The sequence below is a fragment of the Eleutherodactylus coqui genome, chromosome 5 (genome assembly GCF_035609145.1).
Source record: "Eleutherodactylus coqui strain aEleCoq1 chromosome 5, aEleCoq1.hap1, whole genome shotgun sequence".
In the NCBI taxonomy this organism is placed as follows: domain Eukaryota; kingdom Metazoa; phylum Chordata; class Amphibia; order Anura; family Eleutherodactylidae; genus Eleutherodactylus; species Eleutherodactylus coqui.
This window is the reverse complement of record NC_089841.1, coordinates 158,894,960-158,967,048: the sequence shown is the minus strand read 5'-3', so window position 1 is coordinate 158,967,048 and position 72,089 is coordinate 158,894,960. Positions and strand designations below refer to the sequence as shown.

The window sequence follows — 72,089 nt, the reverse complement described above, 5'->3', positions numbered from 1 at the left end:
TGGGGGTTGGGAGAGGTCAGTGGTCACAGACTCTGCACTGCCACCATCGGACCGGAGTTGGAGGCTGGATGCGTGTAGGGCGCTGCCCGGCCTGGCGGCCCACATAAAAGGTGGTGGGCAGGATTCAGCCTGCGGGCCTTGTGTTTGACATGTGTGGCTTATACAATATATTGAAATACTTCAGTATTGCAGTATATTGTACTTTTAACAGTAGCCTATTAAATGGGTTGTCCAGGAATTCAATAAAATTGTTACCATTCATGCAGCCTGCGGAAGCCTGTCCAAGGACGGTTGAATGCATCACTAGGCCGAAAGGTACAGGAGCCATAGGCAGGGTGTTAAATCCCTGTCACGCTTACCATTCATACAGAAATATTGCGCATATTGTGCAAGTGATGAAATAATTGTAAGTTCCTGTCCCCCTTTGGGACTAAAAAAAAGTAAGAAAATTATAAATAAACATTTTTGGGAAATAACAGTTAGCTACAGTGTATATCGCTTCAGAAATATCTGTTTTAAAAAATAAAAACCTACCTTCTTTGTCGTGACAAGTATAGTTGGTGAAAAGGAGAAGTGGAACCCAATGGAAACCCCTCCCGATCTGTCCTCAGGCTTACGATTGTGAAACCATTTAGGGAAAAGTTTATTCTTGCATTTGGGATCTTAGAGGTTTTAAAGTGTATTTCCTATATTAAGGCTTCTTTCCACACGAGCATATATCGGCTGCTGTCTTCACGGCCGGCCAACATACGCTACGATCTGATGCATTGGATTCCATTGCATCAGATCACATGGCCATATTCCCGCGGCATAAAAGCTCCCGGCCGGGCCAATATAGCGCCGGGCGCTTTTACATCGGGCCGAAAAGATAGTCCTGGAACTATTTTTCCGGCCGGAATATGCGGGCCACTGCATTGACTCCTATGGGAGCCAATTACAGCGTCCAGAGAAGGGAGGTGGGAGGGAGTTTAGCAGCGTGTCTGCAAAACTCCCTCTTCTCCTCTCTCCCCCCCTCCGGCTGTCTGCAATGGGAGCGGGTGGTACGGGGGCAGAGGAGAGATGCGGGAACTTAGCTCCGCCCCGTCCCCTCAAATTGCAAACAGCCGGAGGGGAGGAGAGAGGAGGTGAGTCGGCGAGGGGGAAGGAAGGGCAACGGCATGATGGCATTGTGGCCTCGACGTATATGCGCCGGACTCATGTTGTTTGAACGGGCGCACAAATGTTAGATTTGTGCGCCATTTCACGCATTTTTACGGCGATGATGGGCACACGTAAAAAATACCTACGGATGTGTGAAAGGCGCCTTAGGCTGTATTTACTCTCTTTTTACTCAGAAATTTAATTATCTAACTATGCTTTTTCAATTTAAGTGCTTCAGCGTTGTAGGAGTAGATATTTACTGTGGTCACAATGTAGTCCTAAAAGGGAATTTTGCTGTGTGGTCAAAATCTCCTATTCTGTTTTTGGGGAAACACAAAAAGGGAGAGGATAAAGAACATTAGACAATGGGAACATGAAACAACCAAATGGGAAGATGAAACAATACCTCTGCAGCACCTCCTATCAGAAGGCAGCTTTGCTGCAAGTTAGTGTTAGACTTTTTAAACAAGTCTTGTAGCAATGACTGGGCATTGTGAGCTAAAGCCAGAATAACCATGCATAGACATCTGTTTCAGGGTTGTAGCCTCTCATCGGTGTGCAGCAGGTTTCTGGCTTGGCTAGTAAGAAGCCTTAAGACGTGGGTCAGGGAGGGTATAGTTTCTCCTTAAGCGTACTGTTCCATCTTCCCATTTGCATATTTCTCAGAGGAACATAGATGGTCCTATAAATCTCCTCACACACCTTCTAGTTGCTATCCTTAAGGAGAAACAATGCCTTCCATGAAACAACCAATATTGGTGAGCTCTAAAGCCCAGTTTCACCCTTTTGCTTTTGGTAGGGTGTATTGCCCAACACCGCTCATTGAGAGCCATAAGTGCCTAGGCACCTAAGTCCCATTCTAAAAACCTAAAAAAGGACCTTAGACATATTAGGGTCAATATATATAAAGAAGACAATATGTAATGTCATTCATTCGGACGGATTCTTACTGTCCTGTTAGCTATGTGGAAATAACAACCTTGTATAGGTCAGATATCCTTGGAGGGATTTTATCTCTTTTCGAAAAAGGAGGGCTGTTTAGGAAGTAGCCAGCTTTCTATTTGTGGTAGAGGAGAAAGAGATGTCAGCTTTGGCCACTCTGGCAGTGTAATCTTTGGAAGTTCGAAAGTTCCTAAAAAGTTAGGTAAATCTCCCAGGAATTTCAAGCTGGCTGTTTTTTGCTTATGATGAGCAATTAGTTGAAATGGGAATCCCCAGCGGTAGGAGAAGCCTTTATCTTTTAGTGCTGTTAAGGGTTTCAGTGCCCTGTGTGTAGCTGGAGAGTTATTTATGACATGTTTGCCATGATAGCGATGGGAGGGGTTTTATATACTATATCTACTTTGACTTTGGCTAACTTGATAATGGCCTCTTTGTCTAGGTAAAAGTGTATTGTGAAGACAGCATTTTGCAGCTGTGCTGGCTCAGGGGATTTTGGTCCCAGTGCTCTGTTGATTCTGTGAAACATGATGTGTTTGCTATATTTTTCTTCACGTACATCCCAAAATATTTTGAAAGCAAATTTTAAAAAATAAATAAATAAAGGTTCAAAAAACTTGTTTCCCAGTTTTCACAAAGAAAAAAACTCCAAAACATAATAGGTATTGTTGCGTCTATAAAAGTCCAAAGTATTAACCCTTTCATTGCGATGCTCCACCTTTATGTGACTGTCCTCAGAGCGAGAAACCACGTAATCTTGTAGATATGATACCTTTTAGTGGCTAACAAAAATGCATGATGTTACAGCAAGCAAGCTTTCGGGGATATCTCACCCCCTTCGTCCAGCTAATGATTCATTCAACAGCCTGACGAAGGGGGCGAGATATCCCCAAAAGCTTGCTTGCTACAACATCATGCATTTTTGTTAGCCATTAAAAGGTATCATATCCACAAGATTACTTGGTTTCTCGCTCTGAGAACAGTCACACATTGCTCTACTGGCTAACACGGTACCAAACCATTTTTTTTCTCTCCACCTTTACAAACAGCATATCCTTCTTAGGGACCATCTTGGCTTCAAGACATCTCAGGTTCTTCTCAGTCTTTACAATCTAAGCCCATAAATCATCTCTGGACGCTGAATTGTCTTCCAGCTCTTTTTGATACTTCATCTGAGCCTGCACTTTGTACCTTTGGTGGATAGCTTCTTCCCTATACTGGACTACAGAGACTATTTTCTACTTTAAGACCTTTTTCTCTACTTCACATTATTCCCACATATCTTGCAGGTTATCTTCCAAGTGCAACTTGGCCTTCTTTGTCACTTGTAAGTCATCTTCCAGTTTTTCTGAGTCTTCATTTCTTCTACTAGCAGTCTGGACATGTTCTTAGACTTTTCTAGTCTCTGGACCTCTGTTTCAGTATCATCTTTGGCACTCAGTAATGGCAGCTTAATTCTCAGGCAGGTACCTTCTTGACTCAGCCTTCTTCTGTCTTGTGGCTTCCTCCTCAGCCATAGACCTTTGTCTCACAGCTTCTTCTGCATTAGTACTCAACCTAAGTCCTCTTACCTTATTTTCTTCATTGAGCACCCTCTGCTTATTCTCTCTGTCAGTAGTGCACCATTGCTCTTCTGCATCATCCTTAACCTTCAGCAGAACTCCTCTCTAAGCCCACACTTTTACCAGCTTTTCTTGAACTCTTGTCTTTGCTATTTTACCTCCTATTGTACCTTTTTTACAGCGTGAACACTCCTCCAGAACTATGTGCTGCCGCTCAACCTCATTCACCTCTGTCTTCAGCCGCATTACCTTTTGTTCAGACAGTCAGTTTGAAGTCAGTAGTTTCTTCAGTTAGTTTTCTCTGTCTCTGCAGCTTTTTCAGGCTGGAACAAACCTGCTGTGAATGGCTCTGTCAGAACCGGCAACTCTCGGGGCCGCCGTGCCCGCACCACCGGTCCGGCCACCCGGGGTGCAGGAGCGCGGCGCAGAGGTACCCCGGTTCTTGTGATCTCCCCGGGCCGCTGTAAGACTGGTCGCCGCCGGGTTGCTAGGGAGGCAGCTGGTGCTTCTAGTGTCCTGACTACCAGGCTGGCTTCCCTAGTAACGGTCTGTGCAGCTAGACTGGGGGCGTGTCCCCAGCACCGCCCTGATTAGCCCTGCTGCTGTCAGGCTCCCCGCCCCAATCAGCTTCTGGGGCGGGAGCGCTGACAGCATTTAAATAGGTGTGTTTTCCTCTCAGGCCTCGCCAGTGTTAGTTTGGTTCTCCAGCTGCACCCGCGTTTATCCTGACTGCTCTTGTGACCTTGGCTTTTCTGACACCTGCTTTTGGACTTGACTACGTTTTTGCCTGACCCCTCCGTACTGCGTACCCTCTTGTTGCCGACCCGGATTGTCTGACCATTCTACCGTTGCTTGTCTCAGTGTCTGTTTGTCTCCCGTGTCCCGCTTCCCTAGTGAGGGTAGGGACCGTCGCCCAGTTGTCGCCCTGGGGGTTAGCCCAGGGGGGCAAGTAGGCAGGGACAGGGGTTGCGGGATATCCCAGGGACCCCCATATCCCGGACACTGTCCTGACAGTAACACTGGCCGAACTAAGGTCAGACCCTTGCATCCGCCCGGCAACTTTGAGCCCCTCGATGGAGGCCGTGGCGGCTGTAGCGAACCAGGTCCAGGTCCTTACGACCCTTGCCCAGGACCTAACAGCCCGCTTGCAGCCACGGGAACAAGTGGCAGCTGCAGGTCCCATGCAGCCCTCGTCCGCTCCAGGAACGATGTCAGAACCTCGAGCCACGCTTCCGGATTGCTTCTCCGGAGAGAGAGATCAGTTTTTTGCATTTAGAGAGAGCTGCAAGCTCTACTTTGATCTCCGCCCCCACTCCTCTGGTACTGAATACCAGAAAGTGGGAATCGTAATTACCCGCCTGAGGGGAGAGCCCCAAAATTGGGCCTTCTCGCTACCAGCTGGCTCTCCAGCCCGACTATCCCTTGACGCCTTTTTTTCCGCCCTGGGTCAAATTTATGACGAACCCGACCGGGCGGGCTACGCAGTCTCCAAACTTCTGGCCCTGCGCCAGGGTTGTAAGATGGCGGAGGACTACTGTTCCCAATTCCGTCAACATTGTACGGAATCCCGGTGGAACGATGCCGCCCTAAAAGACTTATTTTTGACCGGTCTGTCTGAGGGTCTCAAGGACCTACTTGTGGCCCACCCAGAGCCTAAAACCCTGGAGCAAGCCATGTCGCTGGCTATTCGAGCCGACCGACGTTTGAGGGCCAGACACGCCGCTCGGACCACCCCACTCCCCACGTCTACTTCTTCGACTGACCCGACCTGTTACCCTCCCACCACCGAGGCCATGGAGCTGGGAGCCGTGAACCCCGAGCAACGACGGGAACACCGCCTGAAGAAGAACCTCTGCTTCTACTGTGGGGAGCCGGGTCACCGCATTGCTACCTGCGCTAAGAAGCCACGGCAGGAAGAACTCCCGCTCCTAGGCAGTTGTCGGGGGGACTGTCTAGGAGCCAAGGTACTCCCTGTGTTGTCCAAAATGTTAGTGCCTTGCACCCTAGAATTTCATGCTTTCCACCGTACTGGGCAAGCCTTTGTTGATTCGGGGGCTGCGGCTAATTTCGTTAACTTTAATTTCGTTGCTCAACTGTCCGGGGTTTTGTTACGTTTAGAAACTCCGATTCTGGTTTCAGGAGTGGACTCCACTCCTTTGCAAGCAGGGGTGGTTAATCTGGTGACCCCTGAAGTAAGGTTTACTATAGGAGCCTTACACGTGGAAACCTGCACCTTTCTAGTGATGAGAGATTTGTCTGTGGACGTCGTCCTAGGCCTCCCCTGGCTCCGGGAGCACAACCCGGTAGTAAATTGGGACACGTTGGAACTGGTAAAGTGGGGTCCCCGCTGTGCCAACCACCTTCGTGCGGTGAAGGTGGGAATCTCCACCTGCGAGGGGAGCCCCCTACCAGAATACCTCTCCGAGTTTTCTGACGTGTTCTCCAAACAATTATCTGAAGCTCTGCCCCCTCATAGGGAATGGGACTGTAAAATAGACTTGATTCCTGGGGCCAAACTTCCTAAGGGCCGCATTTATAACGTTACGGTTCCAGAGAGAGAATCCATGAGGGACTACATCCAGGACAGCCTGGCCAAGGGGCACATCCGGCCCTCAGAATCCCCGGTGGGTGCCGGGTTTTTCTTCGTTGAGAAGAAGGATGGGGGTCTCCGGCCCTGTATTGACTATAGAGAGCTAAATAAAATCACAGTCCGAAACCAGTATGCTCTTCCACTCATTCCTGACCTCCTCAACCAGGTCGCTGGTGCCCGATGGTTTTCCAAACTTGATCTCAGGGGAGCATACAACCTCATCCGCATTCGGGAGGGGGATGAGTGGAAAACCGCCTTCAATACGCCCCTCGGGCATTTTGAATACCTAGTTATGCCTTTTGGATTGTGTAACGCCCCCGCCATTTTTCAGGGGTACATGAACTCAGTGTTTCAGGATATCATGGGGGTGTTCGTGGTTGTATATCTAGACGACATTTTGATTTTTTCCTCCGACTTGCCGAGTCACCATACTCACGTTCAGACTGTGCTAGCTCGACTCAGACATAACAAGCTGTTTGCTAAACTCGAGAAATGTGTTTTCGGGGTACAAAGGATATCATTTTTGGGGTATATCATCACGCCATGCGACTTCCAGATGGATCCTGAAAAGGTGAAGGCCATCACGGAGTGGGCCCAGCCAGGGTCGTTGAAAGCCCTTCAACGCTTCCTCGGCTTCGCCAACTACTATCGCAAATTCATTAAAGACTTCTCCGTGGTGGCTAAACCTCTAACGGACCTCACCAGAAAGGGGGCAGATGTGAGGACCTGGTCTTCTGAGGCTCTGAGGGCCTTCAATACCCTAAAGGCGGCGTTCTCGTCTGCACCTGTCCTAGTACAACCGGATCTGTCCAGTCCTTTTGTGGTGGAGGTAGATGCCTCTGAGTTTGGTGTGGGAGCGGTACTGTCCCAAGGTCCCTCCACTCTCACCAACCTTAGACCGTGTGCCTATTTTTCTAGGAAGTTTTCGTCCACCGAACGGAACTATGATATAGGCAACCGGGAATTGCTGGCGATTAAGTGGGCTTTTGAAGAGTGGAGGCATTTTTTGGAAGGAGCCCATCACCAGATTACGGTACTCACTGACCATAAAAACCTCACTTATCTAGATTCCGCTAAGAGGTTAAATGCTCGGCAAGCCCGCTGGGCCTTGTTTTTCTCTCGGTTCAATTTTGTTGTTACCTATAGACCCGGTTCTAAGAATGTCAAGGCTGATGCCCTGTCTAGGAGTTTTGGTTCTCCGGAACCTTCCGAGCCCGAGCCTGAGAGCATTCTCTCCCCTGGGGTGGTCCTCGCTGCTGTCTCCTCCGACCTTTCACCTCTCATTCACGCCGCTCAACTATCTGCTCCTGAAGCCCTTCCGGAAGGCAAATTATTTGTCCCGTTGTCACTGAGATTGAAAGTGTTAGAGGAGACACATGCTTCAGTCCTAGCTGGACACCCCGGTATCAGGGGTACTCTGGAGTTAGCGGCCAGACTCTATTGGTGGCCGCACATGGCCAAGGATGTACGGGTATTTGTGTCCGCGTGCCCGGTTTGCGCAAGGGGGAAGAACCTCAGGAGACGTCCTGAGGGGCCTCTTCTGCCCTTGCCCATTCCGTCCAGGCCATGGTCCCACTTGTCCATGGATTTTATTACTGATCTGCCATCCTCGCTGGGGAATACGGTCATTTGGGTAATAGTTGACCGTTTCTCCAAAATGTCTCATTTTGTTCCACTTGGCAAGTTGCCTAACGCCAAACTTTTGTCTGAGATGTTCATCAAGGAGATTGTTCGGTTACATGGGATCCCCGAGGATATTGTGTCTGATAGAGGGGTTCAGTTCGTCGCTCGCTTCTGGCGAGCCTTCTGTAAAAATCTAAACGTTAATTTGTCCTTTTCCTCCGCTTTCCATCCCGAGAGTAACGGACAAACGGAACGGATGAACCAAGAACTTATCCAGTATCTGCGACTGTTTGTCTCGGATAACCAGCATCAGTGGGCCAACTACTTACCTCTCGCCGAATTTGCTATTAACAACCATGGTAACTCGTCGACCCAACTGTCACCTTTTTTTTGTAACTATGGGTTCCATCCCCGGTTCTCGCTTTCTACTCCTTTGGTCTCGAACAATCCGGCCGCCGACATATCCGCCGAAGAACTGTGCACAGTTTGGGCCCAGGTTCGTAAGAACCTTCAGGGTTCCCAAGAGAAACTGCGTAAATACGCAAATAAAAGACGTACTATCTCTGCACCTTTTGTGGTCGGGGAGCAGGTTTTATTATCATCTAAGAATCTGAGACTTAAGGTTCCCTCCCTGAAACTTGCTCCTCGGTTCATTGGCCCATTTACGGTTTCTCAGGTTATCAACCCGGTGTCATATAAGTTGGCACTTCCTGACCCCTGGAAGGTCCACAAGGTTTTTCACAAGAACTTGCTTAAGAAGTATGTGACTCCAGTTCTCCCCACCCAGAACCCGCCTCCTCCCTCTCTGGTACAGGGGGAACTGGAGTATGAAGTAGAAAGGCTTGTGGATGCCCGACGGGTTAGAGGTGGGCTGCAGTACCTGGTCCACTGGAGAGGATTTGGCCCTGAGGATAGGACGTGGGTCCCTGCCAGGGACGTTCATGCGCCACGCCTAGTCCAGGCATTCCACAGGGCTTTCCCGCTTAAGCCCGCACCTGGCCATGGGGGTCCGGTGTACCCCCGTAGAAGGGGGGGTACTGTCAGAACCGGCAACTCTCGGGGCCGCCGTGCCCGCACCACCGGTCCGGCCACCCGGGGTGCAGGAGCGCGGCGCAGAGGTACCCCGGTTCTTGTGATCTCCCCGGGCCGCTGTAAGACTGGTCGCCGCCGGGTTGCTAGGGAGGCAGCTGGTGCTTCTAGTGTCCTGACTACCAGGCTGGCTTCCCTAGTAACGGTCTGTGCAGCTAGACTGGGGGCGTGTCCCCAGCACCGCCCTGATTAGCCCTGCTGCTGTCAGGCTCCCCGCCCCAATCAGCTTCTGGGGCGGGAGCGCTGACAGCATTTAAATAGGTGTGTTTTCCTCTCAGGCCTCGCCAGTGTTAGTTTGGTTCTCCAGCTGCACCCGCGTTTATCCTGACTGCTCTTGTGACCTTGGCTTTTCTGACACCTGCTTTTGGACTTGACTACGTTTTTGCCTGACCCCTCCGTACTGCGTACCCTCTTGTTGCCGACCCGGATTGTCTGACCATTCTACCGTTGCTTGTCTCAGTGTCTGTTTGTCTCCCGTGTCCCGCTTCCCTAGTGAGGGTAGGGACCGTCGCCCAGTTGTCGCCCTGGGGGTTAGCCCAGGGGGGCAAGTAGGCAGGGACAGGGGTTGCGGGATATCCCAGGGACCCCCATATCCCGGACACTGTCCTGACAGGCTCAGCTCCGCTTTTTACTGAACCCTAAACTTTCTCCAACTTGTCATGAACTACTTATTTTCCTGCCTCATGTTGATCTACACCTTCAACTGGACCCAAGGACTCAACACTTTTCTCTATCTGCCCCCTGTAACTATAGAAGTGCTACCATCTCATTGGCCCACTCACTAAATTCGCATTGTGCAGATGGCACTGTACATTGCTGAAGAAGGACATGTTATACATATCGCAAGACTTTACAATATTATCATGGCATATAAGTTGTGCGTCAATTTCAAGATAAACTCTTGAATGTAACACCTTATGCAACATACTAGAAATATTGAGTCCATCACTCTTTTTAAGGCAGCTCTCACACATGAACACGGCAAAGCGATGCAATTTCACTTTCGCTTTCGGACGCAGTTCCATCCGTTGATGAGAGTTCAGACCCGCAGACAGCAGGGATCCATCCACGATCTGCTCTGGGACTTTTGACTGGTCTAGTCCTCTGCACTTCCAGCAAATGTCTCTTTCTTACTGGTGACAGCCACCTCCCAGTAATCTGTCAACCCAATTCACTATGTATCGAACTGCAGCACCAGTAAGACAACACCTTGCTCAATGATCCTATTCTTTGTGACAGATTGCCCTGTCTCTCCCCTTAATAGTTGAGTTCCCCACTACCATGACCTGTCTTACCTGCCCTGCGCTCCTATTCCACTTTTTACTGGAGCAGAAATTCCCTTGACAGTCAGATAATTGTCTTGCTGCCGCAGTGCTAACCCTGAATTGCCATTTCCCTCATCTGCCAACTTTGCAAACTTGTTGGGGTGTGCCAGATCAGGATTAGCCTGCCTGGCACTCTTCCTTCTACCACGCCTTCTGTTGCCCAGCTAGCTGCCTGATCATTCTGCACTTCCATGCTTCCATCTATCCCACATCTACCCCAGTAAGGCCAGGCTCACATTAACGATCCAGATTCCGCATGCGGGTTCCTGCTGCGAAATCTGGCTGTGACCCAACCCAGCGACCTTGCATACCTGCTATTTCTGTACTGCGGATGACCGTGGACGCTCGCAGTCGGTTATGAGCAGTACCGATTTTTTTTCTCTAAATATTAGTATTTCCCATGCCCTCGCTAGGCAATGACGCTGGTACCCACAGCCTATCCGCAATGTCAATTGCGGATGGGCTGCGGGTCACACAGCCTCCATTGACTTCAATGGAGTACGTCCATGTGGAGTCTGCAGCAAAATAGAGCATGCTGCGATTTTTTTCCTCCCCTTGCCTACTTTACAATTTGTTTCCGCGAGCGATTTTTACATACCTTTCAAGGCATGCCCTTTAATTTCAAGTCACACACCTTAGAACACAACACACACACGCAAGCTCGCACACTCGTTTGCTTATATGGCTGTTAGCTGCAGTGACTGCTGCCATGAATCCTGTATGGAAGGACAGTATTAAAGCAAAATTTGAACACGTCTGACTGGATGCAGGATATGATGTGTTTCAGATGTGGATTTTCAACGCTGGACATGTTCTGATAATGCTGTTTGTGGACTCTAGGGATAAATGTGTTCCAAATTGCTAGGAAGCTAAAAGTGAGTCACAGCTTCAAGTCATTTCCTAGAATGCCTTAATTCTTGAGACGTGTGTGGCTGCTGCTGCAGAGTATAGCAGAGGAGTTTTCTGGGACTTAACCTATCCTCAGCATAGGTCATCAGTAGTTGATCAGCGGGGATCGGCTGCTCAGGATCTGTATGCTCGGTCTGCTTCTGGCTCTGTCCGCACCAACAGCGAGGCAGGTGAACAGCTGATCGGCAGGGATCCCAGGTGGCAGACCCCTGCTGATAAATTACTGATGATCTACCCCGAGGATAGGTCATCAGTAGTGAAGTCCCAGAAAAACTCTTTAATACATTTTTTGTTCGTCGTTCTGCTTGTTAACACGTGTCTAGACTGAACGATTATCGTTCACTTTCGCTTGTTTGAACGATTTTTTGAATGATCATTCCGTCTAAAAGCGTCCTAACACACCCTATAAAATATAAAAATATATTAATATCAATCATTAAAATGACAACATGAGAAAATACAGTAAAGATATATCAAAACCCACTAACCTTAAAATCTATATTTAACCCCTTCTAGTAAATTGTTTCTAATGTATACATCCATCCCATTTCTTTCTTGTTTTAATGATTTCTCAACACTGTCCATCTTGTCGTAGACTGGGTACATCAGAGGCGTAGCTAAATTTTCTTTCATCCAGGGCAAAAGTTGAGTTTAGTGTGCTCCTATATGAAACTTGCTATACCTCTATCGTGCGCCAGGCAGGGAGGCTACCGCAACAGCCCATTTCTTAAATGACTGAGAGCTTATAAAGGGGTGATACTGCTCCTTTAAATATCCCAGTGCCCTCATTATTAGAGTCTTACCCCCATGTGGCCAGATTGGGTGTCCTCCGTGGTTCTTTGCGTCTGTCTCACCTCCATGTCATATATAAGAGCACTCATTATGGAGGAGAGAGCCAGATAGAGCAGTACGGTTATTATTGAATACTAGGGAAAAAGTAATATAAGAGGAAAGAACTACAAGTCCCCGCATGTCCAGACTGTTGTTATGAGATATCAGAGGACATTATAGGGATGGTAGTATAAGAGGAGAGAACAACAACTACCAGCATGAGCAGCCTGTTGTCATGGGACACCAGAGAACATTATAGGGAGGCGGTTGTAACAGAGAGGACTATAAGTTCCAGTATCTTTAGGCTGTTGTTATGGGATATTAGACAATATAAATCATATAACAAAAGAAAACTACAACTCTGGGCATGTCCAGGCTCTTATTCTGGGATGTCCGGGACATTGCGAGGGGGTATGAGAAGAGAACTGCAACCTCCAACATGTCCAGGCTGTTGTTTTAGGCTCCTACAAAGGATATTATAAGGGGGTGGTATAAAGGGATAGAATTGCAACTTCCAGCATCAACCTGGCTACCAGCTTTCACTCAACTGCTAACTATCTATCGAAAACACTGAATCCATGACTTCTCCATTTTCTTCTCCTCCATGTAAATAACACAGCACAGGCTCTCCATCCTCTCTTATCAGATGATCATCCTATGCACGGGTTCTCACATGCCGGATTCCTGGTGGAAATCTCGCGGTTTGGCCGCAGCGGAAAAACCGCGAGATTTCCGCTGGGAGAAGCGCTGCTTCAAAACCCGTGGCACTTAGCCGCGGGTTTTGAAGCGGCCTGGCCGCTCGCACTTCTGCTGCGGCAGGAGAGCGCGGCCACAGCGGAAGAAGAAAAAGAATGAACATGCTGCGGCCGGCGAATCCGCGCCGCAGCGCCGGCTTCTGCCGGTTTTGCTGCGGCGGATTCGCTGTCCCATGTGGACAAGCTTTCTGAGAAATCTCGTCCACATGGCTGGCTAATCCCGGAATTGGCGTCCGCAGGCGGATTTGCCGCGGCGAACTTCCGGATGGAATTTTCGCGGCAAATCTGCCCCGTGTGCACCCAGCCTAGATCCTTCAAACCTCACTGATCCGCTTTACTGCGGAGCTGCACCCCCTCACATGACCGATGACATGGCCCATCTCCCTTATTTCTATTTGATGACATGGTGTAACATCAAAGGCCCTCCTTTGAACTCTGACCACACAGAGAAGAGCAGTGGTGGTGGCATGTACCATGTGGAGATGCCCAGAACCCCCTTTTCCCTCAGTCTTAGCTGTGCGTTGAGGACAGTGTTCCAGTTGCCCTCTCAGCCATACCCCTGGAGTACATGGCTAATTACTCTAAATCTGAGTTGATTTACAGAATGACCTGCATCAACAAATTGGTAGGTAAACTAGTTTTTTGAAAAAGAGAAACGCTCATTACCAGCCTCAAGAATCGGACAATTACCCGTTTTTTTTTCCTGCAACCTACATGCTCTCAACAAAAAGAAAATAAGACACAGAGGGTGTCAGAGGGGATGAAACACCTCTACTATGGGACCCCCTCTGCCCAAGAGGAACAGACTCAGACAGTAAAATTATTTAACTTCCCCAATTATATTTTGAATGAACATGAAATGTCTGTGTTATCTAAGGGCCTCTCTTTTTGTCCCACCACCTCGCATAGTAATTTTCAGCTGTTCCTGGACTTAAATACTTTCATACGCAAACTTACCCTTGCACGCCATTTTGCGATTACTTCCATTAATGGCAACTCCGAGTCACTGGTAATGTTTCCTCTGATTTTTCTGATGTGCTAAATGTAGATGTTAAGCTGAAGTCTACATTTAATCCTTTTTACCACCGAGGCTCCGCCATTGATACCTTTTTTAGTCTTGTTAATAAAGACTTTCGGACTATGAGAGTCCCTCGTATTGCTCATAATAATCTCTCTATTGAAGAACGTAAAGCGGTTAGATAATATTAACCCTTTGCAATCCAATTTTGGATTCAGGGTTTCCTATGGGGCTTTCTCTTTCTGCCATTATAAAATGGAGCCATCTGCTGGCTAGAGCCAGTACTGTGGTATGGGACATGCTGGAGTGGCCCCCAACAACAGAGCGGCCAGTAATCTACAGTAAGAATACCCTGCTGGACGTCTTCCGACATCGGAGCTGTGCAGCCTTCAATCAGAATGTCTTTAGACGTCAGACAGTGGATTGGAAAGGGTTAACATACTTTGGACAAGAGTGGCTTTCAATATTTTGTTAGACAAGGATTTTTATTTACCTCTGAGATGTAATCCACTGTCACAACTTAAATCTGAATATCACTCTTTGATAAACTCTGCCTCACAGCTTGGCCTACTGAATAAAAAAAAACGTTCCTCACTGTTGAAGAGTCTACATTGTCTTTGTTTTATCGCCTCCCTAAAAATCCCATTGTACCACCTGGGAGTTTAATTATTTGTAGGTTAAATTCCCTTATTAGTAAACTTATCACATTTTATAGACTAAGGCCGGCTGCACACGGCCGTGACGGGCTCTGCCGTGAAATTCCGCGGCGGAGCCCTTCACGGCGCCCCGCAGGAGACCCCATACTTACCTGCGGATCCGGCGTCCTCGCTCCCGCATGACGCTTCCCCGCCCACCTCCGCCGCGTCATGTGACACGCCCACCGCGTCACATGACGCGCCGGCCACGTCATATGACGCGGCGGCGGTGGACGGGGAAGCGTTTTCATGCTATCTTCCGCTGTGCTACAGCGGAAGATAGCGTGAACGGACGGTTTCCATTGACTGCAATGGAAGCCGTCCGCGCGTACACCCACGGCAAATAGAGCATGCTGCGGGTGAGGACGGGTGAATTCACGGTGCAGAATTCCGCGGTGGAATTCCGCACCGTGAGCACTGAGCTATTAGGTTCAATAGAACCTAATAGCTGCGGGCAACGCAACGGATTTCCGCCGCGAATTACGTGGCAAAAAACCGTTCGTGGGAAGGAGGCCTTACACCTACAGAAATTTGTTATTCAGCTACCTTCTTACTTAATGGATTCTACCCAACTGGTCCAGAAACTGATATCCCTTCAAGTAAAGTAAACTAACAGTATGTTAGGCTGAATGAAGACAATGTCCATATAGTTCAGCCATACTTCTTGGTCCAGAGGAAGGCAAAAAAAAACAACAAGCCAATCTAGCTCATTTGGAGGAAAAAATTCCTTACTGACTCCATAATGGCAGCCAAAGTAATCCCTGGATCAATATTTGAGGTCAACAACCCTGCTGGACCCTAATGTCTATATCCTTTAACATCATAGCACTCTAGGAAGGCATCTAGTCTCCTCTTAACCCTTTCCAATCCACTGTCTGATGTCTGAAGACATTCTAATTGAAAGCTCTACAGCTCTGATGTCGGAAGACGTCCAGCAGGGTATTCTTACTGTACATTACTGGCCGCTCTGTTGTTGGGGGCCTCACCAGCATGTCCCATACTGCAGTACTGGCTCTAGCCAGCAGATGGCGCCATTGTATAATGGCAGAAAGAGAAAGCCCACCCCAGGAAACCCTGAATCCAAAATTGGATTGCAAAGGGTTAAACTTCTCTATGGATTTTCCCATCACCACTTCCTCAGGCAGAGAGTTCCACAGTCTTACTGCTCTTACAGTAAAGAACCCCCTTCTATGTTGGTGATAAAACCTGCTTTCTTATAGATGTAGCGGATGCTCTCTTGTTACCATTGCAGTCCTTGGTATAAACAGATCATGGGAGAGATCCTTGTATTGTCCCCTAATGTATTTATACATAGTTATTTGATTGCCTCTTAGCTGTCTTTCTTCCAGGGTAAATAATCCCAATTTTGATCGCCTCTCTGGGTATTCTAGTCCTACTATTCTGTTTATTAGTGTAGTTGCCCTTCTTTGGCCCCCCTCAAGCACTTCAACATTTTTCCTGAGCACCGATGTCCAGAACTGTACACAGTATTCCATGTGAATACTTCATTTGCTTTTGCTGCAGCTGATTGGCATTGATTGCTCCAGGTAAATCTACAGTCCACTAGTACCCCCAGGTCTTTTTCCATATCACTTTTTTCTAGCAGTACCCCATTTAGTGTATATTGGTGACATCCATTTCTCCTGCCGATGTGCATAACCTTACATTTATCATTATTGGACTTTATTTGCCATTTTTCTGCCCAAGCCCCCAGCTTATCTAGGTCCTTTTGTAGCCGCACATTGTTTTCCATTGTATTAATTGTCTTGAATAATTTTGTATCATCTGCAAATATTGATATTTTACTGTGCAGCCCCTCTATCAGGTCATTGATAAATATATTGAACAGAATGGGGCTTAATACTGAACCCTGTGGCACCCCACTAGCAATGGTGGTCCCTCTACCTGCACCCCCGTGATTCTGTCTGGTTTGTTAGTTAATAATAAGTCCAGAGTGGCTCCCTCATGAGTTGGGTAAGGTAGTTATCTTTAATTGTTCTCAAGAACTTATCACCCTTGGGAGATTTGCAGGTTTCGTCTTCCCATATTATATCTGGATAATTAAAGTACTCTAAAAACATTTTTACAGCAGATATAAGCACTCTTCATTCTTCATAGTAAAGGTCTAATGGCAATAGATCATTTTTTATCTCATTATCCATGTATGTTCTCCACCCAGAAACAGTTTTTATTGGATAGTATTTATTTAATTCTGAACAGTAAAGTTTCATATTTGAGTGAACTGTTTATCATAAGTTAAAGGCTGTGTGATGGGGTCATGTTTTACCCCATTATATGCTAATATATTTATGGGATTTTTTTGAGAGGGAGGTTATGGATTTACATAGGACGATTATCGCTCAAAATTCTTTTGAACTAACTAAATTGAGTGATAACCGTCCCGTGTAAATGCAAAAAATTGTTCACTATTCGTTCACTTCCCATTATCGCTAACTTTGTCAGCATAAAAAACATCATTGGAACGCGGGATTGTCACTAAGTGTAAATGCTCCCCGCTCAGCGCTTCACATAGAATGTGAATCACTGAGCGAGAACCCCACGATTCAACAGTGAATCCTACCTGTCTAAATGCTCTGCACGAGCGCTGACGACCTTACTGGTGACGTCAGCGCTCGTGCAGTTGTTTAGATGACTGTTGTCCCCTCTAAATGGGACATAAGGGAGACCAACTGAGCTGTTCACAGTTGATTAATGCTCACTCAGACTTCTTAGAAGTCACAGTGCAAGGCAGCTGTGCATCTTATATCATCTTCCCCTGCCCCCCACTCTCTGCTTCCTCCTATCTGCAGCACCAGAGTGCTGGAGACAAGGGACAAAGATAGAAGATACACAGCTGTTGTAAATGGCAGTCTGAGTGATCATTAATATGTATGAGCTGGTTTATTACTAGTGGAAAGGCCGTCCCAGGATGGCGACTGCAGTCATATATATATATCCACATTCGTGAAAATTATTCAGTAAATTTAGAAATAATAGTCATAATGCAAAGGTATCAGCTATGTCGAATACGCAAAATCCTCAGGGCAACCCAGCGTGGAGGTCCCTTTAATGTCTCATTCTCTCTGCTTGCGCCGCTCGGCGCTCCTCTTGGCTATTATATATTGGAGGACTACCAGGATTTCACAGGACTTAATTTTGAAATTTGTTAAATCAAGATTTTGCCAGTTTGTGAAACCATTGTCATGGAAGAAGTGTAGGTTTTACAATGCATGCTTGTGTGTGACTGAGAGAGGTAGCTTCATGCCACTTGTGTGGATGCCAGTGGCATGGCGTGTAGTTACATGATGCACACACACGACGTAAGGGATGTTTTGGAGACAAACCGTACCACACCGGGCTAAGATGTGTATGTACCGTACTAGATGCTTCACATGGGGAACATGTTTTTAGATTTAAAACATTTATCTTCGACCACCTCCTTAACATAATCTATAGACCAAGATAAAACCGCGGCCGTGGTCATGGGGTGTGGCTTAATTGCGACCTGACTCGATATCAGCACAAAGGGGAAGATTTATTAATAACAGCTTTTCATACATTGGTCTTAATATTGTCCTTGTCGCCTCTTGATTTCAGGTACATTTCGGCACTATCTGATGAATATTTTCGGTGTAACTTACATCGATTTCTGGCAGGGAGCCCCTTCATAACAGACCACACCCTGAAAAAACATGGAATACAGGGTCTTAAGGCCCATTTAAACACAACGATTAGTGCTCAAAAGCCATTATTTGAGCGATAATCGTTGCCTGTATATGTGTCCATCTTTTCGGCCGAATGATGAATTTCAGTTCAGCATGAAATCCAGGGTTCAGCAGAAGAGCTAATAAGACGGACCGCATGCTGTGTTCTGCTCGGGAGAGCGCTGATTACATTGTCTCAGCTGTCAGCCCCCTGGCAGAACAGAGGGAATGTATTCAGGGAACAGCGGGTGGTCTGTTCTCTGAATACAGCTCCCGGCGGCTCACATGCTACTAATTGGTACTAATAAGCATTAGTATCAAGTAGTAGTTTATGCTAAATGATCACTCAAAAGCCATCTTTTGAGCGATCATCTTTGCAGCTAAATGCACCTTTAGCTATCAAAAAGTTGCAAAACTTTTTGCATAAGCAAGCCTTACACTAAATTTTGCACCTTTCTTATGCTAAAAACATCTGTAATAGGTGTCACTTATATCTCAGCAGATAAGCTGTGCTGTATCTGCCCTATATACTGCAGATTTGAGGGTGCTTTGGCACGGGTGGAATATTCTCTCCTGCAGAATGTTCAGCACCAAATTCTGCACGGCTAATGTACGGATTTTGATGCAGAATTAAAAATGGCAGAATTCCACATCCGCAATTAGACACGTGGATTTTAGTACAGAATTCCAGGAAGGCGTATTCCGCGACAGCGTTTCAGAATATTGCGTCCTGTGTGGAAGCACCCATACTGGCACTGGCCTTCCAGTAGCAATACCAGCCTGGCCCAGTGCCAACACTAACTCCAGCTTCATAGAGGACATTGGTAGTAGCTCTACAAGAGTCTCCATATAGCTAACAGCATGTAATGCAGCCGCTCTGTGCACATCAGGCACTGTACACACAGTAATCACATGCGATGCAGAGAAACACCATTGGGTTTAGTGATGGCGGTGAAGAAAATTGTCCGCACAAAGAAGCTGAATAAAGATTGAAGGAGAAAAAAACAACAAGCCACACCCACTGCAGCAAAGCGTGAGGGAGGTCCCGCCTCTGTGGCCACGCCCATATGCCCCTCCCCACACACACCCAGCGGGCGGGAAGGCGTCAGCCAGGCAGCGCCTCACACAAGCACCGACCGAGCGAGAGAGCGAGTCCCGGCCATCACCGCGCCCTCAGCACCCGAGCAGGATATCAGCCGCGGCGGGAGAACAGCCAGCCCTGCACGGGACAGCGCCGGCGATAGCCTCTCTTGACAGCAAATATGGCGACTGCTGCTGGGGCCTCGTCAAACCCCGGAGGGGGACCAGAGATGGTGCGCGGCCAGGCTTTTGACGTGGGCCCGCGCTACACGAACCTGTCGTACATCGGGGAGGGCGCCTACGGCATGGTGTGGTGAGTAGGGGCTGTCGGGTGTGTCTCCCAGAGAGCCTGCGGGGATGTCCCGGGCCTGCACCCTCCCTGCCGTCACCCCGCCCGCACGGCGGCCGCCCCGGGGAGCAGGGACCTCACTGGTGTGTTCGCGGCCGGCACGTGTGCTGCTCCCCCGGGGTCCGCGGAGATGTCAGCTGTGCGTCCTGGAGGCTCCGCTGTCAGTGCGCCGTCATACTGCATGATGTGTAGTGTGCGCCAATCACTGCAGGCGGCGCCCCGCATCACTGCTGGGGGATATGGCCGGTTTATGGGGGTGGGGGCATCACTGCTGGGGGATAGAGCTGGCCTATGGGATGGGGGGGGGCATCACTGCTGGGGGATAGAGCTGGCCTATGGGATGGGGGGGGGCATCACTGCTGGGGGATAGAGCTGGCCTATGGGATGGGGGGGGACATCACTGCTGGGGGATAGAGCTGGCCTATGGGATGGGGGGGGACATCACTGCTGGGGGATAGAGCTGGCCTATGGGATGGGGGGGGACATCACTGCTGGGGGATAGAGCTGGCCTATGGGATGGGGGGGGACATCACTGCTGGGGGATAGAGCTGGCCTATGGGATGGGGGGGGACATCACTGCTGGGGGATAGAGCTGGCCTATGGGATGGGGGGGGGACATCACTGCTGGGGGATAGAGCTGGCCTATGGGATGGGGGGGGACATCACTGCTGGGGGATAGAGCTGGCCTATGGGATGGGGGGGGCATCACTGCTGGGGGATAGAGCTGGCCTATGGGATGGGGGGGGGCATCACTGCTGGGGGACAGAGCTGGCCTATGGGATGGGGGGGGCATCACTGCTGGGGGATAGAGCTGGCCTATGGGATGGGGGGGGCATCACTGCTGGGGGATAGAGCTGGCCTATGGGATGGGGGGGGCATCACTGCTGGGGGATAGAGCTGGCCTATGGGATGGGGGGGGCATCACTGCTGGGGGATAGAGCTGGCCTATGGGATGGGGGGGGCATCACTGCTGGGGGATAGAGCTGGCCTATGGGATGGGGGGGGCATCACTGCTGGGGGATAGAGCTGGCCTATGGGATGGGGGGGGCATCACTGCTGGGGGATAGAGCTGGCCTATGGGATGGGGGGGGCATCACTGCTGGGGGATAGAGCTGGCCTATGGGATGGGGGGGGCATCACTGCTGGGGGATAGAGCTGGCCTATGGGATGGGGGGGGCATCACTGCTGGGGGATAGAGCTGGCCTATGGGATGGGGGGGGCATCACTGCTGGGGGATAGAGCTGGCCTATGGGATGGGGGGGGCATCACTGCTGGGGGATAGAGCTGGCCTATGGGATGGGGGGGGGCATCACTGCTGGGGGATAGAGCTGGCCTATGGGATGGGGGGGGGCATCACTGCTGGGGGATAGAGCTGGCCTATGGGATGGGGGGGGGCATCACTGCTGGGGGATAGAGCTGGCCTATGGGATGGGGGGGGGCATCACTGCTGGGGGATAGAGCTGGCCTATGGGATGGGGGGGGGCATCACTGCTGGGGGATAGAGCTGGCCTATGGGATGGGGGGGGGGGCATCACTGCTGGGGGATAGAGCTGGCCTATGGGATGGGGGGGGGCATCACTGCTGGGGGATAGAGCTGGCCTATGGGATGGGGGGGGGCATCACTGCTGGGGGATAGAGCTGGCCTATGGGATGGGGGGGGGCATCACTGCTGGGGGATAGAGCTGGCCTATGGGATGGGGGGGGGCATCACTGCTGGGGGATAGAGCTGGCCTATGGGATGGGGGGGGGGCATCACTGCTGGGGGATAGAGCTGGCCTATGGGATGGGGGGGGGGCATCACTGCTGGGGGATAGAGCTGGCCTATGGGATGGGGGGTGCATCACTGCTGGGGGATAGAGCTGGCCTATGGGATGGGGGGGGGCATCACTGCTGGGGGATAGAGCTGGCCTATGGGATGGGGGGGGCATCACTGCTGGGGGATAGAGCTGGCCTATGGGATGGGGGGGGGCATCACTGCTGGGGGATAGAGCTGGCCTATGGGATGGGGGGGGGGCATCACTGCTGGGGGATAGAGCTGGCCTATGGGATGGGGGGGGGCATCACTGCTGGGGGATAGAGCTGGCCTATGGGATGGGGGGGGGGCATCACTGCTGGGGGATAGAGCTGGCCTATGGGATGGGGGGGGGGCATCACTGCTGGGGGATAGAGCTGGCCTATGGGATGGGGGGGGGGCATCACTGCTGGGGGATAGAGCTGGCCTATGGGATGGGGGGGGCATCACTGCTGGGGGATAGAGCTGGCCTATGGGATGGGGGGGGCATCACTGCTGGGGGATAGAGCTGGCCTATGGGATGGGGGGGGCATCACTGCTGAGGGGTTGGGTATGTGGCTGGCCTGTGGGGGGTGCATCGGGTTGGGGAAGTGGCTGGCCTATATGGTCCTATTTATAATGGGGTTCTTCACAGCACTTATAACTCAGAGCGGCATCCAGATGTGATGGAGAGCTGCGAGCTTTGGTCTGCATTTATGAAGGTTTTTGTTCCTTTCCAGGATTTGTGGCGGACAGAATAGGCCAGTCATCATCGATGTTGGAAGCAGGAGGCCTAATGTCTTATTGGTCTTCGTTTTGACTTCTAGAGGCCTATGGTTTTGCCTGTATGTAGTTTCTGGTGATTCAGATGGAACCCCAGGATGAGGGGTGAACACTCGCTACATTGTGCTGTTACCATGTTGGCCAATGCTAGGTTGATACATTTAGTTTGTCGGGTGCACTAAGCTGCGCTGCCGCTCATGTTATTGGGATACTTTCAGAGCTTATTAAGCTGTGGGGGTTACAGGGATATCAGTAAAAATAAAGTATGTTGTTATAGCGAGCCGTTGAGTGCTTAATGAATTGCTGCAGGCTGTTGTGTTATGCGCAGTCCAAGTGGGTACGGGCATATTCACAAGGCGCTCAGGTTGTGGTTTTTACAGTGATTTAATTTTTTTCGTGTAATGCTGCAACCATACCGCACTATGTGAATAAAGCCTAACCTCTGTTTCAGTGCAGATTCCCAGTGTCGCATGCGTTACTATAGTGGAGCTGATGTAGTGCTGTATGGCTGATGGCACTTATTGACAGACTGCAGGAGACCTTAGTCCTCACTACTCGTGTGTGTGTTTTTTTTTTTTTGTGGGTTTTTTTTTTATATTGAGGCTTTGGGCTAGAAGGGAGGCTTGTAGAGTGCGTTCCTGGCTAGAAAGTCTCTGTAAACCACCAGTATGTTCTACAAACTGATTTCATTAGTCTTTGCTCTGATGTCCTCTTGGATAATCTCACAAGAGATGTCTGATTCCTTGCAGTTCCTGGTTGTCGGTCAGCAGGTGATGGTCACCCTGTTGGACAAATAAATGGCCAAACCTGATGCTCAAATCCACCCTCCCCTCCAACCCTCTTACAGTGTTCTGTAGGGACCAATATTGTCACGTAGATCAGCCTCACTGACATTAGGGCTGTGGGTTAGGATCACTCACAAGGAGCAGCGCCTAGAGAAGGTGAGAATTGGAGATTCGGGCAATTCTTTCATACCAGTAGTATACACGAGAATGTCTGTGCAGGTTGGCACGTTTCTCTGCTAAACTACTTAGGAGACCTAAAAAGATGGATGATGGCGCTATTGCTGAAGCAAGTAATGTGAAAGATGATAGTCACAACTTTCAGATTCCAGCCATGAGTGCGCTTCTAGCATGGTTCTATATAGAAGCATGGAGCCCATGCTGGTCAGCGTCCTGGAGCTTTTCTCTAACCTCGTATGGGTACATCCGCACAGGACTGAAAAACTTACCAGCATATTTTGCTACAACGTAAGGGGAGAAATCTGACATGAAAATCCGCAGCAGAAAATGACACGCCGCAGATGAAGAGTCGTTGCCATAGGTCACTTTGTGCATGTGAATTGTCAGCAGCATGTGAAATCTCATCCTGTCACCGCTGTATGTACTGCAGGGTTATATGTGCAGATCCGCACACAATCCACAGCCTTTCTTCTTTGTGTGGGTGTTTCATAAAGGCTCACTCGCACGGGCACATGTTGTCCGTGTATGCAATATGCAGTACACGGTAGCGTAAGGCCGGACTCACACGGGCGTATGATTATTGCGTATTACACCTGCACTGACAATCAATTACATTGCTTTATGCAGTTCCAATCACATTAGCATGTTAGAATTGCTTAATACGCAAGTGCAAAAAAACGCATCATGCTCTATTGTGCCGCACATATACATGACATGGAGCCCATTGTTCTTTAAGGCAGTGTATATAAGGACATGTAGACGTGGTAACGACTTGGGAGATATAAACCACAAAACCCAGGTGTGCTGCGCATGGCTGTGTGACTGAGATGTGCAATACACGCATTGCACGGTCACCAGCGCCACAGCTGTAAAACTGCGTGGCCCACACAGCGCTTTACGCTTATGGCCATGTGAGCCCAGCCTAAGTTAAATTTCCACATGCTACTTTTTTTTTCACCCGTGTGATATGAGTGTTAAAAGCCGCATTAGTGAGCGGTCCAATAGAAATCAATGGGCTTTTAGCACCACATATTATACATGTAAAAAATACACGCATAATACTGTGGCAACATAAGTCTGAGTGAGCCCTAAGGGTGGCCATACATGTCAGATATAGACATGCCGATCATCTTGTGTATGGGGACATGCCTGTTTTCCCTCCATGGCAGATGTTGGGGGACAGAAGGGTCGGACAGTTGGATTTGAGCTGCCAGATCCAATTGTTGGCAGATAAGCTTCGAGCAGAAGTGTCTGGCAGCGGTCTTCTCCTCTTTACATACAACACCCATGTACACCAGGCTGAGCATGTGTGGGGGAGATACCAGTCATCCGTCACACATTGGTTCAGCCATCTAACACATGAGATGTGAAGAGTATCTTGTAAGTTCATCCGATCTCATTGCTGCGTCGTTCATAGTCTCGGCTTTCTGAAGTCCATACTATGGTTGCCATAACTACTACTTTTGGTCTGCATTATCTTGTACTGTCCTACTATTGAGCTTTTTTTTTTTTATAGCTCCAGATAGTATTGTAATATGCATTCTAGTAGAAGACATAATAACAGGTATCCGAAGAGGGAGGAGAAACTGAAGTCTTTCAGTAGTGGTAGCTATGGCAATCCTGCTCTGAACTCCGGAGCGATGCACGCTCTGCTTAATGCGCAGCGCTCTGATTTATTACCCGAGTATCTTCTGTACAGTCAATTAGAATTGACTACTTTTAGAATGTGAGCTGAAAAACAAATCACGTGATCTCTCGTTAAACCTGTTTTGACCATTCTTTCAGGAGAGAGCACGTACCAGCCCAGAAGCTTATCAATCAATTCCTGGCAATGACCAGATGTCTAATTTCCAAAAACTGAAAATGCCCTTATCTGTAGGTCAGGGTGGTTCCAGAAATGAGAGGAAAGAGAATTGGATACACATCTGACAGATTAAATAGGATGGAAGGGTTAATATCAGATGAACTGCTGTACACCGCTTGTTGGGTTACGTTATATTTTTCGCCTTTGTGGGCCGCCCTCTGTTGCTCTGTGTGGCACCATATGTCAGAGGTTCTCCCCTTCTAAGGGAAAAACCACAGTAAAACCACAATTTTTGTCTGAAAACTCTATGGAATCTGCGCAGAAAAACCGTCTGCCTTCGTAAGGGAACGTTCACACGCAGTGGTAAATCTGCACCTCCGCAGTCTGTTTCAAACTTTTAATAAATGGGGTGAAGTCTGTTTTGGATCTACACCAAAATTAGTCAAATCCACAAGAATGGTGCAGGGTTTCAGCTGCAGAAAAGCCTGCACCAATTCCACTAATGTGAACTTGCCCTATAGGTGGCCATACAGGTTAGGTACGATTTACCAGATCGGAGAGGTCAGCGATCCGGTGATGATTTCTATGCAGGTTGAAAGTAAGCGATAATGAAAAGTAAACAAATCACTATTTTTGTGTATGTAGATTCAGCTATTGTGTATTTTCGTTCATTTGAACACATTTATGGGCGATAATCATCTTGTGTAAAGGGCCCTTAAAATGACTGCAGATTGCGTGCTCCTGCGGGGAGCATTATTGTGACTCTCTCCTGAAAAATCTGTAATGAACCCCCCCCCCCCCCCCCCCCCCCATCTCTGAGATGAGCTTCTGCCTTAGGTTTCTCCCTATGAACATTCAGAATATATGCATGCTTGACCCACCAGATGACAGATATGGTAAAGTAAGGCCCCCATAGAAGTCCCTAGATTACCTCCTATGTCCACGGGCGGTTTCTCACTGTATTATGTGTGCGATGCACGGCCATGTGATACACGGTGTATGGAGCCTATGAAAGTACATTAATTCATACACTTGAGCGTGTAGATACGTGTGAGATTGCAGCATGCTTTATTTCTCGGCATAACCGTGTGATGCCTATACTTTTGCACGGGCAGCGTATACAACGCCGTCCATAGGCAATACATTGTGTATGGGCGGTGATTTATACGCATACCTGCTATGAAATAGAGCGGGGAATTTAAAAAGTCTCGCTGCGCATGACCGCGTGCGTGAGATGCCCAGTACTCTTGCTGCCCATACATGGTCTATGCCGGCAGAGCCGGCATCACAAACACTGGTAAAATGCATGAGGTCTTATAGCTCTACCATGTAATACAGCCACACGTGCCTAGGCTGGGCTCACAAAGCCGTACGTGTCGCTGTTGACCATCTAATTATAACTGAATGACTTGTGTACAGCAGGTATATCTGTCCTACAAGAGGACTCGGTGATTGTGGGTGTATTTGGTATGTTCAGATTGCAGTTTTCATAACTGTAAAGCAGTACGTTTGCCAAACGTTAGAGATGTGTGGAATGCACCGTCATGTCTCCACTAGTTTTACTTCAAGATCTCCTTGTCTGCTCCTCTTAGCACGTCTCCAAGCTGCTGCTTGCAGGATTGTTCATGTAAATGCTCAGTGCCGGGTCTGCTGCCGCTCTTTAGAGGTTCAGAACAGATTACAGTTGTCTCTGGGCAGTGTTTTCAGATGCTTCACCACGTCACTGAGAGGTTGTGACGGGCACATAAGAATAAGACCGGCTGCACACGGGCATATTTACATTGCGGTATCTGAAGCGGGTGCCCACCCCTGCTTTCCACAGCAAATACCGTCCATAGCATGCAATGGAAAATTGTGTTTTCCTGCACATGAGTGAAAATCGTGGAGGAAAAATTGCATGCTCTAGTTTTTAGCACATTCCATTCGGGTGGCTTCCATTGACGTCAATTGAAGCCGTCCGACCCACGGCCCTTCCGCAATTAACATTGTGGAAATGTCGCGTAATCGCCTAGCGACTGCGTGGGAAAATCTGTACTAAGTAAGGAGCCTATGATCTTGTACTTTCTATTGCAAAAATGATGACCACCAGTGGACCCCAAACATCGCATAGTGGTTCTCTGGAGTCTATTCTTACACAATACGGTTATTCTGCCACAAAACCCATTGAAAATCTGTGATTAGTCCACGTGTTTTAATGTAGGATTACAAAGCAACGTCTCTCCAGGATGAAAGGAGGTGTTGGGTGTTGGAAATGAATGTACCTGATCCTTCTGTCCTTCAGTATCCTCTCTCAGGGGAGCGCTGGGGCACATACCACAATTGACTGGTCCCACAAACTGGCCTGGACAGGTGGTCAAGTTTATAAGGCTATTAGACAGAATTGGTGAATGTTTGTGTTCTGCTGGGTTTTTTCTTCTGTCTTTGGTTTCAGGTATAGAATGATGAATGTCTCCCAGTTGTTACAAAAAAAGTGTGTGGTTTTTCATAGTGGTTCTGAGTACAGTAAAATCTCTGCAGACGTTGGTAATCCGTGCAAAAGAAATCTGCTTTACCTGGAAGCGTTGCTACTCGAGGTAATTTTCATAGAAATCAATGTAAATCCAATTAATTCGTTCTAGACATTCCAAAAAACACACCAAACTACATTTAACCCTTTCCAATCCAATTTGTATTCTGGTTTTCCTAGGGGGCTTACTCTTTTTCTGCTGTTATACAACGGCTCTATCTGCTGGCTAAAGTCAGTACTGCATCAGGTGACACGTTGGATAGACTGACAGCAGAGAGGCTGGCAATAAACAGTAAGAGAACCCTGACAGATGTCTTCCAACGTCAGAGCTGTACAGCTTTAAATCACAATGTCTTTAGATGTCACAGTGGATTGGAAAGGGTTAATGGAGAATAGATATGGTCTTTAATACCAACAATAATAAGACTACTGTAAGGACCCCTGTCCATGGCGGTGATTTCGCCGGCGAATCATGCCAGCTGAAGCTTTCTATAGCGTTGCTATGGAAAGCGCCCGCCCCGTGTCCACGAGCGGAGAATCATTGCGATTCTCCGCTTGCAGCCGGCAATTTGCAGCATTCGGTTAGCATATCTGTCAGGCTGACCTGCGGAGAAGCGTCTGACGGCTTCTGCTCCCGGGTGGCGTCTCACGCGACGCCTGTGGACAGCTGGCCTAAAGAATAAATGAACATGTAACATTATTGGACACGTTACTGTGTTATCTGTGGTGTTACATTGGAGTGGACTAGTGTATTACTGGTCGCTGATGATGAAGGGTGGGTTGCATTAGCAGCAGCAGGAGGAGGCGCCAAGCAGGAAATCACATAGGTTCAACAGCAAGATCACGTGGGCCGGCACACACTGGTGGTGTTAGGGGCAACCAATGTTGCTAGAGACAAAATTTTGGCTTAGTCTATGTCCGTGCTAGTGGGTTTTACTGTAGTGTTAGAGCAGCCACTAAAGTGAATGACATTAACACAGTGTATGGTAAATAACATATTTTTATAGTTCAGACATTTCCACTTGCATGGCCTCTTCATGTATTTGGTGCATTGTGCCCAGAGGGAAATTATATTGGCACAGACATGGAAATGCTGCTATTAATGCATTTCCCCCATAGTGCCCTTGTTAATAGAACCAAGTGCAGACTTTTAATTGTCTCTCAAACGACCCACTGTAAGGCCGCCTGCACTCGGGTGGATTTTTGCTGCGGATGTCCACTCCGCGAATCCGCAGCCAATACTGTCCATAGCATGCTATGGGAAATCAATTCCTCTTGCACATGAGTGGAATCCAATTAGTTTCCTCTCGCGTAGATAAGATTGCAACATGCTCTATTTTTGTGTTCATAGCTTCCATTGAAGTCAATGGAAGCTGACCGACCCATGGCCCTTCCGCAATTAACATTGTGGCAAGATCGCGGATTCCGCATCATCGCCTAGCGGTGATGCGCAAAATGCAGGAGTTTAAAAGAAAACAAACTGTACTGCGCATGTCCGATCGCGAGCCGTGCAGACCATCCGCAGTACAGATGAAGAGAGAGAGACAGGTACGTGCGGATGCTGCTGCCAGGGTTTGATTCATAAAAGTTTTTAGGGCCCACGTGGCACACAAATCCTGCCTGTGGGTGTGAAAAAATCTCATGCAAATGCTGCGTTTTCTGCATGGGAATTGACAGCCGGCATGGATTTTAAAGGGAAGATATTGTGTCCATCACCAATCAGCCGTGTCATTGGCTGCAGCTGCCTGTACATGTGACGGCTCAGGCAGCCTGTAAACATTACGCCAGCAGGGAGACCCCGAGCTGCCGGTGCAGTATAAGCATGGAGAAGGGAGTATGAGCTGGTTTGTTCTGCACTTGGGGATCGGGTTTCTTAAAGAAGCAGGAACTTTGACTAGCCCTTAAACTGCCTGTATATGCTGGGCAGGGGCTGACTGACTACAGGAGGGTGTTGTAGGCATGCTCTGTGACTTGTGCAGGGAGGGGGAGGAGATTACCTGTGACATCACCTATTGTGAATAGTGAATCCTGATTTCTCTATGTATGTCAGTCACCTTTTATTTTATTCCTTCATGTAATGACTGCTGAAGTTGTCTGAAAGGAAGCGACATGACTACGTGTTGTTTTTTAAAAAAAATAGATTGTGACATTGAAAATGTAGAATGTGTAACATAAAATCTTCAGTTATACTTTTAAAATCTGCAGCAGGTGCATTTCTATTGCAGCCCCTGGCCCCCCCCATACACGTGAATGTTCATGTGTGTTAGGGTTCATTCACACGGGGGTATGTGTACAACGCTTCCGGGTCTCCCGCACCATTGTACACATTATAGCTCTGCCGCAGAGAGTGCGTATAGCACTGCAAGTGCCTGCGAGTTACACGGTCATGGACACGCTGTTTCTCTGTTTAGAGTAGGGATGTGCATGGAAATGCTGCCCATTAGAGATGAGCGAGTATACTCGCTAAAGGCAATTGCTTGAGCGAGCATTGCCTTTAGCGAGTATCTCCCCTGCTCGAGACTGCAGGTTCGGGTGGCGGCGCGTGGGAGCGGTGAGTAGCGGCTGTCAGCAGGAGGGAGCGGGGGGGGGGGGGGGGGGAGGGGGGGAGAGTGAAGAGATCTCCCCTCTGTTCCGCCCCGCTCTCCTCCGCAGCTCCGTGCCCGCTGCCGGCACCCAAACCTGCAGTCTCGAGCAGGGGAGATACTCGCTCATCTTTACTGCCCATACAAGGGCTGCGTATGGTATGCAGAGAAATACAGCATGCTAGTGTGCATGGAGCAATAAAAGTCCATTCACTTTATTCACCGTTGTGGCACCTGCTTATCTCTTAGGGAACAAAAGGATCAGGTGTTGAAATTTAATGTCCCTGCGCAGCCTTTCTCACACCATCTGTTGAGGAAATGTTTTAGCCGACCCCATAAACATCAGAGAGTTTGTGGGTCCTGACTATTAAAGTCTTTTTTTACAGGAGCTCTTAGAGCTTAAAGGGGTTGTCCCGCGCCGAAACAGTGTTTTTTTTTTTTAACCCCCCCCCCCGGTTCGGCGCGAGACAACCCCGATGCAGGGGTTAAAAAAACAAACCGGGTAGTACTTACCCGAATCCCGGCGGTCCGGCGTCTTCATACTCACCTGCTGAAGCTGGCCGCCGGGATCCTCTCTCTCTGTGGACCGCAGGGCTTCTGTGCGGTCCATTGCCGATTCCAGCCTCCTGATTGGCTGGAATCGGCACGTGACGGGGCGGAGCTACACGGAGGCGGCATTCTGCACGAGCGGCCCCATTGAAGACAGCAGAAGACCCGGACTGCGCAAGCGCGGCTAATTTGGCCATTAGAGGCCGAAAATTAGTCGGCACCATGGAGACGAGGACGCCAGCAACGGAGCAGGTAAGTATAAAACTTTTGATAACTTCTGTATGGCTCATAATTAATGCACAATGTACATTACAAAGTGCATTAATATGGCCATACAGAAGTGTATAGACCCACTTGCTGCCGCGGGACAACCCCTTTAAGGTGCATTTAGACACAAAGATGATCGCTCAAAAGATGGCTTTTGAGTGATCATTTTGCTTAAACTGCTACTTGGTACTAATGCCTATTAGTACCAATTGGTAGCCTGTGAGCCACCGGCAGCTGTACTTGGGGAACAGACCAACCGCTGTTCTCTGAATAAATTCCCTTTGTTCTACCATGGGGCTGACAGTTGAGAAAATGCAATCAGTGCACCCCAGGCAGAACACAGAGTGCGGTCCATCTTATCAGCTGTTCTGCTGAACAATGGATTTCATGTCGAACTGAAATCCATCGTTTGTCAGAAAAGTGAAAGATGGGCACATTTACATGCAACAAATATCGCTCCGAAGATGGTTTTTTGAGCTAATTTTGAGCGTAATCGTTGTCTAAATGGGTTTTTATTCACATGGCCTTATTCACATTTTTCATGTCGTGCTGTATGTATTAGCAACTGATCATATAGACAGCAGCACCATGACCCATTAAGCCCCTTTTACATGGGGTGGCTGTTGGGCAAACAATGCCTGTTACTCGTTCCTGCATGTACTAGCTCATGTGCTGCTGCACAGGAGCGACTATCGTTGGCTTGCAGCGGGGCAACTGGAGGAAATTTCTCTCCTCGCACTCCCCCGCCCCTCTCTATTCACTTAACACAGCGGCCGTTCAGTACTGAACAGCGGCTATTTACACTGAGCGATCAGGCTGCATAAAATCCTGAGCACTGATCCTTCAGTGTAAGTAGCGGCCATTCAGTACTGAACGCCTGCTATGTTAAGTGAATGGAGAGGGGCGGGGGGAGAGCGAGGAGAGAAACTACCTGCAGCTGCTCGGCCCACTGGCTGCTCTGTCAGAGCCAGCGATACTCGCTGGATACATAGGGATGAGTGTCGGTCATCGTTTTCCTGACATTAGTCGGTGTTTATTTAAAAAAAAAAAAAAAAAAAAAAAACTTTTCAGATAAGCCATCCATTCAAGCCAATGGGTGCACACAGGACATTTGTGTGTGTTTGGTTTTTCACTGACCATTGTCAGACAATTCTAAAGAGAGAAATTTGGCTACCTCCAGTGTTTTTTTGCAAGTGTGTGTAAAAAAATAAATAAATAAAAAAAATAAAAACAATTCACGCAAGTATGTAAGAAACATGCGCAGTACATGCATATGGGACACGTGCACACACATGCAATAAAATTGGTCTGTTCACGCACTGAATTGGGATTATTAAGGCCTTTTACTGTGTAGGTTTTTCCCCCCTGGTTTTGTCAGAATTCCTGTTCTTAACCACTTTTTTACATCTCGGTCAGCCCCTTCAGCCCCACTCTTGATGCCTTCTTACCATACATTATGATCTTGGTCTTTCCATTTACAAGGCTTGGTGCATTAGTTCTATCTTAATTTGCTGTTATCTAATTGGGGAACCATTTGTATGATTGACACTGAAAATCGTGAACACATTGTAACATAAAATAACTGCTGCTGTTTGCTTTGAGCAAACAACCCCAAGTAAACAGTTGCTTCACAGAAATTATAAAACAATATTATTTTGTCCTATGTGCTTTAACTCCTTAACCACCGCTACGCCTTTTGATGGCCTATATCGGCAGTCAGTTTGAAGAGATTCTGCGGCGACCTCCCTTCATACATTCTGGTGACAGCTGCGATGAGCCGCGCTGCTCATCGGAGCTGTTAACCTTTTAAATGCTGCTGTCATTTCTGACAGCGGCAATTAAATCCCCTAAACATCGATGAGATTGCAGGGAACCGTGCAAAAGGCCCCAGGGCTGTCATTGCAGAATGCCTATCAAGCCATCCCCGTGGGGTTGCTTCATAGACTGCCTGCCTGATAGCAGTATGATGTAATGCTTTGGCATTATATCATACTGCAGGAGCGATCAAAGTATTGCTTTAGTGCTGCCGCACAGGAGCTAGTATCGCTGACTCAGTGATGCGGCTGGAGGAGATTTCTCTCCTGCTCTCCCACCCTTCCCCAATAACTTAATATTGGCAGTTCAGTACTGAACGGCCACTATTTACACTGAATGCTCATCATCGTTTATGCAGCATAAACAATGGACGATAAGCTGATCGTTCACTGTAAGTAGCAGCCGTTCAGTATTGAACGGCTGCTATGTTAAGTCATTGGAGAGGGGCGGGGGAGAAAGGTGTGAAATCTCCTGCAGCCTTCCTGTTGGCCACTCTGTGAGGTGAGCCAGCGATACTAGTTCCCATGCAATAGCATGGGAGTGAGTGTCAGGCATTGTTTGCCTGACGTTCGTCCTGTCTAAATGGTCTTTAACAGACAACAGCCTTAGACGAGGAGCCCGCAGCGGAATCCAACTCTGCCGGCGTCCCTGCTTACCTGTCCTGGTCTTTTTTCTGCAGTTTTTTTTTTTTTTTTTTTTCATTTTTCAAACTCCTGGTTTCCCATGGAATCCACAGCCCATCCGTAGCAAAATGGAGCCTGCTCCATTTTCTTTTTGGTTTCTGCTCATGGACATGAAAGATCGCTTTACCATAACATGCTATGGAGGGTTATTACTGTGGAATCCTGAGTAAAAATCTACCCATGGACATTGGGCCTTAATGGCATTGTGAGATGCACTACAGCAGCCATATTACCATAGGACATGGGTGTATGGAGATGACTGATCCATTGACTTCTGTGGGAGTGTTAGGCATGCTTTGTGACATGTGCACAGAGGTTATTGTGCAGGGAGAGGGTGATGAGGCGTGCTGTGAACACCAATGTTTGCCAGGTGGATCCTGTTTCCTATATAAAGGTATTTACTTGTAATTGTAAACCTGCCTGTGATGAGATCAGTGCTGAAAAGTTTTCTCTACAGAATAGTCTGTGCATTTGGGGCAGCCCTTTCCCTTTGTTAAACTCAGATGCTGCAGTTTAGGGGGTTGACCAGGAATAGAAGAAAGGAACTGCTCGAGGTCTGATCCCAGCTGTTCCAATTAGCATCTACTGGTGATGGTGCAGCAGATCCTGTGTCATCAATGTGACTTAAAGGGGCGTTCCAGGACAATGAAAAACCAAAAAATGGATTTAGTAAAGATTGTCCCCTGCATTCTTGGTGACATTGGCGAAGATTTATCAAGGGGTTTTATAGTAAGAATGTCCTTTCGCTGATGGCATCCAATCAGAGCTCAGCTTTCATATATTGAGCTCTGGTATAATGAAATCTTAACTCTGGTTGCTATGGGCAACAAAGGACACTCTTGTTATAACCTCAAATTAAAATGGATCTTCATTTCTTTGAGAAGACCTTCCAACCTATTATAGCTGGTACAAATAACACTGAAGTCGTCAAGTTCATGAAACAGTGCTATTTACCAGCAAGCAATCTGGACTGTGAACACTGGCATCACCCTCTGCGTTGGATCGCTCGTCCCCAGCGTTTTGATGGATACTCCTGGAAGTGTATAAACAAGAATCGTGTCATTGTGGATATCCATCAGAAAGAGCTCTTTCTTTACAAGTTGCACATCTCTCTGAACAAGCGGCTACACATTGCTGACCGCTGGTGTCCGGAAACCTCCGGAGAACCGGCCGCACAACTGACGGGAATATCCGAACGCACCAAAGTTGGCGTTTATAATTTTTATCGTGCGGTATGAGATGTCTATTTGTAGTAACCCCATTTTGCTCTGCGGCCCGGTAATTATGTTCAAGTTGTCGTGTCCCAGATTGTGAAATGTGGGTCCCTGGGATTGTGGACATGGCAACAATGCCAGCTGTTGGGTGTATGGGAGTTGTTTCCAACAGAAGTGCTGAAACCTACCTTCCGATTATTTGGCGTGTGTTGCGCTCAGGTTTGACGGTTCACAGCAATTCCTGGGCCGCCTTCAACAATATACAACCGGCACTGAATTTCAGTAATGAACATGTCAGTGATCCAACTGATTTGCTTCTCCAACTGGCACCCACACACCACATACAGAGACTTGCTGGAATACATGTGAGGCTCGTATCAAGACCAAAAGGGGGGTTTGACTTGCTTCTAACATATCTTGCAGAATTCAAGTAGAGCGATGGGTTCCGCAAAGACTCTCTGAACACTCTTCTGCGTATTGCAGAGCAGGTTCTGGTTTGTCCATCTTACTGTATAATCCTAAACGAAAGCATAAACCATCACTAAAACTATTAGCAGGGGGACATATACATCTGTGTCAAATGAAATCTGCCCTAGGGGGACATCATCTTTGCTTTTTCCAGAAAAATTTACTAGGTTTAAAACTGTAAAATATAGAAAAAAAGTAGTGTCTCCTACTGCAGCGGCTCCCTGTCCAATGCTGGATCCTCGAGCCCACTGCTTGGAACCCAGCAGGCTAGCGGTCATGTGCTGTACGTTGTACACGTGACGGCTCAGCCAATCACAGGCTTCTTGGCAGTTTTGCACACCATGTATAGCACATGACTGTCATACTGCTCCTGTCATGTTTTGAGCAGCGAGTACTAGGCCTCCTGCGCCGCACGGGGAGCCGCTGGAGTAGGCGACTGCATGTTTTCTTAAACTATTTCAGGCTGCTGTACTGTAACATTAACCTGCGGTTTTGCTGCAGAAATTCCACAACAAATCCAGAGCACTTCTGCAATTTATGAAGTTAAATGGTTTGTACCAACTTGCTGAGATTAATATCTATTTAGGGCCCATTGACACGGCTATATATTCCCACCATGTGCTGTCTGTATTCAGTGGATTGTACATAGTGCCATAATAACCTCCTGAGGCTATTCTCATGTCATCCGTGGAAAAAAGATTGGGGCGTGTAAAGATTTATCATCATGGGGATGGCTGACACTGTTGTACTGAATTTATTGGGTACAACTCGGGTATGGCCTTGTGAATGCGGCCTAATGGTGATCTTCCCATAAATGTTCTCCGAAGTCATGAAGCTTAGATCACTGGGAGCCCTGTAGATCCCAAGAATGCTACAATTTTAATCTGAATAAATGGGATTGAAGGAGAGCTCTGAGTTAAATGAAAATGCAAGACAAAGCAGAATACATTATATCGGGGCACTTTAAGGTCTTTGTTTTATGCAAAATTAAGACAAAACCTTTTAAATTCGCTTCAAACCACCTCTGATTAGAAGAGTAGAGACAATGTCTTGCTGTGAACATGAAATCATTGGAACGAATACTAGAGCGAATTCAAGTGCTTCCTAAGGCCAATACCACACCCTTCTATGTTTGCTAGCAGCTCGTGTAGATACGCTGCTTGTATGGCTTGTAGTTTAGCTTTGACAATGTTAAATATTAACGTTTGGCATTGAAGTTGCTGTGCTTGAAAGAGAATATTGACTTGCACAGACTTTTCTATGGATTACTGGGCTCTTTCTCAAAAGTGGCTTCACCCCCCCCCCCTTTTTGGGGGGGGGGGGGTAAAACCACTTTTGTTTCTAAAGGCCCTTCTACACACAACAATTGTTTAAATAAGCAAAAATGAACAATCGTAAGGTGGCCATTGGCTGATACCTGTTGTATGGATAAACTGCCCATACATCACCAACAACCGTCGGACAAACAATTGTTCGACAGCTGTGTCCTCCAGCTACATCATATGCATGAACATTCAGCTTTCTTGGGAGGTAAGCTGCAGTCAGACGGCGCTGGTATTGGAATTAAACTCCTCCGATCCTGCTTTACACCCCCCCCCGCTGTTGTTGACTGATTCACATAGCTAAAGTCTAATGTTTATGGGGACTGTAATGGCATCTGCCGACAAGGTATGGACCTCTGAAAATAGCAGGATGGGACAATTTGGATTTGAACATGCCAGATCCTTTGTTCTAGGGGAGATAAGATACCGGTGTCAGACAACTACCTTTTTTATACACACTTGTCCTCCTTTCATAAATATGAAATTGCATTCTTTAAAACCAGAACTGGTCTGATCAGTTACATGAGGAATTTAAATTCACATATCAAATTAATCCAACTCGCAGTCCCATAGAGATGAAGGGCAGAGTAGTGCAGATACGGCTACCACTCCATGTGTAGGAGGTTACTAATAGAGCCTCATTCTCCTGATTATTGGGGTGGTCCTAGAAGTGGGATCCCCAGTGATGAAACAAGTTGCTATATTGGACAATCCTGTTAATGCAGTTTTCTTGTTTGGGTCTATTTTATGGTGTTAAGGCCCTTTTACATATGATCAGGCACAAACCTTTGTATTCCTAATCATTGGCCTGTATAAAAAGACCAAATGGCCTTTACACGCACAAGCAAATAAGGATGGGGAATAACTAGCTGATCAGTTGGGATTCAATTGCTGGGTCCCCACTGATCACCAGAATAGGGGACTTGAAGATTCCTGAATGAATGGAGCGGCAGCCTCTAGTACTTCTACCATTGCTTTGTTTAGTTGGATTGCCGAAGAGTACAAGCATTTTGCTACCCATCTCCAGCTGTTCAGTTTTAAATGGACGATCGGTCGGCATTTGACTATTGCTCCATTCATTCTAGAACCCCTGTTCTTGTGATCAGCTGGTTAGCCCCTGGATATAGGATAACTTCTATTGGTGGCCTCATCAATTTGTACTGAAAAACAATATACCTATCAGACTATATGCATCTGGTAAATAAACTGGAACATTGATGGCAATGCAATTAATACAATTCTGCAGAAAAGTTCTGTTTTAGTGAAAGCATCTGTTATCTTTAGTGTAATCTGTTCCATTGTAATTAATACATAGATGCAATAAAATACATTAATACTTTCATGTAACTGTTCCCATGTCATGGTGGAACGTGTTTAGCAGCCTGAAATGCCTGATTAAGTTCCGGTATCTAATAGGATTTTAGTGCTAGGAAAAATTTGCACCAATTTGGCTACATGTGAACAAACACTAAAACAGCCCTCTTCTGCTGCCTGGTTGACGGGGTGGGGGAACCCAGATGAATCTGAAATCTTTTACAGCAGTTTAAAGGGAACATGTCACCTCCCTACAGCACTATAAACTAATTTATGGTGCTGTTAGGCAAGATGCCAAGGCGCTGTGTTTTTTTTTTTTTGTTTTTTTTTTTTAAATACTCGTCTGCTTCCCAGTTCCTGCTGCTGAAGTCTGTGTGCCAAACAAAAATCTGACTCTTCAGAGTCCCATGAGCATGGGACTCTGAAAAGGGATGTATTTTCGGCTGGCACAGAAACCAGGGGAGTATAGAAAATACAGCGCCTGGCTCCCTGTCACCTCCCCTAACAGCACCATAAGTTAGTAGATGGTGTTTTAAAGCAGATGTTAAAGAAAACCTGTCACCTGCCTAAGAGGAGGTGGTGGCCCTTTAGGCAGCTTTTGGCCTGCAGATGTCCCATAAACCTGTTACGTGGCCGCCTGATATAGATGCAACAAGCAGGTGTATGGGATATTGCTGACTATATAAGGTCCTCTATTGGATGCAGCTGGCTTGTGTGTTAACAATCCATGTGATGCTGGGGAATAATCGTGGGAGGGCAGTACTGGGTTCATTTATTTAGATTTTATATATATATATATATATATATATATATATATATAATGCCCCCCCCCCCCCATGCATTTTCCTTATGTAAAGAAATGGGGTACAAATGTGAGAACTACACATTGAGCTCCCCTGGTCAGCACAGCCCACCCTAAGTACATCACAGCTCCTCCAAATCTCCACCCCTCCCTACATACATGAGCAGGGCTTATACTGATTTTCATGATTTTGAGCTTGTTCAAAATCATGCTTCACTTTATAGTGCAGGTTAACTAAATGTATTTGATCAGCCCTAGTTCTTGTTTTAGTGGAGTCATTTTGGTGGTAGTGGGTGTCTCAGATTGTTCTGCAAGTGCCGTAACCAGTTTTTGTTAGGCCAGATTCCCTTCATGTGACTTACCACTTATATTCTTTAACTAAAATGTAAAGTGTCTTATCCGGAAGTGGGTTTTCTTTCTTGCTTATTTCACAGGAAGCACGACTTTACCAACCTGATCTGTTACGTAAAGATATGTTTACCAAGTAATGCTACCCAGAATTTGAGATTTGTAGAGCCAAGGAAGTGCTCCTTGTCTATATCCAGTGGAGGACAAGGCGGGGTAGCTCTGTACTGATGTCTGACCACTAGCTAAAGCCAATCTGGCTCCTGCAATGGTCTGCGTACATTATTATTCTTCCAGCCTGCAGTAACATTACAGCGTTACCACTTTTCCTTCTGCAGTTTAAGGCTGACAAAAAAATCATTGATTTAATTACTTCTATTTCTTGTATGACCAATCTAATCTGGAATCTCCCAGATACAACTACACCTATTGGTAGAGCAGGTCTTTACGTGTTACCACAGGACCTGGATGTCTGACTTCTAGGTATATTGTGGAGCATGTTTTTACAGGTTTCTGTATCAAGCATGTGTATGTCTCTACTGTAACTCTTCACTTGTTTTGGAAAAAACTTCTTGCTAAACATCAGTGGTGATAGAACATTTCTAAGTAAACAATGTAACTATCTTGCGTTCAGCTTCTCTTGTACAGTTGCTATTGCTACACAGACTATTTGTACACACTATCAATACTCTGCACTGAAAACTTACATGGAGGTGCGGCATTAAATCATTGCTACAGTTCCTTCATTTGGCATAGTGGGGAGCTTGGAAACAATATTAAATTGTCTATGTATAGTCCTGCACACAAGGCTGAGAATTAAGGATGCAGGAGGGCGAAAAGACCTTGAGAAGCCTTGTGAAATGGACAAGCTGTAGATAAATCATGTAGGACAGATAGGATTACATTACAGATCCAGATTACTGACCTAGAGACATTGATTGTGTCATGCTGATAATGATACCTGTGTAGACATGCTGCAGCCTTGGTTTTAGCATGAACACTCTGTAGCTTTCATATTTTTTTTGTTTGACTGTAAGGGATTTTAACCCTAATCTTAACCAGAAAAAAGTGTCAGGAAGCTGCTGCCAATGGGTGCATCAAGAGGTCTAGGGGCACGAGAACACTGTTCTTCCTCTTTAGAAGTCACTGGTCAGACCACACATGGAGTATTATGTAGTTTTGGACACTGGTAATCAAGGACGACACAGTTGGGAAGCAATTTTTTTTTCTCCTAAAATAAGCAAACTTTGCTTTTACATCATTGGTGTTCCTTTTTTTTTTTTTTAAACTATTGGTGGGTGTAGGGGGGGGGGGGGTATAATAGGCTGAACTACTTGAAAATGCCTTTTCTGCCTCCTACGCTGTTACTATGTAAAACATGCAGCTGGTGTATTCTGCTCTCATTGAGTTTGTACAGAGCAACTTCCTAGAAACTGATTCACTTTCATGTGTGAGGAGGTACAGTATAGTTCTCTGTACTAGTGATTGGGCTCCCATCGGTGAGGCCCTAAACTAAGGCTTTTTGGTGAATTGTGCGATGAGTCCAACATAACCCATATGAATAAAAAAAAAAATCTGAGTAATCCTTAAAACCTTATTCAAGGTAAAAGTCCAAAAGCACTAATGCTTACATGTTTCAAACACCTGCTGCACTTTATGATGATGTACAGACCATGTTTGGAAAGCTGGAATCAGGTTTTAAGGGTTGCCTTAGAATTTATTTTCGTTCTTATGGTTCAGAGGGTGTCTTACACAAACAGATTCTAATTGTGGAAACCGCAGTCTCTTTCCGTGATAAAACGATGCATTGATTCTTCCATCACACTTGCTGATACAAAATGTGTATTCCACGAACTAAAGTAAAATAACTGCATGCTTTTTTTTGCCACAGGCAGCCTCCATTGAAGTCAGTGGAACTGTATGATCTGTAGCCCACATGCAATTAGCATTAGCCGTGTCATCGCTTATTGACAGCGCTCGAAATGCAAACAAAGGAAAAAAAATGTACTGGGCATGACCGCCTGCGAGCAGCCGCGGTCATCCAAAATAGTTATAGGAGGTACGCAGGGTCGCTAGCTGGGCTCACAGCCGGAATCTGCTACGGGCCTCCCGCATGCAGAATCCAACCCGCTCATGTGATCCTGGGCTAACTAGACTTTCTTTAGTCTCTATGGAGTCTGTAGGATTCCATGTACTATAACAGACCAGTCAAGAACCTTCACAGACAACCCGGCTGTTGGGGTGAACAGAGCTAATGTTTTGTTTTTTTGTTTTTTGTTTTTCCTTTTTAATTTTTTAATTTATTTTCTGCTTAAAGTAAAACAAGGTTCTTGCACAAAAGAACTTTAACTAGATGGCTTGTAAAAACAAGAAAACAGTCTTGTGATTGCAAGAACTTGTAGATTAATGTCAAATTTGGCCTTCAGCATTTCTGTAGGTTCAGACAACTTCAGGTGTTCAGTCATCTCTTCAGTAAAGTACATACTGCATGTTTTAAGTGGTAGATACCAGTGAGAACTTGTACCATCCAGATTGGCACTGTTGGGGAGATGGGGTATGTCTGCAGTATTGGCAGTGAATATAGCACACAAGCATAAAGTATAGGTAAGATGCCCATATTCTCTATGTAACGATCACCATGTGATCAGGACTAATCCAGAGAGAGGGGAGACAAATCTGTTAGGTAAAACAACTTTTGTAATTGACATGTATAATGAACCAGCATGTTGTGGGAAGGAGGGGAGAGTATGTTACAGTAAATCGGCACATGAAAACTACCTTGTGTAGACCTCCTGCTTGTGGCACCTTCTTGCAAGTCTGGCGCACAGCTCGGCATCTCCCTACGCCCACACATAAATGTACGCCAGGTCCTACCTGGTATTGATTTCTGCCACAAATTATACATGTCGGTCTAGGGTGCTGATGCCACCTCCTGACAAGCCCCGCCCACTTTTAGCATAAGTTGCATGGCCAGCACAAAAAAAATCTAAGTTGCAAATATTTTGCACAAATTCCTACTTGTGTAAAACACTTGCAACTTTTTTACACCAGAAGCTGGTGTAAGAGGCTTTATGCGTGTCCCTGATGTGTCTGGGAACGTTGGGTTAAAGCCTTACTCCACTTGAGTCTGGTTATTCGGAAGTCTCGCCCTTCTGTATGAAAACTTGTTGACTTCATAGAATATATGAAACTTATATTAGAAATTGCTAATATCAAATTGCCATGTTAGGGCAGCTTCACACAGGCATAATTCACTGTGCCGCGACACACAGCAAGCTTTCTGTGACATTCTGTACTTGCTGCGTATCGCCAATCGCCATTCACTATCTGGTTGTGTCTCCGTGCATAATACGTGCCAAGATAGAACATGTTGCAATCATTCTTGCACTCATATTTTATGCAATGTGTGAGCAGCAACATGGGAGCCTATGGTAGATTGGTACAGTGTATTTGGGCATAATACGCTGTCGCCACATGCCCGTGTGAAGCAGTCGTTACAGCAGAACAACTCGGCAATGGCATTTTTAGTGTTTAGAAAATGAGGTTTTTAAAGTTGAGCCAGAAAACCTTACCTGAGGTCTGTAATACATAAACTTTTATATGCACATTATTTCTAATTTAAAACCATGTAAAATTTTCACTTTTCCCTTTTTTTTTTTTTCATAGTTCTGCATATGACAATGTGAACAAAGTACGAGTTGCTATCAAGAAAATCAGCCCCTTTGAGCATCAAACGTATTGCCAGAGAACATTGAGGGAGATTAAAATCTTGCTGCGCTTTAAACATGAGAATATTATTGGAATAAACGACATTATTCGAGCTCCAACCATTGAGCAGATGAAAGATGTGTATCCTTGATTTAACTTGCTGACGTATGTCACCTTTCTATACAAATGGTTATGTACAGTGAATAAAGGTCCATTTATAAGGTATTGTTAAAGGGAACCTATCATGTCCGCACAGCACCATAGATTAATGGCCCATTTACACGGGATGAATGTTGCCCAGGAGCGAGTATCGTTGGCTCGCAGTGGATTTCACTCCTCGCGTTCCCCTGCCCCTCTCCATTGACTTAACACAGCGGCTGTTCAGTACTGAACAGCTGCTATTTACACTGAGCGATCATCGTGCAGGATTTTATGGCCCAATGTCCACGTGCAGATTTTATGTAAAAAAAAATTCCATGCATGGCCCTTGCACCGGAGATCCGTGGGACCTTGCTGCCCATAGGGTTGCATTGGCATCCGTAGGGCAGCTAAAAGCATGCAAATGTGGTTTCTTGCCGGCGTGCGGGTCACATGCATAGGAAGAAATCGCAGCATGAATGGCTCCTGCAGCTTCCATTGAAGTCCATGGAAGTCGTCCATATCCGTGGCACAGCCGCAGCTGTTTGTGCTGTGGGAGAGCAGGAGATTAAAAAACAAAATTAAAAAAAATGGTGTGCACGGTGCACGCACGCAACACTCTGCTGGTGTGCCGAGCACATCCGCCGGCCGTAAGAAAGAAGATCCGGCCTGCACAGAGGAGAGCCCTGCAGCGTTTGGAGAGGTAAGTATAATGTATTTTCCCTCTCCATGGCCGCAGGCACGCACAGATTTCACTGCGGGATTCAGCCATGAAATCCGCACGTGCAGGTGGACATGAGGCCTAAACGATGAAAGATTATCATTTGGTGTAAAGAGCAGCCGTTTAGTACTGAACGGCTGCAGCTTTATGTGAATGGAGAGGGATGGAGGAGAGCGAGGACAGAAATATCAAGTGACCCCCTGCTGCGAGCCAACGATACTCGCTCCTGTGCAGCAGCACGGGCGTGAGTATATGGAGTATATGTAGGGACAAGTGTCGGGCATCGTTTGCCTGACATTCGTCCCGTGTAAGTGGAGCTTAAGTTATGGTGCTGTTGGGAGATGTGACAGGGAGCCCGGTGATTGTGTTATTTTTTTTTTGTTTTACTACTTGCCTGCTCCCATGATCCAGCGCTGTTGCCTTCCAAGGAATGTGTGCCGCTGGGAATCTGACTTTTTCAGAGTCCTGTGCGTGCTTTCCCCTTATACTTGTAAAGGCAAGCATGCACATGCAGGAAAAACATTCCGGGTGTATTCACATGGTCGGTTTTTCATGCGTGATGTACAGAACTCGTACGCAAATAAAATCACCCGTGTAAAATTGTTTCTTTTCATTAACTTTTTTTTTTACTCTTGCATGTCCTGCTTTTCCAATTCTGCTTGAGAATTGCCCACTATACCCTATGGGGGCAAAAAAAAAAAATTGTATTACACATGTAAATGTGAGTGCATGTGATTTTTCTATATTTCCTATTGAAACATGCGATTTTTAATTTTTTTTTGATTTGCACATGAAATCGCATGTGCAGCAATGTAATGTGTTTTTCTCACATTGCACTGTTTTGCAAGTGTGATATCGGTCTGAGTTGCTCAGACTGATATTGCCTCCTGTGAATGCACCCTAAAGGGTACTTTGGGCAATTATTGCCTGAATTCTCGCGAGAAACAGCAAAGTTGGGCAATAATCATCCTGTGCGCACACAGCCGCCAACAGCCACTGAGCAAGAAATTGCTCACTTGTTGTGATTAGCCTGGTTTTTAGCAAAACCAAAAAACAAGCGACTATTGGCCCGTGTAAACAGTAGCTGCTCAATGTTTGACTGCTGTTTACTATGAAGGAGGCGGCTGGCACAATCCCGGACCACTCCAACTCCATTCACTTAGACTATCCCTCTTTGGTAAGTACTGGAGTGATAGTCGGGCACTTATGTGCCTGACAGTCTTATGTAAAGGGACAATTAGTCTACTAATAGCCTGACACTTCCTGTTCTGTAGAGAACATTTCTGCAGTGATTTCAGCATGGGTGGATTATAATGAAAGGTGACCTGTTATATAGATAAAACACAGGATCCAGCATTCACTATAGGTGATGGTCGCAGCTTTCCTCCTCCTCCTCCCTGCACAATAAATAGGTCACAGGACATGTCTTGAACACTCCCCCATAGAAGTCAGAGGGTCCCCTCCTGTTTGTTGTGTCTATGGCCCATTAATTCTGCTGTTCACTGCAAGATGGCCGCCCCATATTCACGTACAGACAATAGCTTAAAAACTTAATCAGGAAAAAAACACTAAAAAAAAAGTTTCTGGTTTTAATTGGTTAAAAAATAAACTTTGTGGTACATTCCATTGAAGACCACATTCCAGGATTAGTGGAGATGCCAGACATCAGATCCCACCAAGCATAAAGTGATGGCATACCTTCAGTGTTTGGAGGTACATAAGGCGGCCGTCTCTGTGGCTCTTCAGCTCTTTTTAAAAACTAGAAGTTTTGGGAGGCCATGGCTTTGGCTATAACTTTTAAACTTAATGTTCACTTAAAATGTTTGACATGCCCGTGTGTTTATGTTCTGCCAGCAATGCAGAAGTACATCGAGCCTCATTTATCAAAATAGTCTAAAGAAAAACTTACTGCAACCAGTTTTTGTACAACTTTAGTTTTATCAGGGCGGCTTCAGAAATAAAAGCTGGGCTCTGATTGGCTACTGTGGACAACCGTTCTCAGACATGACGCCCCTTGTGTTCTACCACTTGGTTGTCATTTTTATATCCTCTTGATTTAATGTATTTGAGAGAACGTCCGTTTACCTTAACTAAACCCCTTCAGATACATTGTTCAGGATCTTATGGAGACGGATCTGTACAAGCTCCTGAAGACCCAGCACCTTAGCAACGACCACATATGTTACTTTCTCTACCAAATCCTGAGAGGCCTGAAGTACATTCACTCAGCCAATGTTTTACATCGTGATCTTAAACCATCAAACTTGCTTCTTAACACTACTTGTGATCTCAAGGTATGTTGCGTTTTGTATAACTATATTGTACAGTGTTGGTAAATCTTTGCCTACATAGGCTTTTTTTAACCCTTTACTAGCCAGTTTTTAGGCTTCCATCTTCTCCTTGCAAGAGCCATAACTTCATTTTTTTTCGTAGCTAAAGCCATATGATGAATTGTAACCTTTTTTTTTCTTGGTCTCCATAGGGGACCTGAACTTGTGTTTACTTCTACAATATACTGCAACACTTCAGTTTCATGGTATTTTTTAGGTTTAACGTTAACCTATTAGTTTGTTGTGGGTTAGCTGTTTCAAACAGCCGGCTCCGAAGCCCACTCTATACCCAGCCCACACATCTGCGACATGCATGTAAGAAACAAAGTACAAATAGGTTAAAGGGAGTCTATCAGTCCTGTAAGGCCCATTACCTAAACTTGTTGGGTCATAGCAGCCGACATCCTGAATCCAACACTGAGTTTTATATTTAGTTTCCACGGCGTTCCCCCAGCTCTGTGCTGTCAAAGCAACAGCTGCAATCCATCCTGCGAACTACATGGCAGGCATAGAGATTCTGTGAGCACCATGTAGTCTGCGGGATGGATTGCAGCTGTGGCTTTGACAGCAGGGAGTGGTGGGGAAGGCTAGAAGTATAAGACTGCGCTGGATTCAGCATTTTGGCTCTTATCACCCCATAAGTCTAGCTTCGTTTAGGCTCATAGGCACTGACAGACTTCCTTTTTAATATCTCATTCCTTTTGTTTTAAGGCCACCCTTGACTTTTTCCATACAGCTGTACTAAGTAACCCCTTGCATATTCACACATCGTTCTGCACAACTCCTCTCCACTTTGGGGGTTCACCTCCTGGAGGATGGGGTCTCCCATTCTGTATAGCAGGGGTGTTACTAGCAGTTAGACACTAGCCTATCTAGATTATGTCAATGGAGTTTTGGAGTGATTTTTCTTCATTTTTAGTACATGCTAATATGGCTCCGAAAATGTAAGCAATTTTCATTAGGGAGAAGACAGTTGCCTTAGTCCTCATTTACACAGCGTATGGAAATGCTAAGAAAAAATCGCATTAAGAATTTTCTTCACATTGTTTTTAGAAAGTAATGGTATTTTTCTTTTTACAGATCTGTGACTTTGGATTGGCACGTGTCGCAGACCCGGATCATGACCACACTGGCTTTCTGACAGAATATGTGGCCACTCGTTGGTACCGAGCTCCAGAAATAATGTTAAATTCCAAGGTAGTTTATTTGTTTTAAGCCAGTTTCGAAAAGCTACTTGTATAAATGACCAGTTTACTGGGTGTGGGGAGTAATGGTGTAGATACAGGCTGCACCTTTTTGTTTTATCACTGGTTTGAAATTCTTGTGTCTGGGTGCTTCAATAATTAAAACGGGTTTTGAAGTTAGTTGTATTGTGTGAATTCCATGTGTTATCAGAGGGTGTTTGCTGAATTGTCAGACATCCTGTTATGTATACATGTGCTTGTAATCATATTTCAGGCTATTGCTGGAAATGTAAAATAGTGGTTTTACTAGTACCATATCTCCTTAACTTGCCATGTCTAAGTACATCATGGATTGTTGGGGGGGGGGGGGGGGGGTGGTAAGGAGTGGGCTCCATACCTGCGGCTGGTTGGCTGTGTAAAACTACTACTATTGGAGACCACTCTGATCACAGCGCTTTAATCATTTAGACACTGATCAGTGCTGAGAGCAGCAACTAATTCGCTATACGGGGCTTCCCTTCATCACCCCTCTTGTAAAGGAATGACAGGATGCTGATGAGTTGCTGTTGCAGCATTGGGCCTAGTGAAGGCCTCCAATTCTGTTGTATATTGAAGGCCATTAAGTGATTCGGGTTGAAGTGCTTGGCTATCTCAATCAGTTGATGTGCATGAGGAATCCCTGTCCTCCTGTTTGGTCCTAGTGGTTGGACACTCACTGATGCTGTGAATGGGGGATAGCTTTATTTCAACCATTTTGTTCACATCTGTAGTTACTACTTGGGAGATATAGTAAACGTTTATTTTTGATATTTGAGGATTTTGTTTGCTTCTTTTTAGGGATATACCAAGTCGATTGATATCTGGTCTGTTGGCTGCATTCTGGCAGAAATGCTTTCTAATCGCCCCATATTTCCAGGAAAGCATTACCTGGATCAACTTAATCATATCCTTGGTAAGGGCAGGTTGAAAAGCCATGCTAGATTATGACAAAGGTATTGGAGCTCAGCCCTTGTATTGAAGTATCACCTGTTGTTGCAGGTATTCTCGGATCACCTTCTCAAGAGGATCTCAACTGTATAATCAATTTGAAAGCTAGAAACTACTTGCTTTCACTCCCACATAAAAATAAGGTGCCCTGGAATAGACTTTTCCCAAATGCTGACCCGAAAGGTAAACTTCATGTCGGTCATAATTTTTAAATCGGACCCATTTAAAATGCCTTGTCTTTTCTTAAAGCATTTTTTTTTGCTACAGATTAAAATTTAAAACAATGTAGACTTTAAAATGGCTAACTTATATTAGAGGTAGCATTGAGAAATGACCTGTATAGAACTGTAGGAATGCTTTTTTTTTATAAATGGGGGGTGGGGGGGTCCATATCAATCCTGCTGGGTTTCGTGCAAATGAGACTTCTGCTCACTGCCCTTCACTTGCTGCCTACAAAAAGGAGTCTTATGAATGGACTTTGCTATTGGGCATATATAGCCTATCCTGTGGCATAGCCGCATAAATTATTTTGAGAAGTTTGCACATAAGATACTAATGAACATCCGAAAAGGATACGTCCTTCTAAACTTAGGAAGGTTTTAACACTGATCTCTAAAATCATTTGTTCTTGTTTTAGCCCTTGATTTGTTGGATAAAATGCTGACCTTCAACCCTCACAAACGAATTGAAGTAGAGGCAGCTTTGGCCCATCCTTATTTGGAGCAGTATTATGACCCAAGTGATGAGGTAAGAGTCCTTCATTTTATGAAGGGGACATGTTCTTCAAATTGAACCACACGTTGCACCATTTAGAAGCATAAATTGATTGAAAAGGTTTTTTTCTGTACATGTCCTATTGGCAGTAGTTAGTAGTAATACTAGTTAAGATTGAAAACCCCATCCCATTTGTCAGTCCTAGTGCCATTTTATTCTGAGGGACAGTCTTAAAGTAAACCCTCTTCCCTACGCTCAGCCAGAAGAATTGCACAAAGGCAGGATTTACTGCAGATGGATTTGCCCTGTCAGCGTATAGAGGAGAGCGTCCTGGCTGCTTCTGTTTTGGGGGGTGTCGTGGCTAGAAGGTCATAGCAGAGCAGACTGCACAGACATATCATGCTGTGTTTGCAGATGTCTATCTGCTTACTAAACAGTTTATAGACATTTGTGCAAAGGCGTTATTACATGAGCGTTAGCAGCTAATGCTCATGATTTACTAATTGCTGGGCTGAAGTTGCAAGTCCACTTGCAGCCCAGCAAATGTTAAATTGCTGGTGTTGGTGGCTAACACTTGATTCCTTCACACAATCTGCATGTTAAAAAGAGCCTTTTTCCTCTTTTCTGGTAACATGCATTTTTAGAGATTTAGTTTTGTATAGGGTGTTTGTTCCCCCGATATCTTGATTTTACATATAGCAAAGCTCTAAATAAGCTGTCATGACCTAGAGCATGTTGAGATGCAGAAAAACAGCCAAGGGCCCCAAAAGCTCACCGCAAGTGAGAACACCATAAAAAGACAGATTGCGTTTTTCTTGTGTGTTTTTTCACGCAATTGTCAATGGGACGTTCTAATGTTAAAAATGCATCACAAGTTTGTGCTTTGCAATTTTTGTGCAATAACGTTTTAAACATTAGCAAGTCCCACTGACGTGTGAAAAAATGCGCAAGAAAAGCGCAAGTGTGTATTCGCCCTAAAGGTTGTAATATCTACAGTTTCTTTACGTTGGTCCCTTTTTAGGGGATTTGATGGCTTTAATAATGCACTGCAATACTTCTGCAATAGTGTGTTTTATGGCCATAAGCATAAAACTGCCATCCCTCTAAAACCTAGTAGACGGGTGTACCTTGCAAACCTGGGGGCAATTATTAGGCCTTCAGCTCTCATAACACATGGGCTGTGGATGGCATCTGTCCGTGGGATCTCTACAATCGCACTGTTCCTCACCGCTTAAATGGATCGCCTTTCTGGTGAATGTGGGAGTCCCAGGAGATTTTCTTAAAGGGGTTTTCTCACTAATGGTCCTTTTTACACGGGACAAGCTGTTGAGCAAACGATGCCTGACACTCGTCCCAGTGATGTTAGCTCCTTTGCTGTTACACAGGAGTATTGCTGGCATCGGCCTGAAGGTGGGGCGTTCTCCCTCCCCCCCCCCCCCCCCCCCCCCCCCCTCCATTCACAGTAAGCAGACAGTTCAGACGTGGATGACTGCTGTTTACACTGAAAGGCTCATCGCTCAGGTTTCTGCATGCAGTAACTGTATGACTGAACCGTTTCCATTCAGTCTCTGCATGTGTTTACATGGGACCATTATGCTTCAGATTCTCATGAGAGCGCAGGAATCTGAATGATCGTCCCATGTAAAAGGGTCATTGGTTTGTTCTCCAGAAAAACTTTAGAGGATATTTCAATATAGTCATTGCAGCCATTGATGCTTTGTTCGCTGACTATGGCTGAGCCATTCATCTTCTGGACAGTTAGGCCTCATGTCCACTTACACGCACGGATTCCACTGCTGAATCCCGCAGTGAAATACATGCATGCCTGGGGCTATGGAAAAGGAAAAGACATTATACTCGCCTCTCCAGACGCTGCGGGACTCAGACGTGCAGGCCGGATCTTTCTTCTGGCCGGCAGATGTCCTGGGCATGCCGGCAGCGTGCCGTGCACAGCTTTTTATTTTTATTTTTTAAACTCCCGTTATCTGCGGTACAGCAAAAACGGCTGCGGCTGTGCCGCGGATACGGGCGGGCGGGAGCCGTCCATACAGGAGACCTGCAGGGAAATGGAGCATGCTGCGACTTCCTGTGCATGCGACCCACATGCTGGGTAGAAATCCCATCCACATGCTTTTAGCTGCCCTACGGATGCTAATGCATCCCTATGGGCAGCAAGACTCACAGATCTCCCTTTGGCTCTCTGCTTTCACTATGAAATTCAGACAAGGACATGTGGAGCCTGGCAATAAGGGCAGCCAAGCTGTGATAACGGCACAGTTTATCAATGTGTATAGGAACCCCAAGGGCATGCCCTTCTCAATGAGGGGGTGAATTCGGCATTAAAAACCACCTCCAAATCTGCACCAAGGGCAGTATTCAGCTGTGGACTTGCTGCAGACATTCCACCGAAATCTGTCACATGTGAACTTGCCCTAAGGGTTAGCAGTCTGTCGTAATGCTATCTCTAGCTAGGAGTTTCTGAGCAAGTCCCTAGTGACATTAAGGGCTCCTTCACTCGAATGTACACACAAACACCCACGCTTCAGCACAGCGCATTTGTGCTAGGAACTAGGTTGATTTGCGTGAGTATCTGCCCATTTTAATGTACATTTTTCCGCGCGCAGGCCATGTTCATTAATGCACAGCAGGTGAACACACCCTGATTTAAATGGCTGTTTTGACCAATAAGGTCAAGGTGTGTGTGGTGTCCAGCAGAATTGCACAGGGTATTGCGGATTTACGAAACTCCCATAGACTTCAATGCGGACCTTTGCGCAGAAAAGTAGAGAATCTTTAATAGATAGATGGAGTAAACATGGGGAAATGTGTATGAACCCATTGGTATTAATGGGTTCTATTCTCTGCATGTTGAACGTGCAAATACGCTCATGAGAAGGAGCCCTAATAGCGTCGGACAGTTTCATATTGAGTTGCTACTCGTAGCAGTCTGTGAGGGGGTGGTTCAGGATCGCAACCAGATATTCAAGTATCAAGATTTCTCTTTGGCATTCTGAAGCTCCATAAGATGCCGGTCTTGTAAACATTCGCTTATGCGCTTATTTCTGCAATTACAGTAAGCGGATGGCGATCATACACACTTTTGTACACATGCAATTTCCTTCATAGATCTTAATTTGTTCCTCTGACTTTACACATCAGTATCATAATTATTGGCTTAAAGATGCTTTCTTGCAGCGTGGGTCAGGTTTCAGAGCTGGCAATGTACTTACAAGGACCCCTCCCCTCTTACCACAAATGACTGGTGGACTTGGCGGCAACATTCGTGCTAGATGGCCCTCCCCATCACACGATTATTATGATACATGCTCCATGTCGCTGAGTTATGTTTGGGTTGCTGCTATTAAGGGCTTACTCACACAGGCGTCTGTGGGCTGCGTATTAAGCACTACACACATGTAACATGTATTTGCTGCATCTGATGAACTCCCATAGCCTACGAGTGTCCTATACGCCAAAATAGGACATGCTGTGTTTCTCACGCTCCTGAGAAAAACACATGTCTGATTGGCCTGTTCATTTGCATTAAAAAAAAAACCGCAGCCTACATACGCCCGTATGATTGAGCCCTAAAACCTTAGTCAAAGCACTGCCCTAGATGACTTGTGCCACACAAGAAATAGACTAGCAGTAACAGATCTTTTGATTTTTGCCTCCTTTACATTACCCCTCAGATCCCCTTCATCTCTCTGTATCTGCCCATACACACTAATGCATTTCACATCTGTATGTACACAGATGCTGGCTGGTGACCGGCTCATACGGTTTTATGTAGACGTTACTCCGTGTTTAGGATGACTGGAGCACTTGTACCTCTTGTCACCGCATAGATTGCAAGCTCTTATGAGCAAGGCCCGCACTCTGATCATACGCAGCCTGTACAAGCCTATAGAGCTCACGCTGCATACGTACGCAGAGAAATAGAGCCTACTGTGGTGTATTTCTCTTGTGTATTGATACGCAGTGCCCACATGCCGATGCGCATTGAACATTTAAAGTCCGTTGACTTTCACTGACTCCATTTACCACGTATCACGTGGCTGTGCAACACATGTGATAAGCGATGAAAACCCTGTCGTGGACATGAGCCTTTATATTGGGCTTTTTCAGCCACCTTGGATTCACGTAGGAAAAACTGTCCTTTATGGAGAACACAAAACAGAATACATGTTCACCAGTAAAGCCGGTCAATCTTTTAAAGGCATCGTATTGGTGCAGATCCAAATGGTTACTGGCAGTCCTTGGGCGTAGTAGCAATCTGCTTTTACTTCAGATCCTCCTCCCCTCTTATATTTTAATACTAATTATAAGTAAATTGATAAAGGTATTGGGAAAGATCAGGAGGTATGAGGACTCTGTTAGCGCTAGTCTAAAGGTACCTCTCCACTGTTACCAGCACATATTACTTTAGTTTTCTTTCAATATATTTTATTGATTTTACAGTATATATATAACTTTACAATGTCAAGAACTGATAGAGTCGTGAATTCCACTTCTCATCTTGTTGTTGTAACCATTAAAAGAGAACTTATAAAAACCACTAAGATATGATTGTTACATTCTATTACTTGACAGACAAGGGCAGGGGGGAGGGTAGGATGTGGGGGTTGGGGTCGAGGGGGAAGGGGAGGGGGTGTCGGGGGGGGGGGGGTGCTCCAGGTTGTACCCCCTGGTTAGCTTTACCACTTATGGTGTGGGCCATCACTCATAGTTGCCATTCTGCAGCCACCTAGTGAATGAATGTGAGTTGCGTGCGCTTATCCAAACCGCCCAGGTGCGATAAAAGCTCTCGTGTCTAGTTATGTCGTCCTGTGTCCTTAGTTTCTCTAGTCGCTCGATTTCGTCCATCGCCCCCACCCACGCACATCTAGGAATTTCGATGTCCTGTTTCCAGAATCTGGGAATTACTTGTCTTGTGGCCATAATGAAAAATTTCAACGGGCCTTTTTTAAGTGAGTGGGTGCCGGGTGGAGGGATGGACAATAATGCCGCCTCAGGCGTCAGGGACAATGGTTCCCTGCTCACCTTCTCGTACAGCTTCTCTATGTCTTTCCATATGGGTGTAATCATGGGACACTCCCACCATATGTGTAGCATCGAACCCACTCCCCCATTGCATCGCCAGCAAGTGTCTGGCGTCGCTGGAAAGAGAGAGTGGAGTCTTTCCGGTGTCATGTACCACCTTGATAAGATTTTAAAATACAATTCTTGCAACCTACTAAACACCGACATCTTGTGGGTGTATTGGAATGCCTTGTTCCAGAGCTCTCCGGGGATGGATCGACCCAGCGCCTCCTCCCACGCGGTAATCCACCTGGGGGTGTGGTATATTACTTTAGTTTTGTTCATCGTCCAGTAGTTGCGACCTACTACGACTAGTATACCCCTCGGCTATGCCAGTCATCTCAAATTCATAGTGTGTACAGCACCCTAGAAGTTAATACAGTGAGATTTATTGTAATTTCTTATGTCTTTGTTGTACATGTTGAATGATGTAGTATAAAACTATTAGGATTTCCTGTGCTATAGTGGTGTATATTCTGACTTCTTGTTTTTCTCAATCTTCTTCTGCACTCAGCCTGTTGCAGAGGCCCCTTTTAAGTTTGAGATGGAGTTAGATGACTTGCCCAAGGAGACACTGAAGGAGTTAATTTTTGAAGAAACTGCTAGATTCCAGCCTGGGTACTGACTGTAATTTGACCACAGGTAAGGGGCTACAGCTTGTTTAATCAAGGTTAATGTAAAAGTGGTTTACAGCAAACACTGGTAATCCATGGATACAATACTTGTAGTAATGTACCCTAGACGAATGTGTGGAGGGCACTGATGGGTCTTGTCTTACCCCCTTGATTACCGATTTGGTCCTCACTTATAATGGATTTACATAGGAGAGCATGGGGAGGGAAACTAACTTTATACTAGCAGTGTACATTTTAGAGGAAGAAAAATGCCCAAATACATCCACTGCTTAAGTAAAACCTTTACTGCTATAACAAAAAGCCATTTGAGGACTTTTTTCAGTGAGCTAAACTTGTATAAATTAAAAGGGAAAAACAACTTAGTGGGTTGGGATTCATTCGCATCTACACCAGAGGCTCAGATCTGTGTGAACTTGGCACAAAGTAGTATGGCATGCTGCGCTACTTCTGGGAAAATTTCAGACTGCAAGCTGTACGGCCTCATTATAGTCATTGGGACCCGTCTGGCATTTGCAATATTTCCATTCTTCTGCTCAGAGGATGGAGCCAAACAACAAATATTACAGATGTTAAAGGGGCCACAGAATCACAAACATAATTGTGCCGTTATGTGCCCCCTCACTGCGTTCGCTATTGTAAAAGTTACACTAAGCTCATTCTATGCATTAGTTCAGTTTCTGTGAAACAAAACTTTGTTTGCACTACAAAATGCTGTGTTGATCTATTGAAATTCATAACTTTTTTCCACCCTCCCTCTGTTCATAAAGCTGTGAGGGATTTTTGTTAGTAGCTTTTTTGACTACATACAACTTTTTTTTTCTTTTTTACTGTTAGGTGATGTCTAGAGATGAGCGAGCACACTCGCTAAGGGCAATTGTTCGATTGAGCATTGCCCTTAGCGAGTACCTGCCCGCTCGGAAGCAAAGATTCGGCTGCCAGCGGCGGGGGAGAGCGGGGAGGAACTCATGCTCATGGCTGCAACTCACCTGTCACCCGCGCAGGCAGCAGAACCCTTTCTTCCGATCGGGGAGATACTCTCTAAGGGCAATGCTCGATCAAGCAGTTGTCCTTAGCGAGTATGCTCACTCATCTCTAGTGATGTCACAACAGCTTAAGTATTTAAAAAAATTAGAGTGTAATAGAATGCACCAAGCAGTTAAGGGAAGGAAAATGGAATCCTTAACAGACAGAAGTCAAAGCGCGTCCTGAAGTTGTTGCAATACTACTTTTTTTTTTTTTGTCTAGGGCCCGTTCACACAATCAAGGCTTGATGAGGATGTGGAGGAGGCATGTTCTCATCAAAACCACTAACCTTTTTGTTTAGATGAAAAATCTGAGAATGAGCAATGTTCATCATCTTATATTTTATAAGGAAAAGCCATGGATTAGCTCCATTGGTTGGGGCTAATCCTAATGCACATCCGTGGAAGAGATGTTCCAGCCTTAAGTTTCTGCTGTGGATCAGAATATACCGTTGGGTGCCCTTGATCCAAGCAGCCACTGCCATGCATGTCCCTATAGAGTGCTCTTGTGTATCGTATAGAATGCCCCATAAACAGATGAAAGCGCAGGAAGCGGAGCTCTTGATAATTGCCTTTTACAATTCTAGCTGCTAATATTTATTTACTTGCATTTACCAATATGGTTAACTCTGCGGTTCCGTCTTGTGAATTGTTTATTTTATTTATTTTTTTGTTATTCACCAACTGTTGAATCTTATTCTTTGGCACCAGTAGAAAGAAAATGTGTCCAAATGTGAAAATCAGTGACAGTATGATCCATGTGTGGGTAGAATCCTGATATTTGGCAGTAACAGTTTGTCCCATATTTTTTCCCTACCTTTCCAAACATAAACATGGCTTCTTATAAAGCATACACTATAAGATGTGTACAATGCGCACATTAAAAAGGATTTGAGCTTGTACATTGGGCTGCATCTGTGAATTTCCAGTGGTGTTTGACAACCAGGCTCTGGCTTTAACAGTTGGGGTCAGTGAGTTCTCTGACCCGGCCATTTAAGCTCTTCAAGACCGCAGTCATTAACGGTAGAGGCATCTAAGGAGTTTGCCAGAGGCCCATGGTGTATCATGGTAGTAGCAGAGCACATGACATTTTATTAACCACTCCCATCCACATACTGTGGGGGGAAACATCCGGGTGTGGGTACACTCTTAAACAAATCTCATTAGAATGGGAACAAATTTGCACAGAAATTGACCTACAGCGCTCAAATCTATCTGATCAGTTGTGGCGCAGCCTATCCTTTATTGCCTGCGTTAATGCCTTCTATTGCTAGCGTACTGGAAAACTGTACGTACATATGACATTTGTTGCCTTTTTGTTAACCATATTTTATGTTGTGCTTATTTTAAAGGGAAAGGCTGTGAAGGACTTCGCACTCCAACATCTGTGTTCTTGACAGTTCTTCCTCCTTGGCCGTGTCCTATGACCCATCTCAGCTTGTCCAGTCTAACTCCTTTGAGCCATTAAGGAGGGCGGTTCCTGGTAGTTGTGGCTTTTTATGCTTATGATGAATTCTTTCAGTCTGGAGAAGTGTTCTTGACACTCCTTTTGTAAAGCCCAGTTGCAGTACGGTGCAGCAGCAAACTCGCTGATACCTTAACTAACTGCTTATGTATTTTTTATTTTACTTCATTTTTTTTTTTCTTCAGTGATTTCTCTCCTCCTCCTGTTAAGTGGACAAATTGTGTACTTCTTTTCACGGGCTTTACATATTGTGTCTAATCCCATGTTACTGATGACTGTGGTAACTGGCATTATTTTTGTTTGTTTTTTCTTTTTCTTTTTTTTCCCCCTTGGGAAAGTTTATTACTCTGGGCACTTTAAGTCTCTTTGAAAAGCCCCATTTACTTACACATATCATTTTAAGCAGTTGCAGTGAAAAGCTTTGAAAACTAGTGGGAAATTATGGTAGTTTCTGGTTTTCTCTAGCACTTCCAGCTGAATAAGCAATTTCAATTTGTGCTTGAGGGACCTTTTAAAATCTTATCTATTTATAATGTATAAAAAAAAAATTGCTTACTTTGTAGACATTCAAAATACGGTAATGAAAAGCTGCTGCAATATACCATAAATATATATAGATATATAACACCTGAATATAAATCTCTAAATTATGGAACGTATGCCATGCACTGGGTTTTCATGTATGGATCAGTTTGAGGAAGTTGCATTTACATGGGAGATGCATTAACTGAAACTCTCGAAACAAACCTTACCTGTCGGTTTTGAGGACTGACACACGGCTTCATGGGTTTTTGGTTTTTTTTTTTCCTTTACAATGAAGCAGCATGCTAGTGCTCTTTCGAATGGTGCCGTGCTCATTGACTGTTGAGGCACTTTTGCATTAGTCCTCCCTCCTTTTATAGAAGTACATACACCTTGAGTGATACACTTATCGTTATGGAATGATTGGTGTATTTCTGATATTGATGGCAGATTTAATTCTGGCCGACGACCAGATGTACTGCCTCAGGGTCCTGACGGTTCAATCTACTCTCACGGCCTCACAATGAGCAGCAAATCAAGCAAGCACTAAACTCTTTTAAATTGTAACCATTACTTTTCTCTCCTTTCTGATATTTGTTCCTGGAGTTTTCCGTGAAGTTTACTAGATGTTATGTCGCTGTGCAGTGCCTCCTCCTCCTCTCCTCACTGCTCTGTGGTGAACAACTTGCCTTGTCTATAATGACCGTGCCCTCGCATGACTGTTAAGCTTTTCTGTGCAAAGATTGTCTAAGTGCCACATGCATATGACTGGTTGAAACAAGATCTCTTACCTCTAAATTATGTGATAATGAATTGTTCTTCTGTGACCTTCATAAGAATGGAACAGCTCTTTTAAACCCCCTTTTTTTTTTTTTTTTTTTTGGTTTTTCATCATGTCTGATTTTTTTGGTTTTTGTTTTTCCTCTTTAGCAAAAATTCTAGTGACTTGTCTGAACTGCCTAGGAAATGAGCAAAAATTGCACTTGTATTTGAAAATAAATTGGGAAAAGACTCCATTTATTTTATATATATTTTTTTGTTTGCTTTAGTTGGTTAATTTCTGTGATGTGGGTTTTGTAAAGATTTCACATGAACTTGGTGAATGGGTTTACCTGCTACTTTTTATCCTGCATATCTTACTACTTGTCGCATAAGATGCTATGTTTTATTAAAAGGTTGTGCACAATATCTCTATATAAACTTTTCTAAGGTAGTCTGCTGTATTTGGAAGACGGTGAAAAACTGAGCTTTGACATTTTGCTTTACACGAAAAGGGGATGGCCTCGCTGCAATGTTGGATTGGCAGAACTAGTCGTTTTTTTCTCATTCTGTTAGTATTTGAGGAAACCATTAGCCATACATCGCTGCTGGCATTAACCAGTAATTCCTTTTTTTTTTTTTTTTTGGGACTAGTTCTCTGCCGTCAGTTCTTTGTATTATGGTTACTATTTATAAGAACCAAATGCTTTATAAACTGGTTCTGGTTATCAGATCTATGAAAGCAAGTCTTTAAACATTTCTTCCATGTAAACATCCCCCCCCTCATAATGACACCAAATGCTTTAAGAATTCATATATAAAAAAAATAACTTTGTTTTGCATAAACAACATTAAACAGGGAAAGAAATATACTATGCACTAGTAAATTAGCCCCTTCATGAGTGTAATGTATGGATCATTTAGTCATGCAAATTGCATCAGGGAAAGTAGAAGCCATATTTAAATCTTAAGAGGCATGTCGAAAAATTTCTTAAATATATGAAAAAAAATCTGAAAGAATTGTCCGTACCTTACATGTGACTTTATTTTGTTTTTATATATTACAAGGGTATTTAACTCAATTGTTTCAAATTCTTCAGTTTTTGTTTTTGCTTAAATTCATAAGAAATTTCATTAATACACTTTTTTTTTTTTTTTTACTTTTGCAAATATGTATTCCATTCCAGTTTTAAGTACTGCAAAATTCATCTGAATGGCCAAAAAAAATGCTTGCTGCTTCCCCTTTTTAGAGGTTTCTCACTACAAATGCACTTCACCTACTGCCTTCAGATCTGCTCTTATTCCCATAAAGTCCGGCAATAATCATACACCAGTGTTGGGTTTCTTTTTTCCCTGTTGCTCATACCCAAATCATTCTATACATTTTTTTTTTTGCGTAAAGGGCATTTTAACTAAAATGCAACCAATTTTGAGATTTTTTTTTTTATTCTCCCTTCTCTCCTCCCCACATCGCCTTTTGTGTTGTCCATATACAAACACTCTTAACAGATTACTAAAAGAGCTTTGTACTTGCTTTGTACTGTTGGTGCCTTTTTAGTCTTGTATTCAAAATGTGTGTAGCTGATTTAAGTAGGTTGTAAAGTTAGAGGCTTCACTGCTCAGACCGCGGTTCCTTTTTGTTTAGATAAAAGCATTTAAAAATCTGAATCGGGTCTGTGCAGTGAATAAGTTAAGATATAAAATATTTTATAACAAATTCCTGTATGTTCCTTTAAAATGTAATGTAACAGCTGAACATGTATTTTATTGTGAAAGGTATGTAACCTGATTAATCGGTTAAACAAATTGTAAAAGGTTTATTTTTTTTTTGTTTTTTGTTAATTCTATTGATGTATTTAACTTTTTTTCCTCAATTGGTTGGATGTTCTATATTTCTGGCTTAAAATTATGTAAAAAAGAAAAAAAAAGATAAAAAGAAAATCATGTAAAACTCCACAAATGCAGATAAAATCATTAAAATTGTACTCCTGTATTACCAAACAGTTCTACTTCTATCTACCTATTTTATGTTTACTGCTACTTTTATGTTCTACAACAGAGGTCCCCCAACATTTTTTTTTTTTTATACACGTCCGTGAGCCACATTTACTATAACTACACAAAGCATATTAACCGTGGAGAAATAAATTCTGAAACTGCAAATATTTGAAGACCTTGTTGTGTGATTTCTGGCACACTGGTGCTAGCCAATCAAACTGGTAATGTTTTAGTCATTAGGATATATCTTCCATATGGTCAATGTGGATTTAGTATTAACCAGTCTACAATGAGTGACCCTGGCTGCTGGAAGTTTAGAAAGTTTACATAGTTCATTTTTGAAATGGACCTCACAATCCTAGTACACACTTTAAAGATCTCAATTATTGTTTCCCTTATTTATATATAAAGTGCCCCATTACATTTTTTTTAATTAAAAAAAAAAACACATTTGTGTATAAGTGCTTGTGTGGACCTTTTTAACCCCTTAGTGATGGAGCAGTTTTGCTTTTTCCGTTTTCGTTTTTCCCCCCTCCCTTTTAAAAAATCGTAGCTCGACGTCGCTGTATGTGGGCTTGTTTTTTGCAGGACGAGTTGTATTTTTCAATGGTACTATTTAATGTACCATATAATGTACTGAAAAACTTTTTAAAAATTCTAAGCAGAGAGAAATGGACAAAAAACAACATTCCACCATCTTTCGGTGTCCTGTTTTTACGGCGCACAAACCAACAAAAATGACCCGATAACTTTATTCTATGGGTCAGTACGATTACTATGATACCAAACCTATATAGTGGGTTTTGTTTTTTTTTTTGCTCTACTTGTATTTTTTTAAGATATTTAATTTTTTAAATTGTGTCCATTTTCTGCACAAACTTTTTTTTATTTTTCTGTCGACCGTTATGTGAGGGCTTATTTTGTGCGGTGCGTCCTGTCGTTTCTATTGGTATCATTTTTACAAATAATTGACTTTTTGATAGCTTTTTATTACATTTTTTCTTGGATATAGGGTGACCAAAAAAGTGCATTTTAGATGTTTGGTTTTTGTTTTTTTTTTGGACCACGTTCACTGTGCGGGGTAAATAATACATTACTTTGATAGGTTGGACTTTTACGGACACAGCGATACCAAACACGTATTTTTGGTTTATTTAGATTTTTTTTTTTATTGCAAACATGGCAAAAGGTTTTTTTTTTGTTTTTTTTTGAACTTTTATTACTTTTTTAAAATTACTAAAACTTGATTGATCTTATTTTTACACTTTCTTTTAGTCCTCCTAGAGGACCACAACCAGCGATGCTTTGATCGCTCCTGCAGTATGACCTAATGCTATAGCATTACGTCATACTGTTTTTTGACAGGCAGTCTATCAAGCCACCCCACGGGGATGGCTTGATAGGCAGTCTGCTAAGGCAGCCCTGGGGCCTTTCAGAAGGCCCCCGGCTCCCATGACACCTGCACAGCTCCCCCCGATATCACCGCAGGGGGGAGGCGTACGGGACCACCATCGTTCGGGGGATTTAAATGCTGCTCTCAGAATTGACAGCAGCATTTAAAGGGTTAATAGCCGCGATCGGCCGATTGCCCGCAGGTGTGAGCTGTAATAAACAGCTGATGCCCGCGCTGTATGGAGGGAGATAGCAGCGCTATCTCCCTCAATACACGTCCTGCAACAGCAGGACGTAAAAACACTATAGAGCTGTCACTAGGGGGTTAATGGGTTAGTTGAGGACAGATATGACAATTCAAACTTCAGAAATAAATGAGAAAAGTGGAATTCTGCAGCCGTAAAAGGTAAGTAACAAAATGCTTGTGACAGTTTGAAATAATACACTGCACTACATATTCATTGCAGTGTATTATCTAAGCGATCAAACAATCGCATCTTCAAGCTCGCTTGTGGAGTAAGTTAAAAACGGTATAAAAAAATATTCTTATAAGAAAACCAGACAATCGCCTTTTTTACACTTAAAACAGTATTAACTATGGGGGAAAACCACAAAATAAAAACCCTGCAAATTAGCATCTCCGCATTCACATGAACCCATAATATAAAGTAATTGTTAACCATACTACACGGTCCACACAATTCAAAAATCTGCTTTTTTTTTTTTTTATATTAATCTCGTCTCTAACCCCCTTAAAAAAACAGATCATTAAGTCTTATGCATCTCAGAATGTTACTTGTGAAAATGTTAACTTATGCTGCAAAAAAGCCCTCACACAGATCCACTGTGTCTGAATATGGTGGTGCAAAAATGATTTCTGTGAAAAATGCTCTTATTGCGCAAAAGTCATAAAATCTAAAAGGAAAAAAAACATAAAGCGTGCAGCATTTTTTCCCTTTTTGTACATTTCTGCTCCCAAAACACAGTGATCAAGTCATCTGTAGCATAAAATCACTCACAGCTCTGTAGACTGAAAAGTAAAGTTATGGCTCCCAAAAGATTAACACACGATGTTTTGTATTAAACAAATAGTATGTATACATAAAATTATGGTCATGCCCAATTTATAGCTTTTTGTATCTGCCCACATAATGGGTAACTGGTATATTTTACAGCACTTACTATGCAGTATAATTACATGTTTTTTCATCACTTTATCGCCCAAAAACAAATCAGCCAGGTGCACTTCAACTGGTATGAATATGCCAGCTCATCCCTTCCCCTCTGTGCCCTCCCGTGTGCCCAAATGGCAGTTTACGTCCACATATGGAACATCTGCGTGTTCAAGAGAAAAAGCACTCCACAATTTGCTAAGCAATTTATCTCATGGCTCCCTTGTTTAAAAAAAAAATGAAAGATTTGGTGCTAAACCTATGTTGTGTTGGAAAAGTTGTAATTTTACACTTTCATCGCCCAATGCTAAAATCCTTTAAACACCTACACTCCCTGTTGCGTTCCTTGAGCAGCATAGTTTCCAAAATAGAGTAATTTGGGGATAATTTTCACTGTACTGGTACATCAGGAGGATCTAAAAAATGTGAAATGGCATTCAAAAATGATTCCAGTAAAATCTGCATTGCTTCCCTTCTGTGCCCTGCCATGTGTGCGGACAGCAGTTTCTCCAGGTATGGGACATTCTTATACCTGGGAGATATTGAATAGCAAATGTCTTGGGTGCCTTTTCTCATGATGTATTTTCATGGCCCAGTTTTAACAACCATTACCAAACATCTGTGAGGTCAAAACACATACTACCCTTTGATGAATTTCTTGAGCGGTTTAGGCATTTTTGGGGTGGTCTATTGCTCTGGAGTAATTCAAACACCGTGTCACATTTGCAGAGCCCCTGAAGTACCCAACAAAAAAATCTGCTTAGTTTGAGCCCTGCTGTGTATCCAAACAAATTCTGGGATTTTTCTCATATTGCTCCTCAGGTACAAAAACACAGGTTTGGCTTAAAATGTTTTTTTTTCTCCTATCTTAAAAGCAAAAAAAATTGAAGTTTGGAAATTAAGACATTTTCATAATGCATATTACTGGTAAAATTACAGAAAAATTTAGATCCATAATTTCTTGGATTAATAAAAGCATTCTAAAGTTTATACCAGGAGATAGAAAAAAATGAGGCATGGGCAGGAAGCCAAAACTGGTTGCAGGAGGAAGGGGTTAAAGCCTCTTTATAATTTAAACACTTTAGTCTGTGTTCATACTTTTTTTTTTTTTGGCGAGTTTCTGAATTGCATCAAAAACCCACATTAGTGGGATTTCTCATTTTACACTGCATTTTTCTTGTTGCCCAAAACTGGCTCGCCCGTGTGACTTAAAGGGGTTGTCTCGCGAAAGCAAGTGGGGTTAAGCACTTCTGTATGACCATATTAATGCACTTTGTAATATACATCGTGCATTAAATATTGGCCATACAGAAGTTATTCACTTACCTGCTCCGTTGCTATCGTCCCCCTCTGCATGGCTCCGTCTAATTTCGCTGGCTTCTTGCTTTTTTTTAGACGCGCTTGCGCTGTGCGGTCTTCTGCCTGGTGAATGGGGCCGCTCGTGCCGGAGAGCTGCTCACCGCGTCATCGTAGCTCCGCCCCGTCACGTGTGCCGATTCCAGCCAATCAGGAGGCTGGAATCGGCAATGGAACGCAAGGAAGGAGAAGAAAATCCATGGTGCACCATGGGAGAAGACCCGCGGTGCACCGTGGGAGAAGACCAGCAGCGCCATCTTTAATAGAAGAAGCTGCAGAACGCTGATGCAGGTAAGTGCAATGTGCTTTTTAAAAACTAACCTATGCTTTCTTTTTAACAGGGCAGAATGCGGGGGTAAGTGAAAAAAAATGTTTTCGCTTTCGCCGTGAGACAACCCCTTTAAGGCCTAGATGGAGTTTCTGGACTGCAGCAAAATAACATGTGCGCATGCAGCCTTAGAAAAGATATCTGCTAACTGGTCCTCCAGCTGCTGCATATGCAGTTTAAAGGTTTTTTTTTGTACAGTAGTATGCATGAAAAGTATATTCAATCAGTGTTTATCTAAAAAAGAAACGCTGATACAAAATATTAAATTGTGGACCATAAAATAACATTATTAAAGGTGGGAACTTGACTTTTGAGGGTTCCTTTTAAACACAAGGTGCACATAATTAAGAATGGTCCTTCCTCCCTGTTACATATTGCAATTAAAACACAAAACTGTGTAAAGAAATCTGTCTTGGGTCTGCAAGGTCCTGCTGTCTCTTTCTCCCTTTGGCACTTTCCAGCTCACATTTCCCCATCCAGTCCTTGCTCTATCCCTGCTTTCCAGCTTTGATGTGGAAAACTGACGTAATCATACGACTCTGTATGAGACAGAGACCTCTTTGGTTTCAAACCTGCATAGAAATGTGCCATCTTGGGTCTCTGAAGAGGTAAGAGGCTTGACCTGCACTGATAATGCACTCTGAAAGAAGCCTTTTCTGTGGCTGACAACTGGCTCCAGGAGGAACAACTTATTTAGTTATACCCCCTAAGGTTAATTTTACATGGACGTCTTGCAACGCACAAATCTCGCACGATTTTCTTGGCTGTGTGAACATGGTCTCAGGCCTCCCTCATACGTGTGTTGCGGAAGGGGCAGCGCTTTACCACCTTTTACTTTTGGCTGCAGCCGGCACGGGCATTCAGCATTCATCATCATTGATCGCTGAACGCTCAAATGGGACAGACTCCGCTCAAAAAGCGGCTGTGAGAGGCTCTATTGAAAACAATGGAAACCTCTGACAGCGTTTAGCGTTGTGCTGAAAGCTGCGTGTGTGTGAGACAGAGGCGTTAACTAGTCTCCAGCTGAAGGAGATTAACCACTTGTTTTTGTAGCGGGCATCTCTACGAGAAAGTTTATCATGCTGCTATTTTCTGCGTGTTTTTGAAACAACCTCACCCCTCTGTTTGATCTTGTTCATTTCTGCATTAATGCTTCTGTTACACTACTGGAGCAGTTTTCTTCCATGGTTTTTAAAACCATTGGGAAAAAAATTGTTAGTTTTTACTTCCTTACCATTAGATTTCATAGTTTTTTTTTTTTTTGGGGGGGTTTTTTTATTTATTTAAGCTACAACTACCACTTCAAATGTTTATTTTTTGTCCAAAATGCAACAGTGACTGAAAGCCCTAACTTATGTTTCTAGCATGTTTGACAAATTATAGTCTGTGGGTATGTCCAGCATATTACCCTCTTTGTTATATAAAAAAAAGTCTATACTTGATGGGTGGGTCCAACAGGGTTTCCCCCCCCCCCCCAAACCACTATTTTTATGGCAGTTTTTCACTTAATCTTTTCTAAGTCAAAGCCAGAAATTAAATTCGACGCACATGAAAAATATAAAGGAAGGACATCTGGATTTCTGTCCTGCTGGATGTTCTGGCTTTGTCTTTATAGGCTACGGTCATTTTTACACTGGTCGATTATCAGGGTTGAGTGCATAACTGGTCAACAAATGAGCAAATGTTGTTCGGCAGCTGATCAGCTCGTTTATTCAAGCAAAACACTGTTTGCTGATCGGTACATCTTTTTGTGTGAAGAGGGAGATGTACAGTCGGCTTATGGGGGGATGAACCATTGTTTTACCTATCGGTTATCCTGCTAAGCCAGTTCTCGGCCTGTGTAAAAGATTATGAAATGACCATTCTGCGTGTCGATTGGCACTTGTTACATCGGGCTGACAATTTGACCTGTGTAAAAGGACTATTGGTTATAAATTTTGCTGTGTAAGTATACATTAACACTACTGGTCCATGTGCTTCCAGCCTAAGGATTCTGCACATGCCTTTCTGAATTTCATCTGTATGAAGGCGGATTGCCTGAACTCAATACATTGTAGTAAACTTTAACTCTAGGATGACCAGTAACTATTTTGAAAATGGTGAAGAAACATAAAGGATCTAATTTAACAATGCAATTAGAAAAGTAGGCAGGTGTTTGCTTTAGGACGGTTTTACATCTGCGTCGGGATCTCCGGTTGGAAGGTCTGCCGCAGATGCATTTGAATATACTGGGGGGGGGGGACGAGGCAGTTGGGTGGACCCACTATAGTCATTGGGGGTCCACCCAGAGCTGATTTGGTTCTGGACAGAGGCTGAACAGTTTAGCCGCAGGGATTCCCCTTTCCTGCTCCCCAAACGTAGTAGGAAAGTGAAATCCCTGCAGCAGGTGTGAGGCCACCCATAGGAATAAGACTGTTCATGTTAAAGACTGTATTTACAAAGACTCCCCTGCACACGACTTTCCAACACTTACGGCCTTTTGCTTATGGTTTGATAAAAGGGAGTACTATGCAACATGATAAAATAAAATATGCCATTTTCTGTGCAGTAGTTGCTCTGCATTCTTCATCTTGTGCATGTGCCACTGTCATTAGATACTGGCCTAATGCTTAGTACTATGTAGTGCTAGCAAACACAACCTTTAGCTAGTCTAGTGTTGGTGTGATAGGGGACAGCTGTGCATGATGCACAAAAAATATTGTATAGCTGTGTAGGTTATATAGTTTGTAGCAGACTTGGGTCTATATGTGTAAAATATATTTACATTACAAATTATGTGATGCAGGCACCAGCTTGAGTAGTTAAAAAGAAAAAAAGTGTGGAGAGGGTATCCTGGAACACAATAGCTTTGCAGTTTTCTGAATTACACCAAATCATACTGCCACTTTCAACAAATGGTTTGCTGGCATGGCAACAAGCTGCAGAAAAAAAACCTGTCACATGAAAAGCAACCTCCCAGTCTTTGGTTGGATTAACTGTGTCTATCGGTTTATCCTTTATTTTATAGCACAGTGTAATATACTGGTGGCTTTTCTGCTCCACAATGGGTTAAAAGTCTTTGTTGCTAGAGGCTGTAGCACAGAACGAGTTGCTGTGGCAGCATCATGTCCTTGGATACAGCAGCTGCATCGGGGAATTGTGTAAATTCGTAAGTGCCCCCCCATATACTCCCTATTTTTTATTTGCACAAAACAAGGTGTGAAGTGGATGGACGGAGGGGAGATTACATTTACTTTTCAATGAAACCTGACCTTACATATCCAGTGTTTTTGTGCTTAAAAAAAAACCCATGCAGCTCAATGCTGTGAAGCCATAAAGTGGCATCAGAGCTTCATTATATAGAAGATAAATGAAACAGGTGGCTGGCAACAGATTGACTAAGAAAACTGCAGTGGGAAGCAAATCTGTTGGTATAGAAACCGAGTATGCATTATAGCGAACTCCATATTATGCTTTCTAATTTGTAGAATCGGGATAATTAACTATAAAAAACCTCTACACCTAAATGTGCAGTTCATTAGCCACAAGTGTGCTAGCGGTTAGGCTGGGGCTCTGGTATTTTGCAGTAACACAGCTAGTATGAAAGTTAGGATTAATGAGTAGCTTCGCTTAGAGTACATTTGCATGGAGCAAATTTTGGGGGAGAAATCCATGCAAATGCTGTAGGAACGATAGATCTTTCAGTGGCAGAAATGAATCTGTCACATGTGAACATAACCAAAACCAATTATCACTCCATTGTAAAGCTGCTATATAGTCATATAAGTATATATTCCATATAGCATGAAGAGCTTTAAAAAGAACTTCTTATATAAAATGGATTTAAAGTTCCCCCAAAATTTAAATTTTTTTCCCCCTCCCTTTTCAGGATTAAAATGCGCTCTTTATGCCCATAGTTCTCTTTACAACTCTGTGCGTGAGCTGCATCTGTGGCACTTAGTAATGAATTGGATCATGTACTGCGAGTTTGGGAAAGTTGTGTCCTCCCTTTCCTCCCTGCATTATCTTGATGGCTACTGTCTGTGGAGAGAATACATCAACACACAAAGAACATACTGGCTCTACTCCATTTGATGGAACATATCTTGTCTCGGCATGTGACCCAAGTGGAAGAGAAGCCCAAAGGTTCATATTGGCAAACAGCTACAGTACTATGCAAAAGGTTTTAGTGTAGGAAGAAAATACTACAAAGTAAGAATATTTTCAAAAATTAAAGTTAATAAATTGCATTTTGTTAAATTGACAAAAATAAAGTGAGCAAAAGAGAAATCTAAATCAAATATTTGGTGTGACCACTCTTCGCCTTCAAGACTGCATCAATTCTTCTAGCTCCACTTAAACAAAGTCAGGGATTTTGTAGGATTATGGTCAGGTATATTATTAACTGATTACACCAAATTGGTGATAATGATCATCATTTTCACAGGTAGGTTGATGCACAATCATTAACTGAAACAAACAGCTGTGTAGGGGGCTTAAAAGAGGAGGTTGTGGAAGACAGTTCAGGATGACAGGTCATGCACCATGACAAGACTGAGCACAGCAACAAGACACAAGGTAGTTCTACTGTATCAGCAAGGACTTTCCCATGTGAAGATTTCAAAGCAGACTGGAGTTTCAACAGGTGCTGTTCAAGCTCTTTTGAAGAAGCACAAAGAAACGGGCAAAGTTGAATACTGTAGACTCAGTGATTGGCCAAGGAAGTTTAGTGCAGCAGATGAAAGACACATAATTTTCTTTCCTTTGAAATCAGAATATATCCAGCAGAACCATAAGCTCAGAACTGGCCAAAATCAGTGGGACCCAGGTACATCCATCTACTGTTTGAAGAAGTCTGGCCAGAACTGGTCTTGGTGGAAGAATTGCAGCCAGAAAGGCATAACTTCGATGTAGAAACAAGGCCAGCAAAAGTGGCAGCAGGTGCTCTGGACTGAGGAGTCAAAATTTGAAATATTTGGCTATAACAGAAAGCAGTTTATTTCCCGAAGTGCTCAGGAACGGTATAATAATGAGTCTGTAGGCAGCAGTGAAGCATGCTGGAGGTTCCTTGCAAGTTTGAGGCAAATGAAGTAAATGCAGTTGGGGATTTGGTCAGGATTAATGGTGTCCTCAATTCTGAGAAATACAGGCAGATACTTATCCATCATGCAATACCATCGGAGAGGCGTGTGATTGGTTTAAAATTTATTCTGCAGCAGGATGACAACCCCAATGTACATCTAATGTAATTAAAAACTATCTTCAGCTTAAAGGGGTTGTCCCGCGCCGAAACGGGTTTTTTTTTTTTTCAACCCCCCCCCCGTTCGGCGCGAGACAACCCCGATGCAGGGAGGTAAAGAAAGCTCACCGGAGCGCTTACCTGAATCCCCGCGCTCCGGTGACTTCTCTACTCACCGCTGAAGATGGCCTCTTCCTCCGTGGACCGCAGCTCTTCTGTGCGGTCCATTGCCGATTCCAGCCTCCTGATTGGCTGGAATCGGCACGTGACGGGGCGGAGCTACACGGAGCTACACGGAGCCCCATAGAAGACTGCAGAAGACCCGGACTGCGCAAGCGCGGCTAATTTGGCCATCGGAGGGCGAAAATTAGTCGGCACCATGGAGACGAGGACGCCAGCAACGGAACAGGTAAGTATAAAACTTTTTATAACTTCTGCATGGCTCATAATTAATGCACAATGTACATTACAAAGTGCATTATTATGGCCATGCAGAAGTGTACAGACCCACTTGCTGCCTCGGGACAACCCCTTTAAGGAAAAGAAGTCCTGGAAGTGATATGTCCTCACAGAGTCCTGATCTCAACATCATCGAGTCTGTCTGCAATTACATGAAGGAAGCAAAGGACTTGGGCAAGCCTACGTCCACAGAAGATCTGTGGTTGGTTCTCTGGGATGTTTGGAACAACTTTCCTGCCAAGTTCCTTCAAGAATTGCTGCTGTTCTTAATGCAAAGGGTGGTCACACCAAATTTCGATTTAATTTAGTTTCCCTTTCATTCACATTTTATTTTGTTAATTGACAAATATAAACTATTAACTAGAGATGAGCGAACCTACTTGGCCACGCCCCTTTTTCACCCGAGCGCCGCGATTTTCGAGTACTTCCGTACTCGGGCGAAAAGATTCGGGGGGCGCCGTGGGTGAGTGGGGGGAGGGGATGCAGTGGGGGGGGGGGAGAGAGAGAGGGCTCCCCCCTGTTCCCCGCTGCTACCCCCCCCCCCCCCCCCCCCCGCTCCACCACGCCTCCCCCCCGGCGCCCCCCGAATCTTTTCACCCGAGTACGGAAGTACTCGAAAATCGCGGTGCTCGATCGAGTAAATACTCGAAACGAGTACGTTCGCTCATCTCTACTATTAACACTTCTATTTTTGGAAGTATTCTTACCTTGCAGCATTTTTTTTACCACACCCGCCTAAACCTTTGCACAGTAGTGTACGTACCTCTAAAAGACGCTCAACTCGTGTATTAGTCTGCATCTTAGGCCGGGTTCACATGAGCGTGTAGTAAAACGCTACGTGTATAAGGCAGCTGTTTATCACTGTGTGAGCTGGCATATGGCAGCGATCTTTGACTGTGCATGGCACTCTATCTCACGCACATTGTCATGCGCAGGCTTTTTTTTAAAATTTCCCGCTCTGTTGCTTAGCGACGTTGTATATGAACACTGCACATACGCAATATAATTGTACGCACCCATAAAGAACAGTAGGTTCTATTGCAAGTAATACACAGTACTGACCCATAGAATAAAGTTATGTCATTATTTTTGCAGTTTGTGCGCTGTAGAAACAAAACGCACTGAAAGATGGCGGAATGTCATCATTTTTTTTCATTTTACTCCACTTAGAATTTTGTAAAAGTTTTTCAGTATATTTATATGGTACTTCAAATAGCACCATTAAAAAAATACAACTCGTCCCGCAAAAAACAAGCCTTCATGCAGCGACGTGGATCGATAAATAAAGGAGTTATGATTTTTTAAACGTAGGGTGGAAAAAATGAAATGGGGGGGTGGGGGGGGAGTGCCGTGTCATTAAGGCCTCATGACCACGGGCAAAAGATTATTTTAAATCCGCAGCGGATCACCCGCATGCGTATCCGCATCCCATGGGGATGCATTGACCACCCGCGGGTAGATAAATACCCGCGGATGGTCAATAAAAGTGAATTTTTAAAAAATGGAGCATGAAAAAATCCGGACCATGCTCCATTTAGGTGCGGGTCTCCCGCAGGCTTCTATTGGAGCCTATGGAAGCCGTCCGGATCCGCGGGAGACCAAAATCAGAATATACTCACCTGCTGTGGATCTTCTCTTCTTCGCGGCTTCATCTTCTCTCCGTCGCGGCCGGATCTTTTTACTTTGGCCCGGCGCATGCTCGCGGCACGCAACCGACGTGCCGTGCACATCCGCCGGGCCAAAGAAAGAAGATCCGGCCGCGACGGAGAGAAGATGAAGCCGCGAAGAAGGGAAGATTCAGAGTGGGCGAGAGGTGAGTTTATTCTTATTTTCAGCCCTCATGTCCGCGGGGCAGGAGGGACCCGCTACGGATTCTCCATGGAGAATCCGTAGCGGGCCTGATTTTTCCCGTGGACATGAGGCCTAAGGGGTGAATTTTAATGTGAAATCCGGCTAAAATTTGGCGGCAAGTGAGCTTATCATAAGAGTGTTATGACCATTTTGACCCCACAGTTTTTTGTGGCATTTAGTTTAACATTGGGCCATGAAAAATAAAAGAATTCAATGGCCTTCATTTATCAATACTGTCTCGTAGTTTTACGC

The 72,089-nt window shown here is 44.9% G+C and overlaps 1 protein-coding gene across 1 annotated transcript; it reads left to right on the top strand.

Moving 5' to 3' along the window:
• The first annotated feature begins 19,250 nt into the window (after positions 1-19,250).
• MAPK1 (mitogen-activated protein kinase 1) lies at positions 19,251-60,228 on the top strand. Its single transcript, XM_066603507.1, has 9 exons — positions 19,251-19,573; positions 42,463-42,645; positions 45,468-45,657; positions 46,774-46,890; positions 47,715-47,829; positions 47,916-48,047; positions 48,502-48,611; positions 54,175-54,302; positions 56,670-60,228. The coding sequence occupies exons 1-8, from the start codon at positions 19,443-19,445 to the stop codon at positions 54,283-54,285; spliced, it is 1,089 nt and encodes a 362-aa protein (XP_066459604.1). The 5' UTR covers positions 19,251-19,442; the 3' UTR covers positions 54,286-54,302; positions 56,670-60,228.
• The last annotated feature ends 11,861 nt before the right edge of the window (positions 60,229-72,089 follow it).

Excerpts from the sequence above, each read along its gene's own strand:
- MAPK1 (XM_066603507.1), top strand. The coding sequence starts at position 19,443 with ATGGCGACTGCTGCTGGGGCCTCGTCAAACCCCGGAGGGGGACCAGAG. Across the intron at positions 46,891-47,714 it reads AAATAATGTTAAATTCCAAG|GGATATACCAAGTCGATTGA; the intron begins GTAGTTTATTTG and ends GCTTCTTTTTAG. Across the intron at positions 48,612-54,174 it reads ATTATGACCCAAGTGATGAG|CCTGTTGCAGAGGCCCCTTT; the intron begins GTAAGAGTCCTT and ends TTCTGCACTCAG.